We start from the raw sequence: 72,089 nt of genomic DNA, 5'->3' as shown, positions 1-72,089 counted from the left end.
CCTCCATGAATCCAATTCACACCCTGCACCCTTTACACCCAACCCTATAGTCCCTGTCTCCTGGAATCCTTAGCTCACTCATGTCCACTACCTTCCCCAGCTCCCTCATATCTGGCACCTATTTTGCCTCCCACCTTGTACTCATTATCTCCTCCAGGTTCTGTCTCCTCTTGCCACACCCTAGATCTGCCTTGGACCACACTATACTTCCAAGATCAGCCTACCCCACACATATGCCCCTTCTTCGTCTATCACCATTTTTTTAACCCCTCAAAGACATTGTCTCCTGTAAATTTCACCAACCACAGACCATTAGTATTTTTTCCCAATAAACACCCATCCCCATTATCCCTTTCATTCCCATGAAAACTGCACCCCTCTTTCCCCAGAATCCAATATGCCCATACCCTTAACTTCCCTGCACATGTTGTCCCCTTGTGCCCTAAAAACTGATAATGTACTCTATGACATTTAATACTCTTTTGTCTTTTATCCTTCTGCTGTTTTCTTCTCCTGCACTCTCTAGCCGCCCCACCCCCACCCCAGGATCTCTGTGTCACCATCTTATCCATATGCCCCCCCTTCCCCTGTGCCTTCTCCTGCTGACTTTGCTCTGTCACACACCCATGCATGGTCACTCCCCCAAACACCCAAATTTTCCCACCAAATGTATCAACTTACAGTGGCAATGCTTACATCACTTTTTAAATGCTGCATATTATAAATATTGCTTTTGTAGGTTGCTGTAGGGTTAGAAGGATTATAAAGGGTGAAAACGGAAGGCACCCCTTTTTAGGCATCCAGAGGTGTGGAGACATAACAATTCTTCTGTGTAAGAACACGTTATTGAGATTCACACATGCTTAGTGACTGTGTGATTGTATGAAAAGGTATAACTGTGAGTTTGTGTGAACGTTGTGCATCATGCGTGTTTAAGAATATGATTGTGAATTTGTGTATGGTATGTTCATGAATGTTTATGAATGTGCAACTAACATGGTGTCCGTATGTGACTGTATGTGCATAAGTATGTGAGTGTATATGAGTGTGTATTTCACTGTGTGTGCCTGCACATGTGTATTTGCATCCATGTGTAAATGGGTTTTTGTGTGTTAGTAGTTTGGATTGTCCACAGTTGTTGCTCTAAACACCAACCTGAAACTTGGGGGTGACTGGATAGTGAATCTGGATTAAATTGTGGATTTGGGTATAGGAAAACTTAATCAATTTGAACTCCAATTTTTTTTTTAATTGTCAAAACAACAAGTGCTCCTTTTGCAAATTCAGCCAAAATAAGTGTAGAGAAGTATGGTAACCGTACAATGTTCTTAAAGTAAGTAAGTAGCATTGGCTTATCTGACAGTAATAAGAATGATAGAATTGGCCTGTTAAAGGATCTGATCCTGGTGCTTTTATGTGTGAAGGACTATTTCAGAACCTTTTCTCTTTTTTCACTGCATATTCTTCTGTGTCTACTTCCTATCACTAGAAGAGGTTAACAATGTTAAAGTATATTTTCCCGCAATATTTCCATATAAATAGGGATTAAATTGTGCAAATGAGTCCAAATTAATTGACTATGATTTATGCAGTTGAGCTCAATGATTTTCAATGTAAATTATTTGCATCAAGTTGTTTCTTTTACTAGTACCTCATTCAAAATCATTCCTAGTTATTTTGTCTCATTCCATTTCTCTGCTAATAACTTAAATGATGGTTCAGTTCTCTGGAATGAATATTAGGCAAGAACTAGAGATTAGGCAGAAGAGCTTCTCAGGAAAGTGAAGAATCCAGTGAGACACACAGACTTGCAGCCAGTCCCTCACATGTCAGACATCAACATCTCCTGCTGCCTCCATGTGAGACCTTGTCTGCATTCAGAGATGATGGAAAAGAAAAATCCTCTAAAAAACACTCCAATAGTCTCCTAAGGAGCACTAACCAGAAACTTGTAATTGTTTTCGGTAATTAACAACTTGGAGAAATGTTTTCAATAATGTTCTGAGCTCCCAAGCCTGCACTCCCACTGTTGCTACAGATGAAATAATTGCAATTCTGAGGAGAGGGGAGGTCAGAGTCACAAAATTATATATCAGGGTCTGGATGCCTCCCTCCCACATACATTCTGGCCATAGTGACCATCACGTTGAGCCCACTGTCCTAGCAGCAGGAAGGAGTTGGGTAAGTATGTGCTATTTCAGTCTGAGAGGCAGTCTGTAAGGGAAGGAGGCATAGCAGGATTCTGCACAAACTATCCGGTCAGCAAAAGATTCTCTGGGTTTGAACCTGGTCTCATGCCAAAGCACACAGGAAGGAGAAATAATTGCTGAGGAAAGAGCTGAGCTACTAAGGAATGTTGGGGTGTCTTGCACACTACACCAATGTTTGATGCCTCCTAATGCAATGTTATGTAATCTTCACTGACAATGATTGTTGGTATTTAATGCAAGTAATAATGAAATGTGACTTTTAAGATGCTTAAGGATGTAGTTCTGAAATCAATCTGCTGTTATGACTACTTCACAGGAATCATAGACTAAATTTTCAGGATTACTAGAGGTGTGCTTATAATGAAGAGTACAATAAATCTACAGGAATCATCTGATCCTGCACAGAAAATATATCTGAATGGCAATTGCTTGAATAAAAATATTTTCTTTAACTCTGAGTGTATGATGCAATTAATAGAGATAGTATTTGTATCTCTTGAAAACATTGTAGTCTATTGATTATACTGAGGCTATTTTCCCTCTTAAATTTAGGGAAGGAACATTAAAGGAATAGTCAACATAATAATTACATGTTTTACACAGCAACTGTCTGGCTCGTATTGTCCTGTGTTCACCTGATTAAGAAATATTCTCATCAGTTGTAACGAATGTACCACTGTGGATTTTGTACACACTGTGAATATGTGTGAGGAGGCAGGGAATATATGTGAAATCTCTGTAACTTCTGCTCAATTTTGGTGTGAATCTAAAACTGATTTAAAAGATAAAGTCTATTAAACATATATATATATTCTCCTAACAATCCTAAAATCTACTACCTCAATTTATAAAATGCACAAGATTTCATGCCTTGCAAATGCTATTTTGTGTATATTGCATATTTTAATATCATTCACAAATGTTGCATCATTGTGAATAATTTTACTTAACTCAGGTATTAATAAACAAATACATATATTATCTGAAATTAATAATAATATACTTTCAACCCTACACTACTTTATCATGTATTGGTGTGTTATGTCCAAAATTTAAGGCATGATATGATTATTCAACAATTCCTGTGACTCTTGCCACTATACTTGTGTTCTTGACATAAATGCAAATGAGTCTTTCCATGACCCTCCTAATGTCAAGCCATTCTTATATTTATTACATGTAGCTTTTCATGGGTCAGCTTCCTGCAGCATTCTGCTGCCAGCAGTGCATCAAATGTCACTAAGATATCTAAAGCTTTACACATAGTTGATATTGGCATATAGAATAAATCTTTACAAATAAATGTAATCTTGTTATAATGAAATTGTAAAATACCACCAGTCTAAAATCAAATGACAAACTGTCAAATTAAAACTAAATATAGATCTGGATTATTTCATGAACACAGCTAACTAGATTTTTAATACAGCACAGTAGTTCAATGCTTTGTCTTTGATACCAGCTATTAAAATTAAATACAAAATACAGACCAGTGCTGAAAATTCCCTGAGCAGACAAAACCATATAAGACATGTAAGCAAAAATAAATCTAGCTTATTTCATAAACATAAGCCAAACTTAAGTTATTTCTTTTAAATGCCTCTGATAATTGTAAAAGAAACAAGCCATCTTCCTAAAAATGGTGCAAGATAATCACTTTTAACCAGTCCCCTGCTGTCCGGAAACCTCCATTGTAATAAAGTTAAACAACTCACTCATCTTTACTTTGTTAGCCATCCTGTAACATGGTCACGTCCCTAAGCTTCATATCAATCTTTGAATTTAAAAACTCTCAGTTTGCGAACTGATCTTCGATGCACAATAAACTCTTACTAAATATTATTTATTGATTTGGTGGTTTGAATTTTGCTATTTCTGGATTTTTGACGGAGCCCAACTGGTTTCAAGTCCCCATTCTTCCTTAAGCAGCAGATTTTGACAAATACTTAGCCTCTCTATGTGTACATTCTCCTCACCTTATAATTAAAATCACAGAAGTGTCTGCCTCACAGATTTCTGAAGAATGAAGAAGTTGCCATATGTACTGCCTTTCCAGGAGTGATTTCACATTATAAGTTCTCTTTAAAAGTTATACATTCAACCCTTGAAAACCTCTTAGTACAGAAAGAACATTAAGTATTTCTTAGTGAAACTAACGCTAAGTGCAGAATATTGGATTTCAGTTGATGCTATATGTATAACCTGTGCCCATTCAGGATCATCTACCTCAGAAGACAAGTATCAGTGACTGGGAGCTGACAAGATGGCCACGAGGGATCTGGCAATGGGAACGACCTTCTTAACACAGGCTATCATTGGAATCCTGGGCAATTTCTCTCTTTACCATTCTATTTTCCTTTACTTCAGTGGGTGCGGGTCGAGGTCCATAGATTTGATTCTTGAGCACTTGATTGCAGCCAACTCCTTGTTTATTCTCTATAAAGGAGCCCCCCCAGACAATGGCAGCTTTTGGGTTGAGACATTTCCTCAGTAGTTTTGGATGCAAATTTCTTTTCTATGTTCACAGAGTGGGCAGAGGTTATGTCCATTGGTAGCAGCTGCTTCTTGAGTATCTTCCAGGCCATCACCACCAGCCTCAGGAATTACAGCTGGACAGAGCTAAAATTGAAAGCTCCCAAATATACGAGCACCAGCAAATTCCTGTGCTGGATCCTCCACATACTAGTAGACACAATTTTTCCTATGTATGTGACTGGAAAGTGGAGAAACAAAAACATCACAAACAAAAAAGATTTTGAATACTGTTCATTATGACAAAACCAGAGACTCACTATCTGCAGCATTGCATCATTCCCTGACATTTTCTATTTGGGGCTCATGGTCTGGGCCAGTGGCTCCATGGTTTTCATCCTGCACAGGCAAAAAAGGAGGGTCCAACACATCCATAGGACCAACGTCTCCTCCAGATCCTCCCGAGTCGAGAGCTATGAAAACCACTCTTATTCTGGGTGAGCACCTTTGTCTATTTTTACACTCTTTCCTCCATCTTTCCAGTGTGGTTGGCTCTTTTTAACAATCCTAACTTGTTCCTGGTGAACACCTCTGCCATAATCACTCTGTGTTTCCCAACTGTCAGTCCCTTTCGGCTCACGAGCTGTGACTCCAGGGTATCCAGGCTCTGCTTTGCCTGAATAAGGAATACAAAATTTCCTCATCTAGGAGAAAAATGAAAATTGTGTTTTTGCACAATGTTCAGTTTATTCATTCATCCACCACAGAATCATCTGAGGCAGTCATATTACAAAAGAGTGGTGGTACACACACACACACATTATATTATATTATATTATATTGCATATTATATGCACATGCATATTATAATATGCACATGCATATTATAAGTGTATGTGTGTGCATGCTCATGTGTGTATGCATATAAATCATATTATGGTTATTAATCATCAGGAAATAATATTGGAAAATTTTACATCCTTATGTAAAATTTAGAATTTAAAATAATACTAATTACAACAATAATAAATTGCTTGAACATAAAGTCTTTTTTTCTTTATTAATCTTTTTTATTTATTTTATTGCAGTAACAGTGGTTTACAAGATTATATAAATTTCCAGTGTACATCATTATATTTCTATTTCTTTGCAGATGACATCATGTTCACCACCCCAAAACTAATTACAATCCATCACCACACACATGTGCCTAGTCACCCCTTTCACCCACTCCCCTACCTCCTTCCCTGCTGGTAACCACCATCCAATCTCCGTCTCTATGTGGCTGTTTGTTGCTGTTTTTGTCTTCTACTTATGATTGAAATCATATGGTATATGATTTTCTCTCTCTGACTTATTTCACATAGCATAATACCCTAAAGGTCCATCCATGTTGTCATAAATGGCCAGATTTCATCATTGCTTATGGCTTAATATTCCATTGTGTATATATACCACCTCTTATTTGTCTATTTGTCATTTAATAGATACTTAGGTTTCTTCAAAGTATTGCTACTGTGATGGTACTGTAATGCTGCAATGGACATAGGGGTGTATGCATCTTTGTGCATTCGTGTTTTCATGATCTTTGGATAAATATCCAGCAGTGGAATAGATGGATCATATAGCAGTTCTATTCTCAATTTTTCTAAGAATCTCCATATTGTTTTCCATAGTGGCTACAGCAGTTTGCACTCCCACCAGTACTGCATGAGGGTTTCCTTCTCTCCACATCCTCTCCAACATTTGTTGTTTCCTGTCTTGCTAATTATAGCCATTCTGACCAGAGTGAGGTGATATCTCATTGTAGATTTGATTTGCATTTCCCTGTTAATGATGTTGAACATCGTTTCATGTGCCTGTTGGCCATCTGTATAACTTCTTCAGAGACATATCTGTTCAGATCTTTTGCTCATTTTTTAATTGGGTTGTTAGTTTTTTTGTTGTTGAAATGTATGAGTTCTTTATATATTTTGGATATTAACCCATTATCTCATATATGGTTTGCAAATATCTTCTCCCGATTGTTATGTTCTTTTCATTTTGTTGATGGTATCCTTTGCTGTGCAGAAGCTTTGTACTTTGATGTAGTCCCATTTGTTTATTTTTTCTATTGTTCCCCTTGCTGGGTCAGACATGGTACTTGAAAATATGCTGCTAAGACAGATATCAAAGAGTGTACAGCATATGTGTTCTTCTAGATGTCTAATGGTTTCAGGTCTTATATTCAAGTCTTTAACCCATTTTGACTTAGTTTTTATGTATGGTGTAAGATAATAGTCTACTTTCATTCTTTTGCATGTGGCTGTCCAGTTTTCCCAACATCATTTCTTGAAGAGACTTTCTTTTCTCTATTGTCTGTTCTTGGCCCCCTTGTAGAAAATTAGCTGTCTATAGATGTGTGGGTTTATTTCTGGGCTCTCAATCCTATTCTATTGATCTGTATGTCTGTTTTTATGCCAGCATCATGCTGTTTTGGTTACTATAGATTTGTAGTATATTTTGAAATCAGGGAGTGTGATACCTCCACCTTTGTTCTTTGTTTCTCATGACTCCTTTGGCTATTCTGGGTCTCTTGTTCCATATAAATTTTATTATTCTTTTTCCCATTTCTGTAGAAAATGTTGTTGGAACTTTGATAGAGATTGCACTGAATCTGTATATTGCTTTAGGTACTATGGACATTTTAACAATGCTAATTATTCCAACCCAAGAGCATGGAATATCTTTCCATTTCTTTGTGTCCTCTTCAATTTCTTTCAACAATGTTCTACAGTTTTCAGTGTACAGATCTTTCAGCTTTTTGGTTAAGTTTATTCCTTGATATTTTATTCTTTTTGTTGAAATTGTAAACTGGATTGTATTCTTAATTTCTATTTCTGCTATTTCACTGTTAGTGTATAGAAAACCAACTGATTTTTGTATGCTGATGTTGTATCCATCAACTTTACCATATTCATTTAATTCTAAAAGATTTTTCGTGGATTCTTTAGAGTTTTCTATATACAAAATCATGTCACCTGCAAATATTGACAGTTTCACTTCTTCCTTTACAACTTGGATCCCTTTTATTTCTTTTTCTTGCCTGATTACTCTGGGTAGGACTTCCAATACCATGTTAAATGAGAGTGGTGAAAGTGGGCATCCTTGTCTGGTTCCTCTTCTTTCAGGGATAGCTTTCAATTTTTCTCCATTGAGAACATTAGCTGTGGGTTTGTCACATATGGCCTTTATTATGTTGAGGTACTTTCCTTCTATACCCATTTTATTCAGAGTTGTTATCATAAATGGACGATCTATCTTGTCAAATGCTTTCTCTGTGTCTATTGAGATGATCATGTGATTTTTATTCTTCATGTTGTTAATGGGGTGTATTAAATAGCTTGATTTGCAGATGTTGAACTATCCCTGCATCCCTGGAACACATCCTACCTGATCATGTAGTATGATCTTTTTAATGTATTGTTCTATTCAATTTGTTAGTATTTTGTTGAGGATTTTTGCATTGATGTTCATCAGTGTTAATGGTCTTTAATTTGCGTATGTGTGTTTTCCTTGTCTCATTTTGTTATCATATGTTGGCTTGTAGAATGAGTTAGGAAGCTTCCCCTCCTCTTCAATATTTGGAAGACTTTGAGAAGGATAGGTATTAAGTCTTTGAATATTTGCTAGAATTCATGAGGAAAGCCATCTGGTCCTGAACTTTTATTTTTTGGGAGGATTTTGATTATGGTTTCTATCTCTTTACTGGTGATTGGTCTATTCAAATTCCCTATTTCTTCTTGATTCAGTTTGAAAGGTTGTATGATTCTTAGAATTTATCTGATTTGTTGGCATATGACTTCTCACAGTATTCTTTAATAATCTTTTGTATTTCTGAGGTGTCCATTGTAATTTCCCCTCTTTTGCACCTGATTTTATTTATTCGAGCCTTCTCTCTTTTTTTCTTTGTGAGTGTAGCTAAAGGTTTGTCAATTTTGATTATCTTTTCAAAGAAGCACCTCTTGGTTTCATTGATTTTTTTCTTTTTTTTCTTTTTTTGTTTTTTTTTTTTAAGTCTCTATTTCATTTATTTCTGCTGTGGTTGTTATTATTTCCTTCTTTTTTACAGATTTTGGGCTTTGTTCATTTTCTTCAGTTCCTTTACATGCACTGCCAGATTGTTTGAGATTTTTCTTGTTTGTTGAGGTAGGCCTATATTGATATAAACTTCCCTCTTAGAACCATTTTGCTCTATCCCATAAATTTTGGCATGTCGTATTTTAATTCACATTTGTCTCCAGGTATTTTCTGATTTCTCCTTTGATTTCGTGACCTGAGCATTGTTCAGTAGCATTTTGTTTAATCTCCACATATTTGTCTTTTCTAATTTTCTTCCTGTAGTTGATTTCTAGTTTCATATTGTTGTGGTCAGAAAAGATGCTTGGTATTATTTCAGTCTTCTTAAATTTACTAAAACTTGTTTTGTGGCCTAATATGTGATCTCTCCTGGAGAATGTTACATGTGCATTTGAAAAGAATGCATATTCTGCGATATTTGGTTGGAAAATTCTCTAGGTATCTTCTAAGTCCATCTGGTCTTCTGGTCTTCCTTATTGGTCTTCTGTTCAGATGATGCATCAATTGGTGTAAGTGGAGTGTTAAAAGTCACCTACTAGTATTGTGTTCTATTTCCCATTTTATTTATGTTAATAATTGCTTTATATATTTAGGTGCTCCTGTGTTGCGTTTATAGATATTTACAGTGTTATGTCCTCTTGTTGCATTGTTCCCTTTATCATTATGTAGTGCCCTTCTTTATCTCATGTTACAGTTTTTGTTTTAAAGTCTATTTTGTCTCACATAAGTGTTGCTACCCTAAGTTTCTTTTCATTGTCATTTGCATGGAGTATCTTTTTCCATCCCTTCACTTTCAGTTTGGGAGTGTCTTTAGGTCTGAAGTGTCTCTTTTATGCAGCATATATATGGATCTTGGTTTTTTTTCTTTTATTTTTAAATCCAATCAGCCACCCTATGCCTTTTGATTGGAGCATTTAGTCCATTGACATTTAAAGTAGCTAGTGATAAATATGTACCTATTGCCATTTTGTTACTTTTTTCTCTGGGTGTTTTAGTAGTTCTGTTTCTTTCTTCTTCTCTTGCTCTCTTTCCTTGTGATTTGATAGCTTTCTTTAGTATTAGGTTTGGGTTCCTTTCTCTTAATTTTTTGTGTATTTGTCATAGGTTTCTTGTTTGTGACTACCATGAGATTCATATATAATGGCATACATATATAGTAATCTATATGAAGTTGATGGTCTCTTTAGTTGGACCTCTTTCTACAAACTCTTCTCTTTTACTCCTCTCCTCCCACATTTTATGTTTTTGACATCATATCAAACCTCTTTGTGTGTGTGTGTGTATTTGCTATCCTCTTATCATGGAAATAGGTAATTTTAGTACTTTTGTCTTTTGATCTTCATATTATCTTCATAGATAGTTGATCTGCTACCTTACTTTTACCAGTGATTTTATTGACTTTGAGAAAATAATTTTCTTCCTATTTGTGGTCTTCTCTTTCCCACTTAAATAAGTCCCTTTAGCATTTGTTATAAAACTTGTTTCTTGTTGATGAACTCCTTTAAATTTTACATGTCTGGGAAACTCTTTATCTCTCCTTCCATTCTGAATGATAGCCTTACCAGGTAGAGTATTCTTGGCTGTACATTTTTCCCTTTCAGCAGTTTAAATACATCATGCTACTTCTGTAAGGTTTCTTCTGTGAGGTCAGCTGATAGCCTTATGGGGTTTCCTTTGTATGTAACTTGTTGCCTTTCTCTTGCAGATTTTAAGATTCTCTCTTTATCTTTAATTCTTGACATTTTAATTATAATGTCTCTTGCTGTGGGCCTCTTTGGGTTTATCTTGTTAGGTGCTCTCTGTGCTTCTTGTATTTGGATGTATTTCCTTCCTTAAGTAAGGAAAAATTTCAGCTATTATTTCTTTGAATAGATTCTCTACCCCTTTATCTTTCTCTTCTCCTTCTGGAACACCTATAATACTAATGTTAGTGTGCTTGATGTTGCCCCAGAGGTCCCTTAAACTGTTCTTGTTATTTTTAATTCTTTTATCTGTTCAGCTTGGGTGGATTTCCTCTAGTCTTTCGTCCTGCTCACTGAATCATTCTTCTATATCATCTACTTTGCTATTGAGTGCCTCTAGCGAATTTTTCATTTTCGGTATTGTATTCCTCATTTCCAAATTGTTCTATTTTCTATTTTCCAATTCTTTGTTCAAGTTCTCATTGAGTTTATCCATTCTTTTCCAAAGATCAGAGAGCATCCTTATGACTTTTTGCTTGAACTCTTTCTCAGGTAGCTTGTTTATTTCTGTTTCATTTAGTTAGTTTGTTTTTTTTTTCCTGGGGTTTTGTCCTATCACTTACTTGGAATGTATTCCTTTGTCTCCTCATTTTGCCTCTTTCTCTGTGTTTATGTTGATGTATTAGGTAGGTTGGCTACATCTCCTGATCTTGGAGCTGGGGCATTATGTAAGACATGCCTTATGAGGCCCAGCAGTGTGCTTCCCTCTTGTCACCAGTTCCAAATATTCCAGGGGTGTGCACTGTGTGGGCTATGTGTCCTTCTGCTGTGGCAGGGCTGCTCTTGTTGCAGGTGCCCAGGGAGGCTAGGCTGTCCCCCTGGCTGGCTGGTTGTAAGGTTCAGCTGTGTGTGGCTGCTGTGGACTCTTCAGTCACTTTATTGCGTGTGGGCAGCCCAAGCACAGCTGGGTGCAAGGTCTAATAGCACATTCCTGTTGCAGTTTTTCTGTTAAGTCAGTAGGCCTCCAGCATGGCAGGTTGCCAGGCTAAGGGACTTACAATTGCTGTTGGCTTCTGGACTGCAAGGCTCTTGTCAGTTCTCTCTGGATTGCAGCTGAGTGGGGCTGGACCCAGGCATGTGAGCACCCAATTGTTTCATCCTTTGGAAGGTGGGGCTGATACTCTATGTGCCTGTGTGAGAAGCACATTTTTCTGCCACTGACAAGCCCCACTACCCACAGGGCCACACACACTGCCAACACAGTCCTGTCACATGTGCATGTCCTGACCCCCTGAAGTGGACACAGTCACCCCACTGGAGAGGCCCCACACACTCTACCAATGTCCCACACACTCCACCTGCTCCTCACACACACCCTGCCCCACAGAGTTGGACCCATTTGCCCAGATGAAGAGGATCCAGGCACCCAGCCTATGCAGGCCCATAAGTTGCCCAAGGGCTTGCTGTTGGGTCAGGCCAGTTGCTAGGGTGGGCTGACTGCCCTGGCTGAGCTGGATTAAATCAATGCTTTAGTGGGTGTGACAGACCTTGGGCCAATAGGCCAGGGGAAGAACTCCAATAGTGCCCACCAGTGTCTGTCAGCATGGTTGTACCAGGTCACAATAATGGCTGCCACCAATGTCTCAGTCCCAGAGGTCTCACCTCTCAATGAGATGCACCCAGAGCCTATTAGATGAGTTTCTTTTCACAAAAGGACTGTGAACCTTTCTTTCTGGTGATTTTAGGTTGCTTTCTGAAACAGGGGAATTTGTGCATATGCCTTTTAAGAGCCAGCTTTTTCCCCTTATGTTCAACAGCTTTTCTAGGAGTATTCCCTGTTGTTGTCAGTAACCAGCAAAGCCAGATATTATGACACTCATCTAGGTTATGCTGAGTCCAAAGGATGCTTATAGCAGTAATGCTCCCCTGCTCAGGTCCCCTACTCCTCCAGGGAAGGCTGTGTACCTTAGGATTGCTCCTGGCCAGCCATAAAGCACCAACACTTAGGAAGGTGGCTTTTTCTCTCCAGAAAGGAATTTCTGCCTCTTCCACCTCAGTCAAGACTGTCTTTTGTTGCAGAGGTTCTTTTTGTCCAGTTTTCAGTTCTCTCAGGGGTAATTGTTCCAAGAATAGTTGTAAACTTGTTGTGTCCATGGGAGGAAGTGAGTTCAGAGTATGCCTACACCACTATCTTGACACCAACCTCCTTCTTTACCCTTCTGCTAGTATTCAGCCGGCCCAGGACCTGGTGGGATGTGTTGAAGGCCAAGTAGTTGAACACAAAGGTGGTGACACTGGAGATGTTTCTACCTGAGAAAGCTGGTACCATGGACTCTGTCAGTTTCTCCACCATGCCTGCCTGGAGGGCATGCATCCTGCAGGCCTCATTTAAATTCACAGTTGACTCATCTTCACACTGTCTTGCAGTAGAGCATGTGTCCCTGTACCAGGGCTGCGGGTGGTGTTGGGGCGATTGGTTGGTGGCAGTGGCAGAGTCTGAGTCAAATGAGGCAGCGGAGTCTCTAATATTTATTTATCTTGCCATTCTAGTTGATTATCTCCTTAACGTACTTGGGATGTATTTTTCATTTATTAACTTTAGTTCTTATGTCTTAGCTATATCTCTTGATAAAAATATTCAAGTGAATATAGTCAAATAATATTTCACTTTAACAGGATTAATTAGTCTTTTATGTTTAATATAATAACGGACAAATTTGGGAAGCATTTACCAACTATGTGGTCTTCATGACACTTGTTATATTTTCTTATTCTTTCTATGTTGATTTCTTCTGTGTTAATTTATTTTAAAACTCTACATTTTACCCCCCCCCCCTTTTTTTTGGGGTGCTATAGACTTAGTATCTCTTAGATTCCAACCAAAATTTGCAGAATGCTTTTAAAAACTAATCACAATTAATGTTAGTAATACTTTTAACTTCCACCTTCACAATATAAGGTCATCGCATATTAATGTACTTACCTTCTTACAACTTATTTTAATTGCTGATATGTCTTTTAAAAATGTTTAAGCACAGGCTATGAATGGACTTTCAATTAAATTTCAAAAACTGAAGACATCTCCGTGTGCAGCTCCTATCTGAAAAAGAAAACACTGACAGCCTCACAGATGCCTCCTTGTGCCCCAGTCATTATCCCCAAGAGTATCATTATTGTGATATAACTGCATACATCAATTTCACCTCTTTGTAATTTTCATGGATGGGATCACACAGCAAGGACTCTTTGGTACTTGGCCTTTAAAATTCCATGTTTGTTAATTTATCTCTATTTTTTCATGCCATTGGTGATGGAATTCCATTATGCGAGTATCAAAGAATTAATTTAATCATTCTTTTCTTAATGCATATGTGAGTGGGTTTATGTTGGAGCTGTGATGATGAGCACTGGTATATAAATTCTAAGTGTGGTTTGGTGATACATGTATGTATTTCTGTTCAATACATATGTTGTAGAAGAATTACTGGGTCACAGGTTTACATCTACTCAGCTTTTGGAGATACTTGCAGTTTTCCAAAATGTTTGTACAAATTTCACACCCACCAACAGTGTATGAGATGCCTAGTTTATACATATCTTTATTCACACTTAGTATTTTCTGTCATTTTCATTTTAGCTTTGTGGCTGGTGTGTGACGGTAACCAGGTAATAGCTTTATTTGCAGTCCCTTTATTTACTTAGGAAGTTGATCATTTTTTCTTGTTTTTTAGACATTGGGTACTTTTCTCTTGAAGTGTCTGTTGCTTTATTTTGTTCATTTTCCCATTGTGTTTTCTGTCCTTTTTTTTTTACTGAATTTTAAAAAGTCCTTTATATACACTGGATAGGAGGCCTTTCTTGGCTCTCTCTGTCTCTCTCTATCTCTAATTCTATCTTGGTGTCTTTTGATGAGCATAAGCTCTTAATTTTAATACAATATGACTTGTCATGTCCTCCTTTAAAGTTAATATTTTTGTTCTGTTTAAGCAGTCTTTTCTTATTATGAGATCTCAGAAGTATTCTATTTTCTTCTAAAAATATTTTATACTTTTAAATTTACATCATCAATCCATTCAAAATCAATTTGTTACAGGTATAGGTAGTGATTTAAGTCTTTTTTTTTTTTTATCAAGATAACATATTTCAATTTATTCTGAAATGTATTTGGCTTTCTTGTCATTTGCTGTCACCTGTCATTGCCTCACCTACTTTAACATAATCTCACCCTTGGAGCTGACATTCTGTCAAGTCTACTGGAAATTCTCTCTCTTCTTGTCTCTTTCAATCTTTACAACTTCAGTGTGCCACCAATCAAGGTTAGCTATGGTGTCAAAAATCTTCAGTGGACCTTTTTGTTTAGAGAATTGATTATTCCCTAGCTCTAAAGGGAATGTGCACCATGTTGAAACAATTCTCCATTAGTCTCAAGTTTTTTTTCACAGCTTATATCAGCTTCTGTCTTGAATTATCTTTTAAAGAATCTTTTGAATAACAGTAAGCCTTAGGTCATGTAGGTAGCATCTCTCTCCAGGGAAAAGTGTGAATTAATTGTAACCAATATGATAAAGATAATGCCTCCCTCTGAGGCAAAATTTGGGTAGGTTTTTTTGTGACCAACTTTAAAAGACTGGGATTGCTCAGTTGTGACACAAGCCTACTACATGTGCAGCATCCACCTGGGTCTCTTTGTATCACTTCAGAAGGACTTGAGGTGGACAAGGGGAACAAATGCAAAAATGAAGCTCTTGCTGCTGACTGTGTCATGAATAATAAAATCTTTTATCTCAATCTGAGGAGTCTCATGCCTTCTGTCAGCATCCATGAAACTGACAAGATTAATTTATTATCTTGCAAATAGGGTAAATTCTAAGCCATTTCTTCACATTTCTTGACAGTCTTGATGATGAGGATGGGATGCTGAGAGAGACATGACTTTCTCAAAGAGTAAATTGCAAAGACCCTTCATGGTCCTGGTTAGTGGATACGAGAAGTCTTCCTAGGACAAGTAGAAAATTCCGTCACCTACATGCTGGGGAAAGTAGAACTAAGGGCCCTGCACTGTCCTACCTGTTAATGAGGCTGAAGAGTGAGAGGTAGGACTGAAACAAGTAACTTGATTGTGCTTTGTTTGTTATTCATTCTCCTGGCAGAAGGAGGAAGAGTCAAGGGGTTATCAAGACTGACATAGAACTTTGAGAAAATCAAAAACATTATATTATATATTCATGTCATTGGGCTGCAAACAGCCAAAGGCTGCTGAAACAAAAAGGATATATGCCTGAGAGGGTCATGGCAGAATAGGAAGCTCAGAATCCTCCTTTTCCCTCACAGACACATTGATTCAACAATACGCAGTTGAATTCCTTTTGTGAGAAATTCTGAAACTAGTTAAGAGGTTCCTGAACCCTGGGTGAGACAGAAACCAGCCACATCAAAGCCACTAGGAAAACTCCAGACACCTTCTTGCCAAAATCCCTACCCCTAACCCAGCTCCATTTGATCAGAAGGAACATGCCAGCTCCCAGCTTCTCCCTGAGGAAAGAAAGAGCTGGATCACACATCAAAGTTCCAACTTTTCTGGGGCTGCCCAAGGGATTGGTTTGTCGTGTCTGTCTTGGAGCACTGATGGAACCTGGCACACTCTAGATACCTGAAGGCTGGCGAGAACAGATAGAGGTTTTCAGCAAGCACACACACAGCTGCTGTAGCCCCTACCCCAGCTAAGCACAGGGTGAGCAGGAGAAAAATCCTAGATCCCAGCTTCTCCCCGGGGAGGGAAAGAGTTGACCACCTGTCCAAAGTCCCAACTTCTCTGGGAGATGCCTGAAGGACTGGCTCCTATCTCACCACAGTGCAAAGGAATCCTCTGGTAATGGTGGGAGAGTTCATGAGGTAACCACATGTTGCCTTAGAAAAATGAGGCAGAGAGTGAGAAAGAGGTTGGGGTAAAATGAATGGGAAATGAATGATGGAGGGAAAATAACGAGCTGGTGGGAATGAATGGAAATACCCTTATCTCCATCTTGACTACACACCCAGACAGACAAAAACTGATCTGGGTCCCAAGTCCTTGTGGCTCAGTAGGGAACTCTAGACCATGTTGGTGCATCTCTGCAGAATTGTGCATAGAATTTGTCTTTGAGCACAGACACGACATCTGAGGGATGTTTTCAGGCCTGTCATCATTCATTTGGGGAGATGAACCTTGGTGCCTTCCTTCCATCTATACTTGATCACAACGTGCAAGATATTATCCGTGGGGTGAACAGTTTACTCATTGGGGATGAGGTGCCACCTTGTAATTCTTAGCTGCTCAGGGATCCATGGTAATTCTACTCCAGGGACACTTGTAGTTCATGCACCACAGGTGGATCCTGTTCCTGGCACTGAGGGCACAATGATTCTAAGAGTGTGTGCGAACCTCGACTCAGACCACTGAAGCTAAGGCAGCCAGAGGCATCAAACGGCTCCACAAATTCATCTACATCAAGGTCTTCTAGATTGAAGCACTGAGTGGAGGAGTAACAGGTAAAAACAACAAATTCAGCCAAAGAAATGGAGTCATCAAAAAGGGAGACGATATTAGTGTGTGAGTTCTCATGGATGATGTCATGAAAGAAGTCAGGAGAGACAACCAACGCACCACTGCTGGTTTAGGCCTGCCGGGGAAGAGAAATTAGGGCAGTGTAGCTCATCTCGGCTCCACCCGTCTCTTCACCCTGACCTAGCCGCAGGATCAAGGGTTTCGAACAGCAAACTTCAGCTGTTAAAGAAAGGGTCAGGCTTATAGAGCAAGCAAACCCTGCAGCATGGGGTGATTAGTAACTGCTCCTAACAATATACTTAATAAAATTAAACAATCATCATTTTATTTGATTCTCCCAACTGAAAGGTCACAGAAGCTGAGTTACCCTCTAGGTGGAAAAGCCACGACTGGAGATCTCAGAGGATGGGACCCTGAGACCAGCAATCCTTTCTACATATCCATGGCTGAAGCACTTCTCAAAAGGAAGAAAAGGGCTGTGTGGCTGACCTCAGGTTCCATACACAGGAACTTTCTTCAAAACAAAAAGAACCATAAAGAAAGATTAAGCTATACTCAGTAAACTGATTATTAGTAAACCTGTTAGTCATTTTGGAACTATTACAAATGATTTTATGTTTTCCTAATATATAGAATATATAATTGTATAACATATATTCTATTTATATGATACATTATATATTTTATAGAATTTATTTAATAGGCAATGTTTCCAAATATCCTAAAATTATAGATATCATGTAATTATATACATATCCTAAAATATGGATAAAACAAATAAATTATTACGTCAATGTCACTAAAACCTAAGATTTTCAGAGGCCAGCCTGGTGGCATAGTGGTTAAGTTCACGCACTCCACTTCGGCTGCCCAGGATTCACAGGTTTGGATCACAGGTGCGGATCCAGCACCGCTTGTCAAGACACGCTATAGTGGCATCCCACATGCAAAATAGAGGAAGATTGGCACAGATGTTAGCTTAGTGACAGTCTTCCTCAAGCAAAAAGAGAAAGACTGGCAATAGATGTTAGCTCAGGGCCAATCTTCCTCACAAAAAAACAGAAAACTAAGATTTTTGGCATAAAAGACAAAAGAAGCATAAAGATAAAATCAAACAAGTCTCGGTAGGGTTAGACATTCTGCATTTCTCACAAATTCCCAGAGGGTGCTGAGGCTGCTGGTCCACTGACTGCATTCTGAGTATCAAGATTCTAAGGTCCTTACATTAAGCACAAGGAGGGTAGTTCTGATTACTGTTAGACTTTGATATGTCGGTTATGCATGTTGTGATTTCTAGGGCAGTGTCTCAGCTGGGATAGACTTTGCCTCCAGTGCATACAAGCAATGTCTGGAGACATTTCTGGCCATGGAGGGGGTGGAGAGGTGTTACTGCTATCTAGTGAGTGGAGGCCAGGGGTGCTGATAAACTTCCTATAGCATAGCCCTGCCAAGGAATTATCCAGCTAAACATACCAACAGTGCCGAGGTTCAGAAACACTGTTCCAGGGGAACCACTAAAGGAATAAAAACAGAGTCTGTGGATTCCAGAGTAGGAAGAGAGGAGAAATGGACTGATAAAATCAATCCAAAGTCAATCCACAAAGAACAATGAGAAAAAGGAACAGAGAAGGGCAGAAGAAATAGAAAGCATAATGGGAGGCAGCAGATTTAAGCCCAAGTCCATTAGTTCATTAAATATAATTGGAACTAAGTATTGGTTAAAAGCAAAGATTGTTAGACTGGATTTTCAAAAATATGCCATTTACAAATAAAACTTCAGGATGCAGAAAGTTTGACAGTAATAGGATGGGAAAAGTATACCATGCAAATACTAATCAAAAGATAGCTGATAAATCTTTATCGATATCAGAGAAATGAGCCTAAAGGAAAAAAAGGTATTCCTCAATGTAAAGAAGGTAATTTATTTCATAATGATGAAAGACTGAATTCACCAAGATATAAAAAAATCTTCATTTGATGCCTCAATAATCATGACTTTAAAACATATAAAGCAAAAGTTTACAGAACTAAAAGAAAAAGCAGGCAATTCCACACTAAAGTGGGAGTTCAGCACAATTTCCTTAATATTAATTTTTAAAAAGCAGAATTAATTTAGAAACAAATAGGTCTGCCTAGACAAATAATAAACTTGGTTTCTGGAAATATGTAGCATGTTGCTCACAACATCTGCAGACTACACATTCTACTCAATGAAACAAAGGGATTTACAAAATTGGACCACATACTGGGTGCATAAGGTAAGTCTCGGTTGTTATCAAAGGATTTTAATAATACCAAATATGGGGCCAGCCTGGTGGAGTAGTGGTTAAATTTGTGCACTCTGCTTCAGCAGCCCAGGGTTCGTGGATTTGGATCCTGGGCAAGGACCTACATACTGCTCATCAAGCCATATGTTGGTGGTGTCCCATGTACAAAATAGAGGAAGATTGGCACAGATGTTAGCACAGTGACAATCTTCCTCAAGCAAAAAGAGGAAGATTGGCAACAGATATTAGCTCAGGGCCAAACTTCTTCACCAAAAAAAACCCAAAAAGAAACCCCCAGAAAACTAAAAACAAAAAACAAAAAAATATATTCTCTAATTATAATGCAAAGAAGATAGAAATTGATGGCAAACATAAGTTAGAAAATCGTCTTCTAAACAGCACTTGAAACAAATAGTATATATAACTTTGTGGAGAGGACAGAAGAAAATTCTTTGTTTTTACAAGCCTACTTACCTAGACCAGGGGTTGGCAAACTACAGCCAGGGGATCTGTTTTTGAGGGGTGGGATGGGGCTTGGTGGTGATTGTTTTCTTTGAGATGTAATTCACATACTATAAAGTTCACCCTTTTAGTATACAATTCAGTGGTTTTTGGTATATTTACAAAGTTGTACAACTATCTCGACCAATTCCAGGACATTTCATTATCCCAAAAAGAAATCCCATATACATTAAGCAATCACTTTCCACTGTCCACCCACCCTTCCACCACCCAACCCCCACGTTCAACCCCAGCCACTAATGTACTTTGTCTCTATAGATTTGCCTATTCTGGACATTTCGTATAAATGGAATCATACAATATGTTGCCTTTTGTGTCTGGCTTCTTTCACTTAGCATAATGCTTTCCGTGTTCATCCATGTTGTAGCACTATCAATGTTTCACTCATTTTTATGGGTAACATTCATTACATGGACACACCACGTTTTGTTTGTCCATTCCTCAGTTGATTGACATTTGGGTGATTTCCACATGTTGACTATCGCAAACAATGCTGTTACAAATATTTGTGCGCAAGTTCTTGTGTGGCTGTGTGTTTTCAGTTCTTACGGGGAACATACCTAGGAGTAAAATTTCTGGGTAAAATGGTAACTTAGTGGGACTAACAATGTTTTCCAAAGTGGCTGCACCATTTTACATTCCCACCAGCAGTGTACGAGGGTTCCATTATCTCCACATCCTCATGAGACACTTGTTATTTGCAATAATACAAATTATTTTTGCATGTTGATCTTGTATCCTGCAACCTTGATGAACTCGTTTATTAGCTCAAATTTTTTTTACTGGATTCTTTAGGATTTCCTATATACAAAATCATGTCATCTGCAGAGAGAATTTTCACTTCTTCCTTTCCAATCTGCATGCCTTTTATTTTTTTCTTGCCTAATTACTCTAGCTGGAACTTCCAGTATCATGCTAAATAGAAGTGGTGAGGGTGGACATTCTTGTCTTGTTCCTTATCTTCTGTGGAAAGCACTGTCTTTCACTAAGTATTATGTCAGCTGTGGGTTTTTTGTAGATGTCTTTTATCAGGTTAAGGAAGTTCCCTTCTATTCCTAGTTTGTTGAGTGTTTTTAATCACAAGAGTGTTTTATTTTGTCAAATCCTTTTTCTTCAATTGCAAGGATCACATGGTTTTTTTTATTCTATTGATATGGAGTATTTCATTGATTTTTCTGATGTTACACTAACCTTGAATGCTTACGATAAATTCCACTTGGTCATGGTGTACAATTCTCTTTATGTGTTGCTGGATTTGGGTTGTTACTATTGTGTTGAGCATTTTTGTACCTGTTCCTGAGAGACAATGGTCTGTAGACTTTTTTCACTTTGTGTCTTTGTCTCCTTTTGGTTATCAGCATAATGCTGGCCTCAGAATGTGTTGGGAAATGTTTCCTCCCTTTCTACTTTTTGAAAGAGTTTGTGAAGAATTGGTATTAATTTGTTAAATATTTTGGTAGAATTCAGTGAAGCCATCCAGGCTTGCGCTTTTCTTTGTGGACAGTTTTTTGATTACTAGTTCAATATATTCCCTATAATCCTAACACACAAACATTTCTTATGTGATTTACATTCCATATGAGAGGGATAAAACACTAAATAGCAGTCTAAGTGAGGTTTTGTTACTACAGCAGTTCAGGTCAGATCAGCTTTTGTCACCAATGACTCATTCAAAAGCCTACCAGAGATTTCTGCATTCTGCATCATGGCTAAGAAATCATGAGCCATCTTTCCTACAGTGCTACTAAGCTGGCCATGCCCTGCATCTCCTTGTCTAGCTTGTAGGGCCAGCTTCCCTCTTTGGCTGGGCACTAAGAGTACCATAAGCTACTAGAGGAAATTAGGGGATTTTTCCCTTCTGGAAGAGATTTGTCGAGTTCTGGTCTGGTCAGTCCTAAGACCCCACATCAAAGTCAAAACAGTCTGGGTCTGTTCCCCCATCTGGAAAACACAGATGGACAGGGAAGGACTAAACGGAGTGGGGATTTCCTCCAGGCAGGAGGCTGATGACAAGGAATGTGTTTCAACTTCAGATGTTTTGATTAGAACTGAGAAGAGGAGAGGTACAGGGCCTTCCTTCCGGCTGCCGCTTGTGTAAGTTCTTAGGGTTTGAAAAAGAGAAGTGGCATCAAGTCCACTTCCTCAATTTCTCTGCCCTCTTTCCTCAGCCAAAGCCCCCACTGAGGCCTTGTCCTCACCCTCCAGGACCATCATCTCAGCCTCCTCCCTGGTCTGCTAGATTTGTTTGACCCAGAAGGCTCTCCTCAAGTCTTACTGGACCCTCTCCCTCAAGGCAAGTCCTAGCCCTTCACCCTGCTATCTGGATCTTTTCGGGATCTGGCCCCTACATACTTCTCCATGTTCACCTGCGTCACTCCATTTCACTTTCCCCACTCTCCATGCCAAATTACTTCTGTTTCCATGAAGAGTAAGGAGCAGGGAAAGCTTCCAATGTAGAGGTTCACATTATAAGCAAAAGGCTGGAGATGTTGAAGCATGTGTGGGTTTGCAGGAACCAAGAATGTTTCCCAGGGAGGAGTGGGTGGTGAGGTTAGGAAGACTGGAATCCTGGTTGCCAAGGTGACTGCATCCTTCCCTTTACTCCCCTAATCCAGGTGTCACCAAGGCCCAAGCTGTCTCCTCGGCAATCTTTCCCTTCCATTTCCTTTTTTACCCAAAATCTCCCTAACTATGCATTACCTCCTCCAGTTAAAACTCCTGTCTCATACCAGAATCCTCCCGGGGCTCCCAGCCTCAGGTCTCCTCCTTCGATTCTAATGCTGTCACTCCTTTGCCAAAAACCCCTGTGGCTGCTTGTGCCTTCCAGAATGAAGTTTAAATCTTCAGCTTGCTCCCAGCTGCTGTATACACTCTGGAATCAGCCTCATCTCCTTATACTGTTGATGCCCCCACACGTTAGTAGCAGAGCTAAGTTGGGACTAAAAATTTTGTCTCTGGACCACAGGCAGTAGACTGTTACAGTGGCACCCCCAATAAACCATGCCTGCAGGTTTCACATCTTACGTGGCCCCCTACCACAATGACTCTGGGCTTGGCTATGCGACTTGTTTTGGCTTGTGATGCAAGCAGAGGCTTGGAAAACAGTTGTAATCTGGAACTTGTTCTCTTGGAAACTTCTGTGGAGCTGGAAGCTGTCAGATAAAGAGGTCCAGCCACCCTGGAGCGGTCACTCTACCAGGCCTTAGCTGAGGTGCCAGACATAGGAGTGAAGAAGTCATCTTGATCATTCCACCCCAGTACACACCCCAAGGAGCAGATGAACCTGCCAACTGAGCAGAGCCTAGACTGCAGATTATGAGGAATCATGTTTTTATTGTTTTAAGTCACTGAGTTTTGGGGGTGGGTTGTTATGCAGCAAAATATAACTGGAACAACATGGATCATTCATTTGAATGTTCCTTCAACAATTATTGGTAGGTTGCCTACTAAGCTAGAACATTCAACATCATGCTCAGTGATCCTATTGCCCCACCTCCCAATCTCATCAATTCTTCACTCATTCAGTCCTTCAAATATTTATATCCTAGGAAAGGTAATTTGTGCCAGGGGTAGGTGGACTGAGTTTAAACCACAGGCCCTGCCCTTATGAAACTAACCATAAGCTAATAATGGGAGGAACAAGGTCTCCTTTACCCTCATCCCCAAGGACCCAAGAGGGTCTAATAAACACTAGGGACTTGGCAACACGAGGGCTGAGCTGGTGAAATCACCTTGCTACCCAAAGCCAATTTCCCTTCCATTCTGCTAAGGCAAATTTCACTTAAGTATCACGTCCTCCTTGAAACCTTACATGCAACAGCATCCACTAAGTCTCCTGCTCCTCTCTCCAGAGCTCTTTGGCCCCTGCATCAGGTAGAATTTGGGTGACCTTCAAGTAATGAACCCCCAAACAGTCACTTAAACAGTTTAACTCTCCCAGGTGACAGATACTTGGATACTAGCCTGAGTCTTCACTGTATCAGGAACCCAGGCTCCTTCTCTCTTGTTCTGCCGCCTTGCTTGGCCTATACTCTTAAGATAACTTCCTGGTCTGAGATGACTGCTCCCACTCTGGTCATCTGGTCTACATTCCAGAGCACAGGAAGGAAGAAACGAGGGGGTGCGTCTCTCCTTCTTTGAGAACACTTCCTAGAAGTTGCACATACCCATTATGTTCATGCATTATTAGCCAGAATTTACTCACAATGCCACACCAAATTTTAAGAGACACTGGAAAAATACCTTGAATCCAGGCAGTCGTGTGCACAGTTAAAAATGAGAGTGGCTATCTAAGTAAAGAAATGGGCAAACAGAAACTGAAGGACAACTGGTTCTGTCTTAGGACAGGCCCCTTCCGCTGTGTTATAGCCCTGATTATCCTGAGACCTCCTGAGGGACATGGCCCGACCCACACGGGGTTCTCTGGCAAGTTATGGCTAACCCTGACTGACTGTTTCTCACGTGCCATGCACTGTTTCACATTTTATATGTATGAACTTATTTAGTCTGCACAACTGGCCCTTTGATTTAGATTCTACTGCTATCCCCATCTAACACAGTTCAAAACTGAGTTCAGAGAGACCTGGTAACCTACTCAAGATGACACAGCTATTAAGTGTAGGAGCTGGGATCTGGAGCCAGGCAGTCTGGCTCCAAGGCACCTGCTCTTACCCACTGCATACTCGGTCAATATCTGCGAAACTAAACTGCACACAGGACTGCTGGCCAGAGACACCCTGTGGACTCTCTACCACATAGGCTAGCTGCACTCCTGGTGCTCCCCAGAGAATCCTCCCCATTCTTGGGACACATGGGTGTGGCAAGCCCACTAATTAGGTCTTCCCCAGAGAGGGCAGAGAGACCATGGCCCTGATGTGGTGTCCCCTCCTCCATACTAGTGACTAACACCAAAGGACCAGCTATTTCTAGACCTTTATTTCTCTGTGAAAAGGGGAAAAAAAAGGAATAAAATAAAAATGGCACAGTGACACAAAAAACCACTGAGGGGGAAGAAGGGAGAAAGGTAGGTGGAGAAGTCAATGGGGGAGGGGGTCCCCATTACAGCAGCAGGAGCCAGTGACCTGGGACGCTCACATCTCTCCCCCGACGTGGGCAGGAGTGGCCCCTTCCTCCCAGGGTCACTGCCCTGTCCCACCTTGTGCTCCCCCAGCCCCTTGGGAGGTGGACAGTGAGAAGTCGGATTCCCAGGCTGGGAAGAGAAAGAACCGTGCTGGGGGAAGGGGCATGGGGTCAGACCATGCACAGGGAGTGACAGCCAAAGGCCCCCCACTGTCTCCCTGAGGGAGGGAATTGGGGTGGAAGGACACCAGAGGCCGGCATTGGCTCCTCTTCCAGCATCAGGCGAGAGACAGAACTGAGGAAACAGAAATAGGTGGGAGTCAGAACCACAGCTAGCCCTCTGCTCACAACCGCTCCTGCATCTGCCCCTCCCAGGAGCTGCTGCTCCCAGGCCTACTGCCTGTCCCTGCAGACCACTCTCCCCCGGGGTCTCCGAGTTTTGAATGCCTTACCAGTCAGAGCCTCCTGGGCAAAGTACTTGACATCTACATCCTGGTCCTGGGTCAGCTTCTCTAGGATGGGCTTGACTTCACTCTGGAGTGTGCTGGAAGAAGGGGAAGAGTGAGCAAGGCTGGGCTGGGGGCACAAGGCAGGCAGAGGGCTCCCAAGTAAGGAGGTGTACACAGATACAGACAGATGTGAATTCAAAGTCTCTGAGGCCAGAGATATAATTACTTTTAAAGTTGGAAGTCTAACAAACTAAGACACAGAATCATAAAACCCACAAGTCTCCAAGGGTTGGAAAATGGATGGCTTTCATTTCTTTAACACATTTACTGAGGCCTGCTGCATTTCAGGTGTGAGCACAGTGGTAAATCTAACACTCCTGATTGTTGCCCACACAGAGCTTGGGCTAGGAAGAAGACAAAGACCAACCTGATGATAAGTAACAGAAGAGTGGGACGTGCCCAAGGGGAAATCCTTGGCTCAACTGGAGCCGAGAGGAGGCATCCACTCTCATGTAAGGGGCCCAGGGAAACCTGTCTGCACTGAAAGTCAACTGTTTGGGAAATGAAGGTTGACTTCAGAGAGAAACGAAAGGTGTGAAGTTGGGTCCTGGAACTGGCACACAGAAATCAGAGGTGCAGCCTTCATGTGTCCCCTTCAAGTTGACAGACAGCTCCCCTTCCCCCATATAACCACTATTGTCACTTCTATCATCTAGATCTCTTTCATCTATTCTTGAACTTGATATAAATGGAATCACAGATATGTTTTCTTGGGTCTGGCTTCTCAGTCGACAAGAAGTCTGTGAGAGGTGCCTACGTTACTGCATAGAGCAGGATTCTTTTTTCACTGCTGAACACAATCTCCCATTGTATGAATAAATCACAACTCATCCACTGTACTGCTGATGGGCATTTAGGTTGTTTCCATTTCATGGCTAATATGAATAAAGCTACCACATTCTTTTGACAGAAATAAGTATTCATTTCTGCTGGATATACACGCGGGAGTGGAAGTGTGGCTCACATCTAATTAGCTTCACTAGATTCTACCAGTTTTCAGAGTGACTGTACCCATTTACCAGTCCCGCCCCCACTTGCAAGGTATGAGCACTCCAGCTGCTCTACCAACGCCTAAACATTCTTCACCAACACTTGCACCCTTGACCTTTTTTAAGTTTAGCCTTTCTGGGTGTGTTTTCACTCCCATTTCCTGATGGCTGACCGTGTTGAGCACACTGTCATATGCTTACTGGCTATTTGGAGATCTCCTTTTGAAAGTGCCCGTTCGACTCTTTTTTTGCCCATCTCTTTCTTGGGCTTTGTCTTATTGCTTTGCAGGCAAGTATTCTGGATGAGTCAGTCTTCTGTCAGAAATAGGTACTGCAGATAACTCCTCCTAATCGTGCCTTGCCATTTTACTCTCAAAATGTTGTCTTTTGATGATGTTCCCATTTTACCAAAGGTCAACTTCTGAATCTTTTCCTCTGGTAAGCAGTTTAATAAATCTGTGCCTTCCACAAGTCTTGAAGATATTTTCCTACATTTTCTTCTAGAATCTTTATTTTTTTTTATCTTTCTGATTCTGGTCTGTTATCTCTAATTTGTTTATGCATTGAGGTAAGAGGTTTTTTGCCCATATGGATATCCAACCGACCCAGCCATTTATGGAAAATACCTACATCCCCCAAAACTGTAGTGGCACACTCTGTTATACACACGTAGGTCTGCTTCCGTGCCCTTGATTCTATTCTAATGAGCTATTTGAATATTGTTGTACCAACACCTCATTTTCTAATTATTGTGATAATTACTTGGCAAGTCTTACCAAGTATTACTGTGTTAAGTCTTGGTATTTAAGTCTTTCAACTTTGTTCTTCTTTAGGATTGCCTTGGTTATTTCAGATCTTTGCACTTTCGTGCCAATTTTTCATTAAAGAAACTGCTAAGGGACTGAGATTATACATTTAGTATATAGACGAATTTGGGGAATCACCACATTCATGAATATTATGTAGGTCTTCTTTAATTTCTCAAAGCAATATTTTATTGTTTTCACTAGTGGTATCACATATCTTTCATTAAATTTATTCCTGGGTATTTGATGTTTTTGGTACAATTATAAATCTCACACACACACGTCACTTTAATTTTCTAATGATCTGTTGCTAATACAAAGAACTACCACCCTCTCAGCCCCTCCCACTATGTGAGGTAGTCCATGTGAATTCTCCTTCTACATTTGAGGAAACTAAGACCTTGGGAAGGGAAAGAGACAGACCAAAGTCACATAGCAGGGGAACAGCAGTGCTGGGACTCAAACTTTAGGCTCTATCTTCAAAGCTCAAAGATCAAGATGCCCAGAACAGCCTCACTGCTGTGTAAGGGAAGGTCCAGCCCTTACCTGTTGTCCAGGATGGGTCCTATCTTCTGGAGGGACTTGGCCACGTTGAAGCGGACGTTGGCAACGGGGTCCCCAGCCATACGCAGGACCGTGGGCAGCATGTGCTTGGTGGTGATGTCCTGCCCACAAACCTCAGATAGCACCTGGGGGTCAGCGAGTGGCAAAGGGATGATTATCCAAAGTTCACAGCTAATTCCCATTTCCCCTTCCTCTGACCAGGCCACCTCGGTGATCATCAAGTCTGAGGATGAAGCTGATCAATATATGGGACTCTGAGCCCAGGTTCACACACCCTGGGGCAAATTTACTCTCCTAAAGTTCCTATCTCCCCTAACACCCTCCTAACACCACTGTCTCCTGCCCTGGAAACTCCCAGCCAGAATGTCCCAGTCCATTTCCCTGTCCTCAGATATCTCTTCATCCCCTGGGGATGGGTCTTAATTCCTAACCCCCAGGAACCCCGCCTTAGTGCAGCAGTCTCCAAAGTGAGCAAGGGAAGAAATGATCAGAACACTTAAGTTATAGTTGCTTTTAAATGTTAACCTCTAATTTCTAGTTATGTGTATGGTTTATTTAAAAGAATAGAAATGAGCACTTCCTATACACAACTAAGTATTCTAAGTCCTTTGCATGTATAACCAGATTAACCTTCAGAACCTGAAGAGTTAGGTACTGTGATTACCAGTATGAATCCTTTACAGGTGAGAAAACTAAAGCACTAAGCCGTTATTAGTTCATTTTCTCAAAGTCTAGAGCTAATATATGGCAGATCTAGAATTAAAAACCAGGTCTGATTCTAGAGCTTGCACATTTAACCATTATATGATAAATGAATATATCACAAATCAATGTATTTCATGGGGAAGGAGAGGGGTGCTCAGAAAGATTTGGCAATCACTGTTCCAAAAGTCCCAGTCTCACGAGTCGTGGGTCTCCTACCATGCAGGTCCCTACCGCCCAGAGGCCCTGTGACTCTGACTCGGGGAGCCCCACTGTCTGGCCTGCCGTTTCCCAGGGACTCATCCCTGTGACCTAAGAGTCCCACCACGTCCCCACTCTCAAGCCAGGTGTCTCCCTTGAGGATCCTCCACCATCTCTTCTCCCAGGTACTCTCAGTTCCCCAGAAACAGGCTGGTGGGGGGGTGGAGGTACTCACATTGATGCAGAAGAGTGTAGTCATGCGGTGCAGGTAGTTGGGGTCCCCAGACATGGCCAAGACCTTAGGGATGATGGTGGCATGGGCCCACTCCTTGCCAAACTTCTCCACCAGCTTTTTCAGGTTGCTGGTGGCCGCCTCACGGATAGCATATACTGCAGAAGGACGAGGGTGAGAGAGTGGTGATTCAGAAGGTGAAGGACTGAGGACTGACATGGGAGGGAAGGGACAGTCACACTCACTGCTGCCTACTGAGCAGCCCCCAGGTACCAGGCCACAGGTGAATCCATAAACTCCCAGAGGAAGAAAGCGATTACTACACGCCAAATGTAGGGTTTTCTTTACACGTAGTATCTTCTCAATAGCTCCAAGACACAGGTTCCACTATTGGCCTCACTTTCTGATGGGCAAACTGAGGCTACAAGAAGTGATTTGCCCCAGCAAATTATTTAGTACTTAGTACTTAGAACAATGCCTAATATAGACAAATGTTTTATTTTCACCACTCTTAGTGAAAACAATGAGCAATTCTCACAATGGCTCTGAAAGACTGGGATGAAAAGTCCCATGTTTCACAGAATGAGCGTGGGTGAAAGACAGTAATTGACCTGCTTAAACTTCAACAGTCAGGAGGGAGGATTCAAAACCCAGGGCTGTCTGCTTGTTGGCCCTTGAATCTGTCCCATTACCAGGCAGCTCCTGGGTGATCTCTTACGTCCTCCCCCTACCCTGCACTTCTCCAGGATTCTAAAAACCAAGTGAATTGGTCCAGGTGAGCATCTGACAGCATGGGAGAGTGACTCCAGCCTCCTTTACACTCTCCCCACTGGCCCCAGCCAATCCGCCTTCCATCCTTCCTGGAGCCCCAATATCCTCCTCCATCCTACTGGAGGCACTCACCGTGATCCACGAGCCAGGCCATGCACAAGGAGTTGAGTTTCTCATCAAAGAACTCTACCCCCTGTGGGACAAAAGGAGGTATGGGATCAAGGGAGACTGAGTTGAGGTTCCAGCAACACCCCCAGGGAATCCACACCCACCCAAACAGACACAGACTTCTCACTTCCACCTTTAAGCTCCTTCCCCTTCTCTTTCTAACTGAATTCTGTTCATCTTTCAAGGCCTTATTTCCTGTGCCCCTTCTGAACTCCCCAGAGAGTCCTCACACCCTTCACTGAGTCCCTAAGGCTCCCAGTTACCCCATCACAGCCCTGGACCCACTGCACCATGACTAGACTCTGAGAGTACCTCCCCTGGGGCAGTATGCCTGGCCTCTAGGCCTCCTTACTCACCAGCTGTCCAGCCAGCAGGGGCATGTACTCAATGATGGCCAGCCGCACTCTCCACTTGGCATCCTCAGCCAGCTCCACGATGGCGGGGAGCAGGGACTGGGACAGCTGCCGGATGCCGATCACCTCATTTACACAGTCCAGGTTGGAGATGATGTTCAGCCGCACTTCTGGGCACTGAGGAGAGGACAGGAGGGTTCTGAGGAAATGCACTGCACCAGCAACCCCAGCACAGGGTGAAAAAGAGCTGGACCACATCAACTTTATATAACAAACATCTCCTGAGGGCCTACTACTGCCCGGCCCAGCTCCTGGCGTTGGGGATGCATTAAAAGCACACTCAAAGCCAAGGAACATGGATAATTAAGTGAAGCAGCTTTTTAAATCTCATAATAGCAGCACAAGAAATGTTTAGCTATTTTGAAAAATCTGTAGGAATCACAATGCAAATATATGGTATCCTGGAAAGAACAGATGATAACAATCCCACTCTACTATTTATGAGCTGGGAGCCCTTGGAACTTAACCTTTTTGGATATCAATCTGTGACAGGAGAACTTCTATGTAGCCTCAAAGGGTGGCTGAAGCTACCAAGGTGCCTGTCAGTGTCTGATCCATGAGGGGCTTGACGTGTGAGGGCTTATTATTACTAGCATTTCTATTACTTTATTCTCTCTGCTAAGTTTTTGAGCTCTCCAAGGAGCAAGTCTCATTCCTATGTCTCCAGTACCCAGTAGTCTCTGGCCCACAGTAGGTGCTCAATATATTTCTGCTGAAAGGACGAAGGAATAAAAAATATTTTTGAACTGCTTGTTGACTACCGATATTAGGAATTATGATTTACAGACATATACATGTACCCCATTAACTTAAGACATGTAAAGCAACTTGTATGCAAATATACATAAGCAGAATTAGTTCTTGTTAATCAAAACAGAAGGCCTACTAGATCCTTGTCCTACAGCACATGTTCCTGGATGGCAAACACTGCCAGTTAACTCTTTCTACGTCACCTTCCAGGAGCTGTGGGATGAAGGAGCAAGCATGAAATGAATCAATGAACCAAGTAAGTAAGTGTGCAGTAAAGGGTTAACTCAGCAGATTTGCGACATTCCAAAGAAAGGACTGGCCCTTGATTGGCTCCCAGATGACCTCTAAGCCCCTGGAATAGCCTGCCTGATAAAAGTGTCCTGGTTGACCCGGGGGCCTTTGGCCACGCCAGATAGTCTACCCTAAGAAAGTGACTTATGGGGGAGGCCTTGGAGCGTGTTGCAACAATTTGACCTCTGGAAGGGGTGGAGACAGAGTAACTTAGGTCAGCCATGCAGGTGGGGCACCTCCATGCCTCTGTGACCAATTCCCAAGAAAATCCCTAGAAGCCAAGGCTATGTAAGCTTCCTTGTTGGCGAACTCCACAGGCGCTGTCACACATCTTTGCTGGGACGATGAGTGCTGTACGCATAACTCTACTGGGAGAAGATAATTGGAAACTCGCACCTGGTCTCTCTGCGATGCACCTTTTTCCTGTGCTGATTTTAATCTGTATTCTTTCACTGTAATCAACAGCATGATTATAACAGCTTTTCTGAGTTCTGAGGGTTGTTCTAGCAAATCATGGAAACTGAGCATGGCTGTGGGACCCAGACACAACAAGCAATGAAGAACAGTAATGGCAATCGCTAGGAGAAGAAGACAGCCTCGGCTGGTACCTCCAAAGTGAAATTTCCCAGGAGGCCCCAACAATTCCTTTGTGAAAAGCATGTGAGTACCTCTTTTCTTTATCAAAAATAGTAAGATTCTCCTTTAGGAACAGAAGACAGCCAATTTCCTGCTAGCCTAATGGCTAAGGAAATCTCAGAACCAACACAATATCCCCCTACACTGTATTAATTCGTTTCTTCCTAAAGCCAAGGATCCTCAGGGAGGGAAGGAACTGTCCCAGTGCTAATCAACTTGTTAGTTTCACTTTTCTGGTACATTCCTTTAAATCTTCTACCATAGAGTTGCTTCAAATATTTGTGAAACACTGTTTACATAAATTACATAAACTGATACGTGCTTCAACTTTAAGCTTACTTATCTTTTCTTAAAGGGACCTTGTATCCTGTATTTACAAAAGCCTCAATTGTCATGAAGGTAAATAAGAGCTTTTTACCCATTTTTTCTTTCTCTAAAGAAAGATTTCTGGAGTGGGAACTGCCTATATCTGCCACCGTTTTTGTTTTTGTTTTTGTTTTTTGAGGAAGATTATCCCTGAGCTAACATGCACCACCAATCCTCCTCCTTTTGCTGAAGAAGTCTGGCGCTGAGCTAACATCTGTGCCCATCTTCCTCTACTCTATATGTGGGACGCCTGCCACATCATGGCTTAATAAGCGGTGTGTAGGTTCACGCCCAGGTTCTGGGCCAGTGAACCCCGGGCCACTGAAACAGAGCGCATGACCTTAACTGCTGCACCATGGGCTGGCCCCTATGTCCACCACCTTAATCCCAGTCTGGGAAAATGAATTAATTTGTATGTGTAAGTGTCAGAATCTACTACTGGATAATGTAATGAAAGTGCTGCATTAGAATGAAAAGAAGATTCAAATAAACTGGGCAGACCAAGATGTGGTCAGATAGAGGCTGGGAGGGGAAGAGGAGGGAGATACACTCTCTTCCCTTAGCATGGAATAAATGCATCTGTAATACCCAATGATAAAGAGAAGGCTTTCTTTCTTGAATAAATTGAAAATTAAGTGAATTGAGGCATAATTTGTACAAAAACCATGTGAAGTGCACATAAAACCATTTTGATGGACTTCCTGAACTGCTTCCATACTCAGCTCAAGTACGATGAAGAATTAAAGGAGGCGCTGGGCCAGTGGTGTAGTTGTTAAGTTTGCATGCTGTGCTTCAGTGGCCCAGGGTTTTTGGGTTCAGATCCTAAGCGTGGACCTACACTGCCCATCAAACCATGCTGTGGCGGCGTCCCATACATGAAGTAGAGAAGCACTGGCACGGATGTTAGCTCAGGGACCATCATCTTCAAGCAAATACAGGAAGACTGGCACCAGATGTTAGCTCAGGGCCAATCTTCCTCACCAAAAAAAAAAAAAAGAATTAAAGGAGTTAGCACATATCATATATCCATGACTGTGAGTGTAAATGTTTCCAACAGTGAATGGGCCTCTTTCCTTTCGCTGAAGGAGAAGAAGGTTAGCAAGACACAATTCTAAAGATGGGAAAATACTGTGTATGCCCACATACAGACACAGGGGGTCTCGCCTCAGGAGATGAAAGAGAACTCAGTGCCCAGTAAATCACTTTGCCTGTTGGGATACAGGCTCTGAAGCAGCACAGAAGTCAAACTAAACCTCCCTCTGTCAGTAGGCTTACTTCCCAGGCTGCAAACCATTCTCTGGTACAGAGCACCTGCCATCTCAGAAAGCCTTGATGAGAAACTCTGGATCACAGCTACAGAACAATCCTTGAGGGGCATCCGAAAATGTCAGGTACAATTCTGAGCCTGAGTGTCAGCCAGAGAATAACAGGAAAAGCCCTTCTCAGATAAGGGCTCTCCCATAAACCACCATTTACCCTTGGGGATGGGAAAGGGGAGAGAAGAAATTATTTTCTTTTTGAAACTATCCTGGTCATAAAAAAAATAAATAAATAAAAGGCAATGAAATGAATCAATGAACCAACTGAGCAAGTGTGTGCAGTGAAGGGTTAACTCAGCCAGCCTGGGTTGTCCAAACCCTGCATATTTCTCCAAAGACAGGACTGGCCCTTGCCTGGCTCATGGGAGATCACTTCCCAGCCCTGGTGCATAAGCCTCAGCGTCCTGAACACATGAGAAGAGAAGCCTCAAAGAACATGCCTTACCCACTCAAAAAGATTTCTGTTTAGGTACACCAAGAAAAGGGTTTGTAAATCTTGGTGAGAGTCAAAAGTAAAATACAAAGTTTACAGATCTAAAATAAAAATTCCAGACATAAGCCAATGAGTATCTCACACCAGGAAAACCATGATGTTTCTCTTCTTTTCTTCTTTGCAAGAGAAGCTGTCTTGGGACAGACTGTGGCTGTAGAGATAGGATTACCGTGTAGCACTTGCTGAAGGTGAAAGTACAGCAGAAAAATGCTCCAGCCCCAGCACCGTTTTAGCACGTGTGGGCTCACCACCTTCACACACAAGCTGAATATGAATCCTTTCTTGATGCCAGAAAGCAAAAAGCTCTCCTTGACTCTGGAGAGGTGTTGAAAGCACATATAAGCCTATTTGAGGAGCTCCCACAAGCCAAGGTGTCCCCATTTAAGCTTCAGAAGAAAATGAGAATTATATTTATAACAAGTTACAGATAGAAAAAGCGTGCTTATAAAAAAATGTGTGTATGAAGAAGCACTTAGGTCATAAAATTTGAGTCATTATGAAAATTAATGATGGTTCAACCTGTAAGGACTGATATAAACAAATGATCAAAAGTCAGATTACTAAGCTTTTCTTAAAAAGGTGTAACATTTTCTATGTATAAGAAAATGCTGATTAGTAATTATGGGGCTGAGAGATATCTCCCCATAGCAGAATTTAACACTGTGATATTCTGGGGGAGAGGCAGAGGATTCACACCTGATGCAATGCTTTCTGTTGAAATGTTCCCTTTAACTTCCTAGAACACTCGTGTGTGTGTGTGTGTGTGTGTGTGTGTGTGTGTGTGTAAGGGGAGGGCAGGGAGAGAGAGAAACTGAGGTTTAGGGGAGCACAGAAGTTACACTAACAGGTCACACACCAGCAAATGGTGTCACCATCTGCCCAGTTACCACCAAAGCAGAAACCAGGGAGCCCGCAAACTACCCCCACCCCAACATGGTTCCTTCCACCTCTCAAAACCTTCCACATCTCTCAGCCTCACCCACTTCTCCCAGACCCCTGCAGCAGCCTGAAGTCTGGTTTCCCTGCACCTCTTTCGGCCACTGCACTTTGATCTTTCTTTGTCATTGGCCTCAGGGCTCTTTTCTAACATCCAGATCTGTTCCAGCTCCTCCACTCGCCCAGATTCGAGTCCAAACTCCTTTCCTGGCTGTAACCTGATGACCTCTCCAGCCATCGCCTAGCACACTCCCTCATCCTCTGTACTCCAGGACAACTGAACAGCCAGGTTATGATGATGTGACTGGCTCTGGCCAATGGGGTGTGTGGGGTGTGAAGAGACTGCTGGGTACCCTCTTCTGAGTCGTGCTCTTAAGAGAACTAGGGCTACTGCTGTCTGGTACTTTCTCCCTTCATGCTGGCTGGGAGGCGATGAAAATCAGAGTGGCCACCTCAGACCCAGAGAGTGTTAAAGTCAGCAGGGCTAACCCCTCACTGTAGGCCCACTCACCTACGGACTGTTATGAGAGAAAAACAATTATCTAAGCCACTGTACTCTGGGGCCTCTCTTGTAGCATCTTAGCTTGAACTCCAAAACACATGAAAACAGAACAGTACCTACATGGTCATGGACTCATGAGATTGCCCATCTGTCTCTCACCATTGCCAGTCTCTGGCCATTGCCAGTCTCTGAAGGTCTTTAAGGATCAAAACCGTCTTATTCTTTTTTTGGTATCCCTAATAGCCAGGAAAAGGACTAGCACAGAGTAAGGGCATGTGAAACAACTGACTAATAAACGAAACGAGTGAATGCATAGTCCATTGTGTCCACAAACATTCAACTCATCAGAGATCAGGGTGTCTGCTGAGATTCTAGGAGCTTCCTGGCCAATTTGGGAAAGCAGCTGACCCACCTGTCACTTCTGCAAACCTAGAGCTCAGAGCATTCCCAGTGCCCTTACCTCATCCTTTAGCTGAGCCAGGAAGAGGGGCAGGAGGTGCTCAATGGTGTTGTCTTTGCCCAGGATGGGAGAGAGGCCCATAATGACGGAGGCCAGAGCTGACTTGACGTGTTGGTTGGCATCCGACACCAGCTCCTGGGAAGGAGAAGGAAGGGGAGTCATGGGGTCAAGGAAACCCCTACAGCGGCAAGTGGCCAAGCAGACTCCAACCCCTAAGAAGCCCCGGGACATAGCCTGCTTGTCTTTGTCCTCCCCCTCCTCTTGGAGCAGGGGACAGTTTAGGATACAAGGGAAATGGCAGCTCCTTACCTGTCCTGCCTGCTTAGAGTTCAGTGACCCCTGCTCCCAGCAGTGCCATCCCAATCCCAAAGCTCTGTGGATGAGGGGACTCAGTGATCTTTTAGGGGGAAGCACTCCCACCTCCAAGCTCAGCTCCAGGGCTCATATTTTGCCTGCACTCAGGGCAACTTCAAACCCAAGACTGCCTGGTCCTGGATGGCTGGGAACTCAGTTTGCATCCGGCAGTCCCTAAAATCCAATATCCACCCTTCTTCTTGGTAGGTTCAGACCTGCCCTAACCCTCCCGCCAAATTCCCCATTACCTTGATGCAGGGCAAAATCTGGGTCATGATTACATTCTCCCGACAGTCAGCTGACAGATTTTCACAGAATTCTGTGGGCAGGGGAAGGGAGGCAGGGGGAGGTGAGATCTGATGTCCTGGTTCTGCCTCTAGCCCTCGGAGGCCCACCCACTTGCTGTGTTCTGGTCGCCAGCACCAACCTTTGACCTTGTGGGAGGCTGCGGCCCTCACCTCGGCCTCACAGTCTTTCATCAGGTTCTGGAAGGCGGGAACCAGGTCCGTCTTGGTGATCTCAGGCCCCACTGCTTTCTGGAGCTGCAGAGAGGGAAGGCCGGGGGAGTGAGAGGGCCGGGCAGGTGTTCTGGGTAAATGAGACCAAAATCAAAGTTAAAGGCACCAGAATTAGGGGCAAGAGCATGGCCCTTGGAATCACTGCTGAGATCTAATCCAGTGCCTGGGCAGGTCTCTGAGCCTCAGTTTCCTCACTAGGGGGGTGCTAAGTTGGGCTGGGTAGCACAGCAGTCACGAGCATGGGTCTGGGGTCCAACTGCCCAGCTCAAATTCTTATTCTTATTTATCATCTGTGTGACCTTGGATATATCACTTTAACATCTCTGAGCCTGTTTCCCCAAAAGCAAAATGAGAACCACGAGGGGGCTGGCCCCGTGGCCGAGTGGTTAAGTACGCGCGCTCCGCTGCAGGCGGCCCAGTGTTTCGTTGGTTCGAATCCTGGGCGCGGACATGGCACTGCTCGTCAGACCACGCTGAGGCAGCGTCCCACATGCCACAACTAGAAGGACCCACAACGAAGAATACACAACTATGTACCGGGGGGCTTTGGGGAGAAAAAGGAAAAAATAAAATCTTTAAAAAAAAAAAAAAAAAAAAAAAAATGAGAACCACGAGGGTATGGACCATGATGGTACTTACCACAGAGTGGTGGTGTCCACACTAAAAATAACAATAGATCTCCCTGTGACTCAGGCTATTTGGGCTTGGGTTTTGTTTTTGTGTTTGGGTTTTCCTGACCCAAAAGCATTCTAATGATATGCTGGCACTTCCTTTTTGATTTTTATACTTCCGTATTTTTTAAGATTGGTTACCAGAGCATGTATTACTTTTGTACGTAGAATAAAACCATAAAACGGGCTGGCCCAGCGGCATAGTGATTAAGTTTGCATGTTTCACTTCGGCGGTCGAGGGTTTGCCAGTTCAGATCCCAGGCGTGGACCTACACACCACTTATCAAGCCATGCTGTTGCAGGCATCCCAAATATAAAGTAGAAGATAGGCACAGATGTTAGCTCAGGGCCAATCTTCCTTAGCAAAAAGAGGAAGCTTGGCAGCAGATGTTTGCTCAGGGCTAACACTCCTCAAAAGAAAAATAAAATAAAATCAAACCATAAAGATTAAGAGGAAGAGGCCATGCTACGCCTTGCCTGCCCCATGTCACCAGGCAGGGAAAGGTGCATTTCTGCTGCAGAGCTGATCCTTGAAGACCTGGGAGGAAGCAGGGCAATTCACTACCAAGAAGGGAATAAATACATACAGGCCACGACAAGCCTAATGCTAAACCGGGCAAATGATGTTATTCACATAACAAATATTTACTGTCTAATGTGTACCAAACACTGTTATTTATTTATTTACTTATTTGGTGAGGAAGATTGGCCCTGAGCTAACATCTGTTGCCAATCTTCCTCTTTTTGCTTGAGGAAGACTACTGTCCCTGAGCTAACGTCTGTACCTATCTTTCTCTATTTTTTTGTATGTGGGACACCACAACAGCATGGCTTGACAAATGGTATGTAGGTCTGTGCCTGGCATCCAAACCCACAACCACAGGCCACTGAGGCAGAGTGTGTGAACTTAACCACTTCGCCACCAGGCCAGTGCCCCAAGCACTGTTTTAATAGTCTAAATTAAAACTTGCCCTCACTGAGCTTTTATCTAAAAGCCAGTGTGACCCAGTTCATGCTGTCTAGGAGCCAAGGACAGGAAGAACTGTCCTTAATCGTGGTGCTGGGCCTCCCAGGCACATCCACGTCCACACAGCCATGCTGTGCTAATAACATTTTCACAGGGAAAACTGATGGTCCTGGGAAATGTCATCCAGAAGCTCTGAGTCCTTCCAGCAAACACCAGTGGAAATAAGTATAATTACAAGAAAAGGGAGCCACAAGGCAGAGTGGCACCCAAGGCCTCTCTGATCAGACCCTGCCCATCTCTCCAGCTTCCCCTCTCGTAGGGTCCCCAGGAGTCAGCAGTGAATGTTCTTGCTTGTGCTTGCTCTCGCCTCTCAGGATTCTTTGCAATGCTGTCCTTCTGCCAGACCACAGTTCCTGTCCCAGCTCTCACCCACTCATCTTCTAGAACCAGCTGTAGCATCACCTCCTCTCCTTGAGGCCTCTATGCCCCACATACATCTGTCTGTCAGTTCCAGCATCTGTACCACTTTATTATTAAATTTCCCTCTATCTCAATGGACTTTCCCCACAGGATGCCTGCGCCTGGAAGGCCTCAAAGGTTCTGAATTCACTATATCCCCAGTGCCCAGCAAAGAGCTGGTGCTCAACAAACATGTTGGTGGGATAAACAAATTTGGATCCCCCATGGAAAGAGCACTGTCCTGGGAGTCAGAGACATGGGATCTTGTCCCTCTCCTGCCTGCCTGGCGGGGTCAGTCTGACCAGTCAAACTTGTGGGCTGTGTTATGGGCTGATCTGAATCCTCTCCAAATTCCTATGTTGAAGTCCTAACCCCCAGCACCTCAGAATGTGACTTCATTTGAAGATAAGGCCTTTAAAGAGGGAATTAAGGTGAAATAAGGTCATTAGGCTGGGCCCTACTCCAAAATAACTGGAGGACTTACAAGAGAGGGAGACTAGGATACAGACATGGACACAGCGAAGACCATGTGAAGACGGGGGAAAAGATGGCTGTGTACAAACCAAGGAAAGAAGTCTCAGAAACACCACCTCTACTGACACCTTGATTCTAGACTTCTAGCCTCCAGAATGATAAGGAAATAAAGTACCACCCAGTCAGCAGAACTTTGCAATGGCAGCCCTAACAAACTAATACAGGCTACATCTTCCCTTTTATGAAAGGAGAGAAAGTCCAATGAGGTCAGGAACACACATATGCTACCCTTCTCTGCTCCTGTGGTGCTCACTCCCACAGAACCTACAGTCTGCCTCGAAATCCTCAACACAGTACCAACCTGCCACTATCAATCAACCAGAGTTAGCATGTGAAATGAGAACTAACTCGATAATCACACAGGTCTTACCGCTCACTCACTCAATGATTCCACTGAGCCTAACTAAAAACCCCAGCTTCTATCTGTGGGCCCACTGACAGTCTCAGTTTCCCCATCTGTGAGACGCTGCCAATGGTCCCTCACCTACCTCTGTGAACTTGTCGGCCACCATGTATCGCACACGCCACGACTTGTCCTCAGCAGCCTGGCGCAGGGTGGGCATCACTAGGGCCTCCAGATCCTCCTGGGGCAGGAGCTGGGCAATGTTCACGCACGCCTCCACAGCCAGCAGCCGCACCGAGTCCTGAGGAGAGGATCAGAGCAAGCAGAGGGCAGCAGAGCCCTGTTAGTTCTGAGATTCCCTTTCAGATGCAGGATCCACCAGAGGGTGAGGACGGTGAAAGACAGAGAGCAGAACCCACCTGCTCGTCAGAGGCCAGGTTGGAGAACATGGGGATGATCTCACTCTTGACGTTGTCCAGCTCCAGCACCTTGGCGAACTCCCCCAGCTTGGAGGCTGCGGCCCGCCGCACCATAGGGGTGTCATCTGAGCACAGGTTCCGAAAGTACCTGGGGGTAAGGGATGGGGTTCAGGAAGAAACTCTGGGATCCCAAGGCAGCAGGCAGTGCAGCAGAGAGGAACAAGCACAGACTCTGCAGTCACGTGGGTCCTGGTCTCACCTGGGTGCCCTTGGGAAAGTGATGATCCCTCTCTGAGTCTTCCCTATCCTATATAAGGGAAATGATAACAGTACCTACCCCACAGGGTTGTTGTGAGGTTTAAATGAGATAATGTGTGTGAGACATGCAGCAGCCTGTCTGCACATAGATCTACAGCAAATGATAGGTGCTGAGTATATTATGAGCATATAAAACTGCTTAGCTAAGATGTTGGTTCAGGACCATTCAAAGGTTTTACTTTGCAGAAGCAACTGCTCCAGTTAGAGATGCACGTGAACGCAGATCTTTAAGCACGTGTGGGCAGCTGGAGACCAGTATTCGGGCACGAGTAACAGCTGAGGGCTGAGGCTTCCTATTCAATAGTCTGTGGAGCTGGTGAATGGATGAAGTCCAGAGGGAGGGGAAGAAAGATACACTAATAGGAAATTTTAATCCCATCAGAAGCATTTTCCTCATTCTTTTGGAAGGCAAATCTTGCATACAAGACATTCCCTGTGGTATCAAGCCAAAGGGGAGGAGGGTGGAAGAGAAGGTGGCCGCACCTAGACGGTCTATGAGAGGGTTCTGGACATGGGCAGGGCGAAGGTGGCAACACACATGACTTGTTGAGTGCTTTTATGTGCCAGATTCTGCTTTAAGCTCTTTGCATGTGATAATTCTTTTAAATCCTCACAACCACCAACAGGAGGAAGGAATTGTTATTAACCCATTTCCTAAATGAGCAAGAGGCAGCACCTGGATTTAACGTGGCCGTGTCCACAGACCAGCTCTGGGCGACACCACCTCTCTGAGGAATGGGAGGGAAAGAGTGGGGTCTGGGAGCGTTCAGGGGTTTTTGGGCCCTAGGGAGAGCTAAAGGGGGCTGAGGCCTGAGAGAATGGGACCACACTAAGCGGGGAGGTTGGGATTTCTCAGGGGTCAAAGGCCAGACTCACTGTCGAAGTTCCGCCTTGACAGCACTGGACACGCGGGGGTAGCAGACGGAGAAGAGGCCGCAGGCTGAGGTACGGGAGGTGAACCAGTCGCCGCCCGCCAGCCGCTTCACTAGCGGCACGAAGTGGGCCTCGAGGTCGGAGGGTGAGTGCTCGTGCGAGATGGCCCGCAAGGACTCCACTGCCTTGTCCCGCACCACTGTCTCCTCCACTGTGGCCAGTGACTCCAGGGGTGGCTGTGGCACAGAGCACGAGGTCACTCGACAGCTCCCTCCTGACCACCCCAAGCCCTGGAGCCTCGCCCTACAACCCCTCCAAGAAACCTTCTGTGATCACTCCATCCAGCCTTCATTCAGCGTGCCTTCCCTAAAGAACCACAAGGAAGAACTTCATTTAGAGGTCCTTGAAGGAGCTCCAGAGGGGTCCGTGAACCTTAAAATTATACGTGCTACTTTCCGAGGAAAGGACCACAACTGTCAGTAGTGCAATAACAATCACTGACATTGATTGGAACATCTACTTACTATGTGTTCTAAGCAGGGCCACTACACTGCAGAACTCCAGGGAGCACTGGTTCTAACCCACTGAATCCTATGAAGCAGATCCTCTTACTGTCTTCATTTTAAAGGGGGAACTGAGGCACACATAGGCTCAGCAATTCGCCCAAACTAATAACAGTGACAAGCCAGGCTCTAAACCAGGCCACCTGGCTCCAGAGCCCTCAAAGGGCTGAAAAGTACAGCTGTGGTTTCTCACAGGCAATGCACCAGGAACGCACATTACTGGCGGATCCTGGGATTCGCGACTGCTCACTAGTTTGTTACTGTGAGGCCAGGAGTGGTAGTGTTCCTTCAGGGACATTTGACTGACTCACCACTGAGTCCCCAGAGCGCAGCAGAGCTCATAACACAGGGCAGGAACTCAGTAATCACTCACCTAAGGAAGGGAGACTCAATTTATCCTATCTGTTCAAATAAAGGTGTGGAGGTCTGCAGTCTGAAGTCCAGCTTGGCTTGACAGGTATAAAAAGCAGAGAGAAATCATAAAGGAAATACCACCAGCCCACAGGCAGGTAACAGAAGGAGGCAATGAGCAAAGGAGAGGGGTGGGGACAAAAGAGAAAGAGAGAGAGATTATGCCATGTAGCCTAGGGTGGATGGCTGCTTTCCAGCTCCACCAACTGTCACCATGGGGAATGGCTGGTAAAAGCAAATCTGGCTTTCCACAAGAAGCCAAAAGGGCCAGGTTTTTATATGTGAAAAATCTCGTTTAACACATGCTGCAACATGGATGAACCCTGAGGACATTATGCTCAGTGAAATAAGAGAGTCACAAAGGTCCACATACTATATGACTCCTTATATGAGGGACCTGGGTAACCAGATTCATAGAGAGAGAGAATAGAAGGGTGGGTGTCAGAGGCTGGGGGGAGGGGGCACGGGAAGTCAGTGGTTAACGTGCACGGTTTCAGTTTGGGGAGACGAGAAAGTTGTGAAGATGAATGGTGGTGATGGGTGCACTACAATGTGAATGTACTTACTGCCAGAGAACTGTACTCCTAAAAATGGTTAAAATGGTAAATTTTATGTATATTTTACCACAAAAAAGTAATTAAAAAGAAATTGAAGTATTTTTTAAAAATCTCATTTACAAAAGGTTGGTAATGATTCAGAATCAATGTAACGCTTTGCTGGCCAGTGTGAGGCCTCTGCCATAGGGTTTCAGGTTCAGGATTGACCCACGGGGATGTGGTTAGAGGTGTGGAGTCACTGAGCTACTGCAGGGACCAGGTTCTTGTTTTCCTGCTACCTGGGCTGGCACACAGGAGGCTCTTCATCAGTATTTACCAAGTGACTCTAAGTGGAACTTACAGTAATCTGTCATACAGAGGCCTGGGGACCAACGCTGAGCACTAGTTATGTTGCCCAAGGGTCTCTGCCCCAGTGGATTACTACAGGGGGAGGTTCTTGCAGTGAGGTCTCCAGACCACCCACAGCCTGGATCACCCAGGAGGCCTCTCCCAGCACACACCTGAAGAATCAGACTCTCTGGGGCGGGGCCCAGGAAGGCGCACGTTCAGGAGACTCCAAGGGATGCTTTTGAACAATGAAGACCCCCTGCCCTGAGGCCTCTCTGAAGAAGAGAGAGGGGGGTTCTCAAACCCAGAGACCATGCAGGGGAAGGGGAGAAGTGTGAACCTCCTAAAATCATCTGTACTTTCATGAGAGGGTTTAGAGTTTTTGTCAGATTCTCAAAAGGATCCACCATTAGTGAGGCGTTAAGAGCTACTGATACAGAAACAATCTTTGTGCTGCAGCTACATGGGTCTCTGTGAAATTACAGTCATCCCTCAATATCCACAGACTGAGGGTGCTGCATCCGCAGATCATAAACAAAGTAAAGTACACAATCCAAGGGTGTTTGATCCTCGGTTGTCTGAATCTGCAGATGCAGAACCTGTGGATACAGAAGGCTGACTGTAATTCCAATTCACCACTGCAGAGAACGATCGAGTCTGACACACCGCCAGGTTTCCAAGGCCCACAGTCCTTGCTCACGTTTGTGGAATGAATGAATTGCGCAACAGCCATTTTCCACTTCGCATAATTTGTCAAAATCCAGGTTAACTGCCACCTCTTTCAGAAGGCCTTCCTTGACAGCTCCCCTATTCCATCAAGACCAGGTGCCTCCTCTGGGTTCTAAGGGCCCCTGGCCTCCTTGTTTTCCAGCTCTGATCAGCCTGTGGAACAACCATGAGCCCTCTAAGGATAGTAGAGGAGTGGTAGTGGTTAAGAGTCAGGGGTCTGGGTTCAAACCCTGGCTCTGCCTCTTCCCAGCTCAGGGAATTCATTTAAACCAGTTTGTGCCTCAGTTTCCTCATCTGTGAACTGTGGCTAAAACCAGCACGTCTCAAAGAATCACTGTGGGACACAATGGGTTACTGTGCCAAAGGCACTTGGAACATATGCTGCGGGTGCTGAGTGAGCACCAGTTATTCTGACTCACTTCTGGGTTCCCAGCATTGCCCAGCCTAGAGGGCTTCAGGATGTTTCTGCTGGCTGATGTGAACATCGTGGACACTAGTCCCAGAGGTTTATGTGACTGCTTCCTAAAAGGAAGTGTGGGATGACTGAGGTTTCCCTCACTGAAAATGCTCTGTGGGATGACCCTGACCTGGCTGGGGAAGGACCGTGGATTCCAGTCCTGTCTCCACAGCAAGCCTGAGTCCCCACCCCGTCCGCGAGCCCTGGGGTTCTTAACAGTGTTTTCTGCTCTTGAAAGCTGTGAATTCTCTCCTCAGAAAAACTGACAAATGCCATGGCTGGAGATAGTTCCATGGAGTTCAAAGGACCCCTTTCAGGCTGGTTCATGGACCTCATCACGATCCTCATGTTAAGCAGCCCTGTTCTATTTAAAATGTATGAAATAATCTGATTCACATACACTTTTCTGTGTGTACGTACAAACAAATTATACACATACACACAAATGAAAGCTGAGATACCAGAATTTAATGGCAATTATTAAATTTCCTTAGACTTAATGCTGTTTGGGAGAAAACAAACAAATTACCATAACTGTTCAAATCCAAGATCCCAACAGTTGTAAGAAACACCATTATTTTATACATCACTAAAAGGACAATAATTATAAAACACTATCAAGTGCAGATGCCCAAGTATGACAATTTGTCTTTAGAAACAAGGAAATACAGAATTATCGGGGGGAAACAGATGGCAGCAGTGGCCCTGGGCTCCAGGAACAGTGAAAATAAAGGGTTTGGGCAACCTATAAGGCTCTTCTCCCCAGATCACAGGACTGGAGTACCCCATGAATGAAAACAGGAGTCCTCCCTTCTCTTCTCGCAAACAGTAATTATTGTTAGTATCTGACCCATCTCTGTGTCCCCAGCAGTCACCCAGCATGAGGTCACACACACAGGCAGTGGGTTGGGGGAGAGTCAAACAGACACACCTGGAATCCCAGCTCTGTCACATACTAGCCCTACGACCTTGGACAAGATGCTCAACCACTCGGCGCTCCAGGTAGCTCATTCTATAAAAAGGGAGCCCTCCTTACCTCAAAGGGTGGACATAAATAACCTCATAACATATGACATAATGGCAACTAACAGCTGTTAGTATTTACTATACGCCAAGTACTGGGCTAAGGGCTTCTTAAATTGATTATAAAGATAGATTTTAATGACTTCCATTTACAGATAAGGAAAGTATGGCACACAGAGGGTAAGTAATTCTTACAAGCCACACAGCAAATAAGTAGTAGTACACAGCCTGACTTCAAACCCAAAGCCTTATATATAGAGTGCCAGGTGGAGCGTGGCACTGGGCAGGGAGGTGCCCAGGTAACAGTAAGGAAGACAAGTGCATTTTCAGTATTGCTGTAGTAAATACACCTAGTGACTTCTTGGATTAAAGTGAATTTCCAAGGCCCATCTGTTCGGAGAAGGTGACCCCAGCTTCTCCTACACTCTCCCCTCCCTGCCCCTGGCTGGCAGGAGCATGGGTCTGACCCTCTAGGGCAACAACGGAGACTTCCCTGCCTTCTAGACTCACCAGCAGGCAGTGCACGTACTCGGGGCCTCCCACGAGAGTGGTGAAGGTTCCCAGCTGTTCCGCCAGGGCCAAGAGGACCTCGTCCTCATCGTAGATGGTGTCTGTGGGACCAAGACAGACCGCGTTACAGTCCCACCACAAGTCTGAACCCAGCCCCGCAGTAACCCAAAATGTCAGCACTTGCAGTCTCCCCACCCTCCACCTGGGCTGGCACAGAGACCAAGGCACAGGCTTAGGTCGGATGACAGAACACCCTAGTCCTACTTCTGCCCTTCGCTTGGTGTGGGACTAGGGGAGTGAGACCGCTTCTCTGAGCCCATTCCTGTACCTGTAAAGTGGTGCCCGTACATGGCCAGCACCTCCATTACATTCAGGTCACACCCGCAGGAAGACCTGCCCTGACCGCCTGCTGTAATACCGCTTACCATTACTCCCACTTCGTCTCTCTTTCTGGCCTCAGCACTCACTACCTAACCCCCCAACTGGAATGGAAGCTCCATGAAGATAGAAACTTGGATTTGTTCTCCATCTTCAGACTGACAGCACAGAGTGGGAGGGCATTAGATGTTTATGGAACATCTAATCATGCCTTCAAATGGCCTATTAAAAAGAATGTTTTAAAACGTACTGTGAATTAGCTTAACTGAACCCAGATCTTTTAAAGGGAAAATCCTCCTCTTTCCTGAACTTGAACAAATGTCAGAAGTCATGACGAAAGGCAGATCTCAGGCCAATCTCTTGTCTCAGGGATCCTGCATTCAGGTCTTCACAACAAAACTATGAGGTGTGTTTAGGGCAAACCTGGGATACCTGAGCACACCTTTCTTTAGTATTTACCTCAGCATGAGTCTTTAAATGACAGCCTACTTTTCAGCCCTTTACAGACATACACATGACTCAACTTAGAACCCACTTGATGTCTCACAAATTACGGCCAAAAATTACCAACACTGGTCTCTTTAACACAGTAGGGATGTCATGTGGTAATTTTCCCCTTATAATACTGGTTCTATATGTATTAGCTCAGAGAAGACTTTTTGCTTGTCTAAAACAGTATCATCATTTCTGAAAGACACGGCCTATCTGTCATTTGCTATTTGAACATTTTGCAATGGATGGAAGCCCAAAGCAAAGAAAACCTGACGTTCCTTGAGACTGCAACAGCTCAAAGAAATTTCTCACCTGAATCACTAGCTCCTCTTCAATCTTACAGCTCCCACACTACTCTGTCCCCACAGTTCCTCTCATCTGGATTATTAATACTATATTATATGTGACTCCACAATAGAACGAAGGTAACACTTACATACTAAATTCTCTGAATCCTCATAATGGCCCTAATACATATTATAGGATTGTTCCCATTTTACAGATGAGGAAATAAAGCATGCCAAGGCCAGAACTGAACCCAGGCGATCTAACCCCAGGGTCTCTGCTCTTCGTCACTGTCTCCCAAGTCGACATCCTGCCTCTGCCGTTCTTTTGCCCATTCCACCCTCTCAACACAATTCTGCATGTGCACAGGTTTAGTTCTCTACATCTCATCCTACTTGCCCCCTACCATCTATCTCCAATGGCTGCCCTGCCTTCATCTACTGGATTAAACATAGACTGCCACCTGGCATTCAAGACCAGCAAAATCCAACCCACTATCACCCTCCTGCCCCCGCGCCACTCCTTGAATCCCTCATCCTGGTAAATCACCATGTTCAATCCTGCCTCCATGTGCTGTTTACTCCTGCCCATCTCCCTCCCCAGGCTGCCTTCTCCACTACCTCATTATAGAATTACCAACAGAAGGCAGAGTTTTCTATGGACCAGGCTCTGTGTGGAGCATTTAATCCTCCCAAAACCCTCTGAATTAGGTCCTATACTTACACCCCTTTACAGTTAAGGGCACTGAGGTAAGAAAAGGTGGAATGGCTCACGCAGGTCTGTCAAGCAGGTTGGCAGCACAGTTGGGTTTTAAACCCTGGTCACTTTAACTTTATTTTCTTTCCAATTGTTTAAACACTTCGTTACACTGCTGTGCCACAATCCCTTGCCCCAGAGGTTGTCCCTGTCTCAGCATTTGAAAGCTTTCAAGTCTAACACATTACCGATGGAAGCCACTTGGTTTGGGGTCATCTGCTCAGCGTCACATTATGTAGATACCTACTTCTCATGTGGCGTTCAGGGGCAGACCGTGCTCCTCAGTCATCAGCTGTGTGACTGTGGGCAAGTCCCTGCAAGTCTCTTTAGGCCTCAATTTCCCCCGTGTCAGATGAGTAAGGAGTAACAACCTCTGCCTCTTTCCTCCCCAAGATCATAGCTAGGTTCAAGTGAGAGGATGAGACAGGAAAGAGTTTCATTAGTGACACAGCACGGTGTGACTCTGAGCTTTTATCTGCACTCTCAATGAGTATAAAGTATGAAGCTGTAGTAAGAATAATGGGAACAGAGGATTTACTCTTAATCAGTGGTCCAGTCTGTGGCAGACATTGTACTAAGCGCTGTGCACACAGCTTCAGACAGGAGTGCTTGGGAATAGTCTAATCACTAACACTAGGCAGCCCTCACCACATGCTGGGCACTGATATGAGCACTTTACATGTTATCTTATTTCATCTTCATAGCAGGTTATACTATCACACCCATTTCACACATGAAGAATCGGAGGGAGGCAAATGTGAAATACCCTGCCCAAGGTCACACAGCTAGAAAATGGTACAGCTTGGATCTGAGCACAGGCAGTCAGGGCCCCAAATCTGTGAAATTAGTCATTAACCAATGCTGTCAAGTTTGGAGCCAGCATGACTTTCTCCCCTCCAGGCCACCTCCTAACTATATGACCAAATAAATTACTTCACCTCTCTGTGCCTCATCTATAAAATGGGGACAGTGGTCTTACCTACTATAAGGAGCTGCTGAGAGATTAACTCGGATAACAATATTGACATACATTTACTGAACACAGGCATTGTTTTCAGGACTCTATGTGAACGAACTGAATCCTCACAAGAAATATTGCCAACTATACGGTAGGCATGTAATACGTGTTAGCAATTATTATTATGATTATTTAATGCTCACATCAGTACTACACCAAGTGGATAATTATCCCCATTTTATACCTAAAAACTATACACAACAGTGAAGATAAGTAACTTGTCTAAAGTCACCAGCTTCTAACTGCTGGAGCTCCAATTCAAACTTGGGTCTATATACTTCCAGACCCCTTTCAATAAACCCTACCCCCATCTCACAGTGCCTAGCAGAGGGCAGACACTTACAAATATTCTGTTAAATCCACAAGGAGGCCTCTCTCTTATCTCACAGGAACCACTCCCAATAGTCCCCCAGTCCACTTGGGCCCTTGAAGACCACTTCGTTACCTGTAAGGAAGGGCAGAAGCTCACTGCGGGTCCTTTCCACCCCGAGGGCCAAGGCGATGGTGGACAGCTTCTTGATGCTGTTGAGGCGAAGCTAATGAGAGAGAAGAAGAATAGGAGGGGAGAACGTTAGCAAGTCCACAGTTAACAGAGTACAACAGATCTGGACAAGCCCCTAGAAGCTTCGCTAAGTATGTGTCAGGATGCTGAATAATAACTCGGCAAACACCTACCGAGTAACTCTTGACCTCAAGTCATTAAATTACAATGGTAGCGGCAGCCTCAGCAAAAGCATCCACTGGGTCTTAACTGAGCCGAGACCCACTCAGTAGCACTTTCCAAGTCCACTCTGTCTAAAACTGCGGCCTGCCTCTCCAACACTCGCTACCCTCCTCTCTGCTTTTGCCCCTCCTGTACTCCGCACCATCTAACAGGCTACGCTTCACATTCTGATAGTGGCAGCCACGTTCACAGCACACTATTCTATGCCAGGTCCAAGGTTAGGCACTCACGCACCGTCTCATTTAACTCTCATGACAACCCTGATGTCAGAGGGTTATAGGACCCGTTCTATAGAGGAGGAAACAGGCTCAGGGAGCTAAAGTCCCTTCTAAGGGCCATACCACTTGGATGGCATGGAGCAGGGACTGAAACCCAGGACTATCAGCTAACAGTAAGGAGAACAGAACAAGCAACATTACAACCTTGCTAATAAAATAGGAGTACTGTTAGCAGAAGCAATACCACTAGTGTAATGGGTTAAATAGTGACCCCAAAGAACTATGTCCCAGTGCTAACCCCAGTACTCATGAACGTGAAAATAGGGTCTTTGCAGATTTAATTAAGCATTTCAAGATGAGATTATCTTGAATTCAAGGGGGTCCTTGGGAAAAATAGAAAATATATATTTTGGTCTCTGCTCTTAGTCCCTGGTACAGGGCTCCTTAAACCCTTGTAATTTTCTAAGTGATAAGAACACTAGGAGTATCTTGTTTTAATATTTGGTCTCTGACCCCATCCCCGACACCAAGCTCCAAAATCCTTTGGAATTTTCTGGGTGATAGCACTGTCCTTTTTTCTAATGAGGTGACTCTTGATGGGCTCCTGGCCACCAGAAAGAGCAAGCCAAGATTAGAAGCTTGGCACTTTCAGCCCCATCCCTCACTCTCCGGAGGGGGGATGGAAATTAAGTTAATGATTGATCACGCCTATGTGAGGAAGCCTCCACAAAAATCCCCAAAGTATGGGGTTCGGGGAGCTTCCAGGTTGGTGAAGACATCCACACACCAGGAGGGTGATGCACCCAACTTCAGGGGAACAGAAGTTCCCATGCTCGGCATTCTCCCAGATATCACCCTATGTATCTCTTCACATGGCTATCCATCTGAATCCTTCATCATTTGTTGTTGGTGGTGCTGTCAAGTTGATTCTGACCCCTCACTCCCTGTGCACAGCAGAGCAGAACCTTGCCTGGTTGTTTTGTACCATTCTCTCATCTTCTGGCGCTGTATCAAACAATGCTCTGCTGCTATTCATAGTGTTTTCATGGCCAATTTTTTCAAAAGTGGATGGTAAGGTCCTTCTCTAATGTCAGATTCTGGAAGCTCCGATGAAACCTGTTCACTGTAGGTGACCCTGCTGGTATGTGAAATACCATTTATAGCTTTCAGGATCACAGACACATGCAGCCGCCACAGTATGACAACCGATAGATGGGTGGTGAGGTTCCCTGACTGGGAAGTGAACCTGTCCACGGTGGTGCTGAATTTTAACCACTAGACCACCAGGGCTGGCTATCCTTTATCACACCCTTTATTATATAATAAACTGGTAAATGTGTTTCTCAAGCTCTGTGAGCTGTTCCGGCAAGTAACTGAATCCAAGGAGTGGGGTCAGGGAACCTCCGATTTGGACAGAAGTTGTGGATAAGCTGTGGATAACTAGGGGACCTAGTACTTGTGATGTGCGTCTGAAGTTGCTGGTAGTCTCACAGAACTGAGTCCTTAATCTGTGGGGTCTGCGCCAGCCACAGTTAGAACTGAACTGAATCATAGGACTTCCAGGTGGTGTCGCAGAGTATTGCTTGGTGTGGGGGAAAAAACCCACACATCTGGTGTCAGAAGTGCTGAAAGTGGTAGTAGTGTGAGAATAAAGAAGGAATACAGGAAGAGCGAGTTTTCTCTACACAGCCCTATATCCAATGACAGTACCCTTATAAAAGACAGAAAAGGAGAAGACACAGAGACATACAGAAGGGAAAACCATATGAAGACAGAGGAAAAGATCAGGGTGATGCCTCCACAAGCCAAAGACCGGCAAGAACTGCCAGCAGCCACCAGAAGCTAGGAAAGAGGCATGAAATGTATCTTCTCAGAGCCTCCAGAATGAACCAACACTGCTGACACTTTGATTTCAGACTTCTAGCCTCCAGAACTGACCGAATATAATTTCTGCTGTTTTAGCCACCATATTTGTGGTGCTATGATGTGACAGCCCTAAGAATATAACCCATGTGGCTCAAACACACAACAGGTCTCAGGCTGAGCATTGGTGTGTTAGGATCTTGTTTGATCCTCTTAGTCCTAGGGAAGTAAGCACCAACGAATACCCTCTTTCTTCACTGAGGAGACAGGCTCAGAGAGGGAGAGACACCTGCCTAAGTGAGAACTGAGAGAGCTGGGATCCAAACCCAGCTGCTCTGATGGCACGGCCAGCTGTGAAACCCATCCTTCTCGTTTCTCCATGGGGCCTCTCCTCCCTTGCTCACAGGGCTGTGGCCAGAACGCAATGAGATCATGTGTGTGAGAGTGGAAGGAAACGCCCTCGTGAATGAGTAAGCTACTGCCAGGCACAAGTGGGAATCTTCTCCCTGGAAGGAAAAGCAGGACAAGAAGGGACCAGGGGTTCCCTCAGCCTGTTCTTTTCCCAGGCCCCATACACTGCAAGGAGGGCTGTGATGACTGAGGTCCTACATTAGTTCAGCTCTCTAGTTTAAGGGGTTTAAGCATCTCTTCGGGATCATGGACAGTAATGAGAATCTGAAGACATGCTGTGGCGGTCTCTCCTCAGAAAGACACGCACACCACAGTTTTCATCCAATGTCACTGGGTATTTGGACTACCCGGGCTTGAGGTGGTCCAAACATTCAGCTCCCTGGTAGTAAAAGGACCTTGAGATTAAGTATTACAAGGCCTGCATCTTATTTTTAGACAAAAAATTAAATGTCTATAGACCTATAGCAACAGATTAAAAACTAAATATGGTAGACACTACCGGTGAGTCTGAGCAGTCAGCATGCAAGTGCTCACGGTACCGGCCTGGAGGGTGGCAAACTTTTCCTGTAAATTGCCAGAAAGTAAACACTCTGAGCTTTGTGGGCCTCCTGGTCTCTGTCCCAACTACTCAACTGTGCCCCTTGCAACACAAAAGCAGCCACAGAACCAATGATATGCAAACAAATGGGCATGGCTGTGATCCACTAAACTGCACTTGCAAAGCAGGCCAAGGCCGGAATTTGGCCTATAGGCTGTAGTTTGGTGTCCCCTGAACTAATCTTTCAATGTTCTGTATGTCCGAAATTTTCTGTAACAAAATACCAGGGCAGTATTGACTTAGCTGCCTGTTTCTTTCTTCTCTGTCACCTCCAAGTTGGATCTTTGTGTTCTTCTCTCAGTCAGGCTATGGGGAAATGTGCACATGTGCCAGGGCCACAGCAGGTGAGTGGCATCCCTGAGAACAAGGAGATGCTGGCAGGGAATAATCATAATGACAGTAACAACAGCAGCAAACATTTATCAATTGCTTACTATGAGCTTGGCAGCATTCAAGTGCTTGACATGGATAATTAACAGATTTAATCCTTACAGCTGTGCTGAGGCAGGTACTGTTACTAGAATCCTCCTTTTAACGGGTAAGGATGCTGATGCACAGAGAAGCTGTCACTTGCTGAAAAGCAGCACATCTGGGACCAGAAGCCAGGCAGTCTAACTCTCAACCGCAACATCACACTGTCATTTAGGAAAGAGGCCCATGAGAACCGGCTGTCTCGGACACCATGGAGAACTCCTTCCTTCTACTGCTGTCCTTGGAGATTCTGGTTTTGGTTTTGCTAAGAATGTCTGCTGGTTTCTTCAGCGCAGATGGCACCTGGAGTGCTCCAGATAGGCAGCACGGGGTGCTGCTTTGGAGCTGCACGGCCTGGGTTCAAGGCTAAGCTGCTTTACATATTAGCTGTAGGACCTTGGGCCACTTCTTTGCACCTTTCTGAGCCTCAATTTTCTCATCTGTGAAATGGGGATTATAATACGTATCCTCAGAAAGTTATTGAGTACAAAGTGACATAAGACTGGGAACACCCAGCACTAGAGCAGGATCAATAACGGCAGCTGTGGCAGCCTCACCCTGGCAGACAGCATCTTGATTTCGTTCAGGCATCAGGAAGGACACGTGGTGCTGGCTAGTTGTCCATCAGTGTCTCTTTTCCCTTCTCCCATAGCGACGGAATAATAATAGCAAACATTTCCATGGTACTTGCCATGTGCCAGGCACTGTGCTTTCAAGTTTCAACTCATGTGATCCTCACACAACTTCATGAGGTAAACACAAGATCCTCCATTTTATAGCAGAGATCAAAGGCACAGGGAGGTTCAATAACCTCACACAGCCCAAGGGGGCAGAGCCGGAACGTGAACCTCAGTCACCTGGTTCTTAACCAGTACCATCCCTCCACATTTCTGTTTTTTTAATTTAGGGCGGTGGGTGCCATGGATCTCCCCACCCTTAGCACGTCTAATAACGACCACAATTTTGAAATAGAGGTGAACATAAACAACACTAGAGGTATCTGCAATAGCTGAAAGGAGATATGAACAGCCATAATTTCCACTGGTGACTGTCAGAGGTTTTGCCAACGTGATTCATAATATTCTATTATACTACAATTCATGATAGAAGTAAGGTGAAATTTGAGTTAAAGGTTAGCAAAAATAAAGATGTTATTTTTCCCATCCAACTTAATAGACCTGCCCTAGAATTACAGATGAGCCCTACGTTAAGAGCTCCTGCACTGGGCTATAGTGCTGCTTATCAACCCCTGGTTTTCAACTTTGCACACAACCTCCCTGCCCCCCCCAACTCACCTCCTGCCCCCCACACACAAAGACACATCTGAAACACCTTTGCATCTGCATGCGACCATGAGACTATCGTCTGGCCAATGAAATCCAAGTGGGAGTGGCGTGTGCAACTTTTATGAAGTGTGTTATAGGGAGATGGGGTCACACCCTTCTTCCCTCCTTCCTGTCTGGAATGGGGCTTTGATGGCTGGGGCTTTAGCAATCATCTTGGGGCCTTGAGGTAACCTGAGGATGGGGACCGCCAGATGGAGGACATACAAGCAGAGTACAATGTGTAAGAGCCTGAGACTCTAATGCCATAGAGTACCACACCAGCTTGGATTGCCACCAGACTTTTTAATCATGAGTCAGAAATAAACTTCAAGCTCATTTAAGCCTCATTTATTTAGAATTTCCTATTACTTTCAGTCAAACTTAATTCCAACTAACTCAGCACAGAACCTAGTTCGGGACAAAGAGACATGAAGGCAAGTCGGTTAAGGAGATTCCAGGAAAGATCTTCCTCCATGATAAAAGGGAGGAGGACAAGAAGAACCTATTTGTCCTGGGTCGGCCTCTGCTTTCAGTGTGGTTCCACAAGGACTTAAATAACAACAGATCCTGCATGAAGCTTGTGACCACGTGAAGCAGGTCAAAAGAAGGGCATACTCTGACCCAGTTCTGTGATATCCTTGAGCTGCTGGACTTGCTGTACGAGGAAAATACGAACCCTTATGTGTTTAAATGACTGCTGGTTGGGCCATCTGTAATATTCCTCATAGAGCAGCTATCAACATCAATAAGAAATCTTCACTGTCCCTTGATCATGTCATAGCCATAAAAGACTGCACCGTGTACCGTCCCCCAAGCACATCCCCATGAAGCACCTACTACACTCCACATAAATAATTCCATGACAGCACTTACCACCTTGGCCTGGGACTGCCTGGGTCCCCAGCAGCCCTCAGCACACAGCCTAATACATGGAGCCATAATAAATAAAATCTCCCTTTCTGCCACCTCATCCACCTGTAGAAACACTACCCACTTTTTAAGACCCACTTGACATTCAACCCATGGAGCTTCCCTGATATGAACATGTACAGTACAATCCCACACAGAGTACCTCTTCCTTTCACAATCAGAGTACAAGTCAAAGGCTTCATTATGGACTACAAGGCCCAATATGATCTGGCCAGTCTTGCAATCCATTCTCACCTCCCACCACCTCCTTTGCTCCCTGGGTTCCTGTCACAATGGCTTCCTTGATAGTAACCAAAAAGCAAACATCCATTCTCAGCCCAGGTCTTCATACTTGCTGACTCGCTGTTTCCTCAGCCTGAGACGCCCTTCCCCTAGACACTCCCAGGCTCTCTGCTCACTTCATGCAAGTCTCTGCTCAATCCTCATCATTAGACTACTCTGAGTAAAACAGCACACTCCATCACTTTCTATATTTCTGAACTCTTATCACTCCCCACATACACTTCTTTGTTCGCTGTTTCTCCTTCTCTGTAGAATGTGAGCTTCACAAGGGCAGGGACTCTGTCTTCTTCACTCTGTGCCCCCAAAACCTAGGACAGAGCCTGGTACAGAATAAGAGGCCAATACATATTTGCTGGACTGATTTTTTTAAGAAATGAATACAATACAGATGTTAGCACAGCAAGAGGGGAAAAAAAGTATCTGGGGGAATATGTTCCAAACTGTTACCGTTTGGTCTAGCTGGCGGTTGACGATGGGGAGCGGGGTGTGTAACGTTTGTGCTTTAACAAGGAGCCTCAGCCTGGGGAAATGCGCACTGAGAGACAGAAAAGTCTCTTAACCTCTTATAAAGTCCTAAAATCTATACGTCCTCCCTGCTTATTCCATGAAGCTCACATTTTTAAATGAACAGAATGTGTGTGGGTGGACAGGTGTGAAAAACTGAGCACCTACCTGATAATCATTTAGCATTCACTGAGGAGTGAAATGAGCATCATGATCTATTTCTGTAGCATTTGGTTTTTTTAAAATAACAAATGAGCACTTACTGTGGCTTCACCAATTAGCTAAGAGTCCCTGGGAGAGTCCTGGGCACCTCAGATGTGCAGTTTCCTCACTATAAGATGGGAATTACACCTGCCTCATAGGATTGCTGGGATGATAATAAGGAAAACAGAGACAGAGCCCGGCATGTAACAAGCACCCAAGTGTTAGCTGTTATTCTTACCATAATTTCTTGTCTATTTATATTTCTTGAGCAGCAATAAGAAAAAGGTAAATTAAAATAGGAGGGGAGAAAAGCAATCTCCTCACCCCCTTGGAAACTGCACCTACGAATACTTCCCATAGGAGTTCGCCTGGCATTATAATTATCAACAGGCTGTTCCCCTATTTGGAAGGTCATGTGTCTCTGGGAGGAGGAAGGGACAGGAGTGTCACCAAGTGGTGATTCCTGAACCTAGTACAGGGCTGGACACACAAAAAAGCACAAATAGAAAGAATTTAAGTTTTTAAAAGCCCAACTACCACTTAGAGAGTGTTTACTATGTGACAGGTACAAAGCCAGGTACTTTGCACATGCTCTGTCTTGTAACTCTTATAACAATCCTATAAGGCAGACACCACCTCTGCATTCATTTAACAGATGCGGCAACCAAGGTGCAGAGAGGGGAACGCAGGTAACCCAGTGAATTTGTGGCAGAGCCTGGAACCTGAACCCATATTCTTCACCGCCATCCCACCAACTTCTCTTTTTAGTTTAAACTCCCAGAGGGCAACCTTCTTCCTAAGTTCTGCTTCACCAAGTCCCCACGCATTCTATAAGAAGTTGGAGCCTATAACATCCTGTTTCTAGGATGCGAACAGGGGGGCATGCAGCTGCAAGGTCTTAGACCATGGCTACTAACTGCTGTGTCTTTACGTAGTTCATCTCATTTAAACCTCACAACAACCCAGCCAGGTGTGCCTTCTGTCATTGTTCTCATTTAACAAGAAAATGAAGGCCCAGAATGGTTGAGTAACTTGTAAAGTGGCCAGACCAGGATTCAAAACCCTGGTCTGCCTCCACGCATGGCAGTGTCTTCTCTGTGTCACCTTCAGGTCTGGGCTTTGTCTCTAAAGGGGTTCCAGTGTGGTGGTGAAGAGTGCTGTCTTGAAACACAGTGCCCTTGGCTAGTTTCACTACTTATTGTGTGACAGTGACCGAGTATTTTTATGTATTAAATGGGAAGAATTTCAGACTGTAGACCCACAAATTCACAAATCTGACTTAAGCAAGCCAACTGCAAAGGGACACTTCTGAAGCAATCAGGAAAACCCAGTTATGATCTGAGTATCAGACGATACCAAGGAACCACTGTTCAAACTGAGGTATGATGATGGCATTGTGCTTATAAAAATGTCTGTTACTACAGAGGTACATAACAAAGTATGTAGGAGAAAATGTCCGTAGCCTGAGATTTATTTTTTAAATACTTCAGCAAAAAGAAAGGGGGGGTGGTGAGCAATGGGTGGAAAAGTTTAGCAAACTTTGCAGAAAATACTGAATCTGGGTGTCTGGAACTATTTTCTCTATTTTGGTGTATTTTTAAAATGTGATAATTAAAAATCTTTTTAATGGAAAGAAAATGAGCACACATCTCGGATGTCTTTTGTAAGGATTCAATTACCACGCACACTGTCTGGCACAGAGCAGGGTTTCTAAACCTCAGCATCATTCACCTTTGGAGCTGGATCATCCTTTGTGGTGGGGGGCCATCCTGTGCACTGTAGAGTGTTGAGCAGTCTCCCAGGCCTCTCCTCACTAGATGACAGTAGCCCTGACAACCAAAAATATCTCCCTGGGGGACAAAACTGCCCCAAGGTGGGAAGCAGTGCTCTAGAGTAACCATTAAAAGAGTAGTTTATTAATGCCTAAAGCACCTCACTTTTGACAGACAAAGCCCCCATTACTTCACCACCATGACTACTACCAACCGACACTTTTGAACACTTAACAATATGCCAAGTGCCGTTCTAAACATTTTCCATGTACTAACCTATTTAGTCTTCACAACAGCCCTCTAAACTGCTAAACTAAAAAATCACTCCCATTTTACAGATGAGAAGACTGAGGCAGAGAGCGTGTCAATAACACAGAAACCCAGCCTCTCAACCAGTGGACCACATTTTAAGAAACATGGCAACCCAGCCTTTGCCCCTTACCGGCTGAGGAGGCCTTGGGTAAGGGATGTAATCTCTTTGCACCTCACTTTCCCAAGTATAAAACCATAAGCTACCGTGACAACTGAATGAGGTCACTGCTTACTGAATGCGTACTCTGAGGCAGCCACTTAACATGCCAACTCCACTGCATCTTCAGTACCAGGCAGATGTTGCTTCCTCATCATTATGTCCCCTTTGCAGATAAGGAATCAATCAGGACCCAAAATGAAGAAGGCAATGGTCCAAGGGCACAAAGGGAGCAAACGAGCCGAGCTGGGATTCAAATCTCAGTCCTCTTGGACAACTCCTTCTACATTACCCACATTACGTCCTAGACATCAACAAATCCCAACAGCCCTCCTTCTCAACACAGACCAACTCTAACCACTTCTTCTACCTACATTGAACACTGATCCTGAGTGCTGTGCAAGAGCATCACAACAGGCTTTTCTGCTCCTGCCCAGCCCCTACTCGGCAGCAGAAAGATCCTTTAGAATTAAGTCAGAACACGTCATTCCTCTACACTAAGCCTTGCGATGGCTCCCCCCCCCATCTCACCAAAGCCTTTGCCCTGGTCCACAGGTTTCACTAGATCTAGTCCAGGACTAGACCTCACCTCCCACTACTTTGTCATTCACTCTGCCTTAGCCAGGCTGGCCTTCCTGCTGTTCTTTGAACACACTGAGCATGCTCCCACCTCAGGGCCTTTGTACCAACTGCTCAGACTGTTCTCCCCCGACCTGTTCATTCAAGAACTTGCTCAACATCACTTCCTCAGAGAAGGTTTCCCTAACTACCCTATCAAAACAGTGGCCTTGGACTTGCTCTAGTCCCTGTCCCTGCCTTATTTTTCTAATTAGCAATTACTGCCACTGACATCATATTATAGATCTACTGTCTGTCTCCTCTACTAGAATGTAAGCCCCTAGAGGGCAGTAGCTTTGTTGTTTTGCTCTCTGCTGTATCCTAGCACCTAAGACAGAGTCTGGCAAATAGGAGGTGTTGAATAAATATGTGCTGAACAAGTGAATCAAGACGACACGATTTCAAACCCGATGTTCTTTCTAGTACCCTAGAGTGTCTCATTAAAGACTAATTACAGCATCTGGCATACAAATATAGCCAGCAAATGTCTGCCCCATCCCAAATTCTCTTCTACTCTCTAGTCTCACTCTTCCTTTGAGAAACTGTCCTGGCTCCTCCACTTCCCATCTGGCATGAATGTGGCCAAGTTATTTACCTTCACTGTGCTTCAGTTTCCTCATCTGGAAGATGGAGGTAAGCACAGGGCCTACTTCAAAGGGTGGTTGTGAGAACTCAGTAAGCTCAAAAATGCACTGCACCTTTTTATAGCACCTAGCACAGAGCAAGTACCCAAAAAATATCAGCTGTTAATATTATTTATTCAACCCTTTCTGAGCTCCTGTATCCCCTGGTCTCTGTTTTCAGGACTGTACTGGCCACTGAATCCTTAGGGATGAAGCAGATCCAAGCCCTGTCCTCAGAAAACCCACAGACACAGACACAGATACAATCTCTGTGTCTCTATGTCTCTGATTCTTGGGGAAATGTTCAAACTCCTTATAAATGCCAATCTGTTTGTACCTGTATGGAAAGCTTGGAGGAAATATTAAGTGAACAGAGCAAGCCGCAAAACAAAATATTTAGTGTTTAAAAAAAAAAACAAAAGCCCATTTTGTCTTTCTTTCTCTATATATGAACAGAATATAACCCAGAGTCAGCACACTCCAATAGAAATATAATGCAGCCTGTAAACGCAAGACATTAGGTCATTTTACATTTTCGAGAATTAAAAAAACTAAGAGGCACGTGAAGATTAATCTTACTATATTTTATTTAACCCAATATGTCAAAAATATTATCATTTCAACATGTAATCAATATAAAAAGTTTTACTGAGATGTTTTATTCTCAGTTGTAGTATGTCTTTGAAATCTAGTGTGTATCTTATTTACAAGCACACCTCAATTCAAACTAGCCACATTTCAAGTCAATAGCCACATGTGGCTAGGGGCTCCAACAGTGGACAGCACATGTCTAGCAAGATTGACACGACCTGATAACACACGTTACTTGTAATCTCCTTCCTGTAAAGGGTCAGGCAGTAAATATTTTAGGCTTTAAGGGGCCAGTTTGTCTCTGTTGTAATTACTCAACTCTACCCTGCTGGTGTAGCACAAAAGCAGCCATAGACAATATGTAATAAATTGGTGCATCTGTTTTCAATATATGCAAGCAGGCATAGGGCCGTGGGTGGCTATTTGTCAATCCCTGGTTTAACTGATAGCTCACAAGGTCTTTCTAAGACATAGCCCTTTTCATCTTCATCTCCCGACATCAACAGCTCAGTCCCTTGGCTCCAGCCACCATCAACAGCTCAGACCCTTGGCTCCAGCCACACCAGCCTTCCTGCAGCTCCCAGAACACACACTGCATATACCTGCTGAGGACCTCTGAACTTGCTTTCTCTGCCTGGAATGCTATTCCCCAGACATCCACAGGGCCTAGTCCCTCCCTTCACATCGCTGCTCAAATGCCACTTTCTCAGTAAGGCCTTCTCCAGCTATTCTATCTAAAATCGTAACACTCTCCTGTCTTCCCCAGATCCCTGCTTTATTCTTCTCCACAGCTCTTACCCCATCTATCATCCTCTACATTGTACTTGTTTGTTCCTTGTCTACCTCCACAACAAAATGAGCTCCATGAGGGCAGATTTTTGTCTGTTTTGTTCACTGCAGTTGCCCCACTACCCAGATCAACGCCTAGCACACACCTGGCACTCCTTAAATATTTGCTGAATGACTAGCTTCCCCTCAGACTTCAATGCAATAAAAGTAACAAAAGAATAAACAAAAATTAAATCACTTGAAAATGTAAAAAAACTTTTTTTAAAAAGGCACTTCACCACCACCTCACTCAAACCCCTACCACTTTCCCCTTCAATCTCCACCTTTCAATCAGAAGGACTGTGGTAGGCAGAATAATGGCCTTCCAAAGATGTCCACACCCTAATTCCTAGAACCTGTGAGTGTGTTACCTTACAGGCAAAAGGGACTTGGCAGATGTGATCAAGGTAAGGACCTCGAGAGGGGGAGATTATCCTGAGTTACCCAGATGGACCCAATCTAGTCACTTAAAATCAGAAACCCTTTCCTGGCAAGTCAAGGGGAGATGTGAGTACACAAGAATAGTCACAGAGATGCAACAACGCTGGCTCTGAGGATGGAGGAATGGGCCACCAGCCAAGAAACAAGGGGAGCTTCCAGAAGCTGAAAAAGGCAAGGGAATGGATTTTCCCCTCGAGCCTCCAAAGAGGAATGCAACCCTACTGACACCTTGATTTTAGCCCCGTGAGACCCATGTCAGACTTATGACCTCCAGAACCATAAGACAATAAACTGGTGTTTTTTTAAGCCATTAAATTTGCTTCATAGACAGCTTCTCTCAATCTCACCACTATGGACATTGTGGGCCAATATTTCTTTGCTGTGGGGGCTGTCCTGTGCATTGTAGGAGGGTTAGCAGCATCCCTGACGTCTATCCACCAGATAAAGCACTTCCCCAGTTGTGACACCCAAAAATGTCTCCAGACCTTACCAAATGTCCCTTGGCAGGCAAAATCACCCTAATTGAGAACTACTGCCATTACCTGTCTGTTCTCTCTACTCGGAAGGCTCTTCCCCACCTTCTACCCAGGGCAGGCCCCTTCTTCTGGTCTCATCTTAAACTGCATCCTCAGAGAAGCCTTCCTTGACCAGCCTACTTAAAACCGATCTTCCTCACCCGGCTTCATGCTTGCTGTGTACTCTGCCCAGAGAGCCTCATGACTCCTTCCCTCGCCTCCTTCGAGTCTTTGCTCAAACATCACCTTTTCAGCAAGGCCTTCCTCAACCACTCTATAAAACTGCATCCCCCACCCCTCTTCATTTTTCTCCTCAGCCCTCAGCCCCATCTAACATAGTACACATTTTACTTACTGTCTGCTTCCCCTCACTACAACATAAGCTCCACCAGGCCAGGAGTTTGTGTCAACCTTGTTGTGTACCTGTGCCTGGAAGAGTGCCCGCCCTACACAGAGCAGAGGCCCAAAAAATACTTACTGACTCACTATCACAACGTCCTCTGGTTTCCTTCCTACATCTCACACGTGTTAATGAATTCAGCTCTGTTTCACATCTGTCTCTTGTATAACAATTGGTGTCACCACTATATCCTCAGCACCATATCTGCTATATGGCAACTGTTTATCGAACAAACGAATCCCTACGACAGCCCTTATGAACTAGATAATTACCTCCATTTGAGAGAAGAGGAAACCAAAGCTTAGGGAGACCAACTTGCCCATGTCAATCAGCAAGAAGTGGAAGAGCCAGAAATACAACAGCAGCCCGTCTGACTAGAGAACCAGAGTGATATACCCGGAACCGGGGAGGCTGGGCCCAGTGCAACCGCCCAATTTTACAGATAAGGAAACTGAGGCCCAAAGGAAGGATGGGACATCTTCAATCAGCACTCTCAGTAACTACAGCTAACATTTACTGGGCCCTCACAACAGGCCAGACATCGTTCTATTTTATTTGCGTGTATTATTAACTCGTTCAGTCCCTCACAACCACCCAATGAGGTTAGGACTATTATTAGCCCACATCTGATGGAAAACAGAGGCCCAGAGCGATGAAGTAACTTGCACAAGGTCACACGGCGGCGGGTGGGAGGTGGCGATGGGATGGCTAAACCTTGGAGCGCTAACTCTTCTCAAATCCTCGCCAGCCAGAGCCACTCTATTCCATTCACCAGAAACGCGTTAGCCCCTTTAGTAAACTGCCCGCACCCCAGTCAATGGGGGGGTATCTCAGAAGGGGAGCGGGGTTCTACCGTAATTGGCTCCTAAATCTGGCTAACGCCCCCGCTCCCCTTCGGGGATATACGCTAAAACTGGAGAGAGAAGGAGGGAAGGAATTGCAAAAACAGCCTCCATCTCTCGGTTCCCCCATTTAGAGAGTTTACCCCACAGCGCTGAGGCCCAGCCGCCAAAACCCAGAAAGGAGAAAACCTACCGGGGGCCAGACCAAGCAGGCGGCCCCTCCCCGACTCGGAGCAAGCCACGCGCCCTCTCCATCCCCCAGGGGGCACTGAAGGACCGCCGCCAATCACCGAGCCCTCGCCTCTACCCCCACCACCAGGCCAACCCCGGCCCTGGCCGCGGCCTCTGAGGCCCGGGGCCGCCGCGCGCTAGGCAGGCCCGGGACCCTCTAGGCTCGCCTCGCTCCCGCCCTCCGCTGGGCCGACACCCAATCCCAGGCACCGTTTCATCGAGTCCTGGGAGCCAGAGAGATGAGACCTGGACGCTGATTGGCCGCCGCCCCCTCCCTCCACCACTCCCAGCGAACGCGGAGCCTTCTCCGCGAGGGCCGCCCGTGACCCCATGTTCTCCTTCCCGTCTTCCCCAAGTCCCCCCGTGGCCTCCGGACCTGGACATCCTCGTTGCGGAGCTCGTCTATGAGCACCGCGATGGGGTAGAGCGAGTCATCGCCGTCGGCCGCCGCCATCTTGGCTCCGTCCGTTCCTGTCAGACTGCGGCCAGCGCCGTGCTGAAACCGGGATGGGGAGGGGCAGGGCTGAGGGGAGGAAAGGCGGGCGTGGGGGCGCCCGAGCCACTTTACAGGGGCAGCTCCACAGTCATTGGCCGCGCTACGCCAGGGCAAGGCCGCTTTTCTTTGGTTCGGACAAGCGAAGTCCCGCCCACCGCCCATTTGCCATTGGTCGAAGGGACAAGAAAGGCTTGCCGGAGCCAAGGAGTTGGGGGGAAGGAAGCGGAAGTATGAGGTATCTTAGCGACCAAAGTCGTACCCTCCTACGTTATACCTAGCAACGGCCAAGACGAGCAGTTGTTTCTAGCCAATGAACGGCAGGATTGGGAGGAGGAGAAGCCTGCCCTTCTGCGAGTCCTGGAGCAAGTTTCTGCGCATGCGTCAGTAGGAATGTATGACGTCATTTGGAGACCGAGAAGGTCTGCATGTTTTGGCTTGTGAGGTAGCGGCCCGCTGGCTGGTAGGCGGACGCCAGGTCCCTTTGTTTGGGGGAGGAGGCGGGAGTGAGTCCTTGGTTTATGCCTTGTGCCGAGGTCCAGAGAAGGGGGGCGACTTGCCTTACTCTCTGGGTTAAACCTAGGTCCCTCGGACTAGTATTCAAGGCCTTTGTGGATCATGATTCCTGAACCCTTTCTGGTTACATCTCCCATCTCCCCTTTTTATACGTCAGCAGTCCTGGAAAATTACCCCCCTGAGTACGTCATGCTTTTTCATGCCAACTAGTCTTTGTCCAAAACGTACCTTCTACTTGCAGAGCAGTTCCTATTCAATTGTCAGATCTCCACAGAAATGTCTCCCTTTCCCTCCCTTTCTTCAGACTTGGTCCTCAAGGCCGCGGAGCCACATAATCTCTCTCTCAAAATTCCCATCCTCGGGGCTGAGGCTGTGACCGTGTGTTAGAGTCTGTCGCTTCTCACAGAGTGGGGTAGGATTGGGACTGACTAGTCTCTGCTCCTAGGCTCACTCATCACAGCCCCCCCACCGGCAATCTTAGGATCACCTTAACTGAGGGAGTTGGGGATGGGCGATTGGAAAGCCTCGGGTGCTTCTGCACCCGTTTTTAGTGCCACTTGGAGGGCAAGGCTGAGCTAGGACTCCTGGACAGGTCTGAACAGCCCAAGCATCTTTTCCAAAGGCCTCTGCCCAGTCCAGTTAGGTTTATGAGTTTTTACCCTCAAAAAAAGTGGGAAGTGGTGGTGTTTCATACTTCAGTCCCTGCCCTCCATATATCCAGGGTCCTTCCCCACCCCACCAGCTCACTGAGACTATGGATCTTCTTAGCTGAGGGTGCACTTTAAATATCTTACAATTTTCTTTGTCAATTTATACCTTAATAAAACTGAAAAGAAAACAAAACAAAAGGCACGAGTGTGCCATGCAGAGGTAGCCGCTGCATCAGGCAGGTATAATCAGCAACTTCATTCTGGTCCGTCTTTTCAAAGAACGGGCCCTTAGCATAGGCATCTAAATGAGTGACCCAGACAGTTATTTTAGCGCTGCAATTTGTTTTCATGGTCCACAGCCCAAAAGAGGGGTGTCCTTAATCTGACCGTGCATAGTTTTCTAAGTGGCCTACTAAACAGCTAGACCACTGGCAGCTGTCCATGTGTCTGAGATCTGGCCAGTGAAGGGAGCAATCACATTTTGGTTCTGCAGAGCTGGCACTGAGACTAAACAGCCACAGTGGCCCAGGGGACACCATTAGGATTCAGCTTACCTAAACCATCAGTGAACCAGGGCCATGCGTTTAGGGGAATCTTGAGGCTTGAGGGTTCCTAGTGCATGGATTTGGCTACAGTGTAGAACTTAAAATTTCTTCCTTAGAGATAGGTACCACTTACTCTTGTAAAGCTGAGATGTCCCTGGGACCAGTCTGCCTTCATTCTTCTTCTTTTTCTTCTTCTTATTCTTCTTCTTTTTTTTTTTTTTTTGGTGAGGAAGATTGGCCCTGAGCTAACATCTCTTTCCGGTCTTCCTCTTTTCGCTTGAGGAAGATTGTCACTGAGCTAACATCTGTAGCAGTCTTCCTCTGTTTTGTATGTGGAATGCTGCCTCAACATGGCTTGATGAGTTGTGTGTAGGTCCGCACCCAGGATCCAAACCTGCGAACTCTGGGCTGCCCAAGCAGAGTGCACAAACTTAACCACTACGCCACTGGGCTGGCCCCCTTCATTCTTGAATATGCACTTTCCATGAGACACAGGACTTTTTGGGCCCTTCTGACGTTGTTAATAGTGAGTCCATGTTGACTCATTCCAAGATTGGAATATCATGCCTGTCAAAAAGGAGCCAGCAGACCCAAAGTGGAGTCACTTGTGCTAAACCCCATATCAGCAAATCAAGACTCAATACCTGACCTAATTACAGTTTGAAGCTCTCTTGGAGTGTAACCTTTGACCAGTCAACTTGGAATGACCTGGTCAGCACTAGTGAGGTAAGCTACCTGAAAGACGCATACTATTCCCTTTCAAATGGTGACCTTGCCTGAAACAATGCATTCTTTGCTAATAATTTCCTTTTTCCCACCCTATTTCTGGCTCTAAAAACCTTTCCTTTTCTATAGCCCTTTGGAGCTCCTCTCTAGTTGCTGGAGAGTGTTCTGCATGATTCACAAAGCCAATTTAATCTTTAACTTTACTCAGTTGAGTTTTTGTTATTTAACAGATTTAGTGGCAGTGGCAGGACCAGAGGAAACTTTTGATGGCTTTGGGGATGAGGGAGACAGGTGTGGTACCAAGGAACCCTGTTGAGTTCTCCGCCTTTCTTGCCATTTTCAGGGAGATGGGTAAGTTCCTCTCACTTCTGAGCCCTCCTCTCTTTGCATTGAGCTCCTGATCTAATTGGCTTTCCACGGTTCTGCATTTGACTGGAATCCCTCCCCCAATTCTCCCTCACTCTCCCCATATTCCACATGGGGAACTACTGGTGGTTATCTGACTAGGTCTGGAGTTAGGCTGGGTCTTATTTGAGCTGGACTGGGTCCAGTGTGAGGCATCAGGTGAATAAAATTTTGTTTTAAGTAAAAGATAGTGACTAATGGGAATCAGAATTAAAAAAAAAAAACCAAACATTTTTGGGCACAGGTTGAGCGTGAAACCAGGGGTCAAGTTCTTTAACAATACTCAATTAGTTGTCTGTTTGCAAAAGTAGTTAGATAATTACTAAAACCCACTGTATAGATAATATCTCTGACACATGGGTCACTATGGTAACAGGTGCTTAAGTTTTCAGAAACTGAGAGTCAACTCCTTGTCCAGTTTAAGCTGGTTAAGACTTAGGTCATCAGCTGGACTTGTGCAGATGACGAATAAGTGACCCTTTGATGTCAACGAGCTGAAAACTCCACCATCAGATCATGGTGATGCCACCATTTTGTGAATATGTGTCCTATGAAGAACCATGAAGCTTGACTATGCTTGCACAGATCATCAGTTCCGTCACTTCTCCTTACCTCCAACCATCTATTCCCACTTCAGACCACCCTGCCCCTTAATCCCATAAATATCCCTAATCTCCATTTTTTAGAGAGGTAGATTTGAGATTGGTTTTCCCAACTCCTCACTTTGCTGCCTTGTGATTAAACTCTTTCTCGCTGAAAACTCATCATCTCAGTGATTGGCATAATTGTGTGGCGGGCAAAATGAACCTGGTTTGGCAACAATTTGGTGAACCATCCAGGAGGGAAGTCCAGATGGACCTTTGATCCATGGTTCATTGGCCCTTTGCCAGTGTGGAGAACCTGTGGATGAGTCTAGCAACTTCCAGGAACACCTGACCCAGGGACTCTTCTGGGATGTTTTCCTGACTCAGTGCCACTGACCCCAGTGCATAATTTCATTTTTTGCAATAAAGAAACAGAAGCCTGTAGCCCTCTAGGCTGCATTCCCTAAAATGGGGCGACTTTAGCTATGAGCCAATGAAAAAGGAAAAATCCATTTAAAAGGTAAACTTAACCCTTCCAGTTGCTAAAATGAAATTTGGATCCCATTGTTTTATAAACTGGTAAGTTTTGTATTGTACCTTATACATTGGAGGTTGTAGGGTCTCTATGTCTACCTGTGTGTTCATATATGTATATATGTATAAGTTGTATGCATGTACAATAAATGTATATGTTGTAAGTCTCAGATGTTTTTCTATCTCCAGAGGGTATGGCCAAAATTAAGAGCTCTATTTAATTGACTTAAAGTAAGTGCTTATATAAATTGTTCCTAAATCTAATAGAAACTAACCCAAATGTTTTTCAAGCTAAAATGATATAAATTAATCTTTGGTAAATCAAAGCTTGTTTAAGTTTGTTGGTTTGATTGAAATAGGCATGTCCTCAGAATTGTCAACATTGAATATGATGCAGACATGCAGGGTTTATGGTCAAATAAGCTCAAGTTATTTCTGTTACAAAGTTTGTCAGCAAAAATAAGCAAATGATAAATTAATTTTGTCTAATGTCTCATGAAGTTTTTGTGGGTAATCTAAACATAGTTATTGGGAGCAAATGATTTAGATGTAAGTGAAATAAGGGATTATAGATAAACTTTTAGCAATAATTATATTTTATGGCATATGTATTCAAAATAATTCCCATAATCTCTTTGGTAACTTGAAACTTTGAAGTGTTGCCTGGTTAAATTAAATGATGGAAAATTCATTGAATATCTAGATCATTTCTAAATAAGAAAAAACATTAGACATTAATTATTAATATAGGTTTATCTACCTTTGGCTTCTTATTACAGAGAAACTAAAAGATGTTTCGGTTTATCAGTAAACATGTCTTGTATTGTATTTAAAAATTGTACTATGATATAGTGTGTTTCTAGAAATTATAAAAAGTATTTATAGATTTGCCATGCCACAGAATACTAATTTAAAAGACAGTTTATAATTGTTTACTTCTTAGTTTTCATTAAAAATTAAGATCTGTAAGGGTTAAGAATTATAGTTGAGATATGTGATTAAAGCTACTAAAAATTAATAAGGAAAACATCTTTGTATTCAAGGAAAGTTAGATGTGTGTTTTCAGTAAAGAAGGTATAAAGAATTGAAATATTTTTGTTTGTTTTGTTAAGAAAGATAAATTTGTCCTGAAGTACTAGGAAAGAAAAAAAGAAGGCATAAGACAAATTCTTAATGTAAACAGCAAGTGACAGAAGGTTTATGGAAGTAAAACTCTAAGAAAAGCTTTGTGCATGGTCAAGTTGGCTAAGACTAAAATGAATTCAGTTAAATGAGTAAGTTTTAATATCAAAAGTAAGCTGATGCAAAATTGAGTTTTTTTTCTATCTCATAAAGGGATAATTTTCCTGGACTTTCAGTTTCCTCTTGAGAAAGAGATTATAAAATATTTTTCTTTATTTTGGAGTAAGTCTACGTAAAAGACAGAATCAATGCTTGGTCAAAATAATCTCCTGTGTTCAAAAACCTGAGGTGTCTCTATTAAGAAAACTGGTTTGTTTGTTTTTTAACTGTTTAACTTGGTATGTTTTCCTTCAACATCTTTTGCTGTCACATTGGTTAAATAGATAACTAAGCATTGTTTCTTATTTTACCAAGTGTTTTTAAACCATTTGATATTTTTGACAAACTTCCCCAAAATTCAAATTCTAAGTAAAGTCTTTCTTTTTTTGAGAATTTCCAGTGAGGCCTGGGACTTCTCAAAGAATTTATTCTCTCTTTCTATAAAGAGGGCAATATTAAACTAATTAAGCTTATTTAGTATGTTAAATTACATGGAAGCCTTGACAAATAAGTGGTGATAAACCTTCTTAAGTTATATTGTGTGGGTTAATATTAGTGATATAAATGTTTTAAAAATTATATAAAATTCTTAAAATTCTGATCTGTCCTGGTTATCAGTTATAATTCCAATTATTCTATTAAAATTTTATATGTGACAGAAATAGCCAAGTTTCTTTGTCAATTGCCATTTTTAAGTCTTTTGTCATTTACAGACAGTTATTGTTTTACTCTGATGCTTTTGCAAAGGTTTCATCTTCAGAGAGCTTCATGGAAAGGGCTCTGACACATGGAGAGTACTCTGACACTCTAAAACACAGGTTTCTGATAAACTTTCAGATCATAAAATTGAACTGGGTAAGAAGTTACAAAGTGCAAATGGAGAAACTAATGACTCTGTGAAACTGCTAACAGAAGATCAAGATCAAGAGTTGATTACATGAGACTGAATGAACTGATGAGAATGATTATAATTTTTATGACTTTGAAATATTGCTCATTTTTTAAATGTTTTTTCCAGATTTAAGGAAACATTTTTCTCTTTTATCTTAAGCTAACTGTGACTTATAGCAATTTGGTAAATTATACCTCAGTAAGCAGAATTGAAACATTTATTTTTTTCTCTCTAGCTGATCCCTCTAGAATTTGGAAACTCTTAGCAAGTGAGCAGTCTTACTTTCACGGCAATACGGTTATTTACATAAGTTCAAAAGCTGGGATCCCTGTAAACAAAGTACCAGGCCAATTTCCAAGTGGCTTTATTTCATAAAGTCAATCTTTGTTCAAAGAGCTTTAAGCTATGCATGAGCTGAGTCTATCCATCTTCTTCTCAAATATGACATCCCAGTCAAAGCCTTGGTAATACAGCCAATGTTTCCAATTGTGTCCTATCATACAGTGAAGAGATTCTTTTTTTTTTTCTCTCTGTCAGATCAGGTTAGTAAACACTTAACTATAACATTAAAAATAAAGGGAAAGAAAACACCAAAGTAATCTTGCCATTTTAAGCAGAAACTCACAAACAAGATGGAATAAGTTATGACAATAACAACTTAGAAGGGGAAGAGGAAAGAGATGGAATTGGCTTAGTCTAAGGAAATAAGAGGATGTCACAAATGGACTATCTCGTCTATGAGATCTCTTTGTACAGACCTAATGGTAATCACTAAACAAACTATTAGAACATAGACACAAATGAAAAACAAGGAGAAAACTAAGAAAACTACCATAGAAAACTACCTATGCAAATTAGTAATCTGAAATGCAAGGGACGAGAAACTAAAGAAATGCAGAAGAACCAAAAAACTAGTGATAAGCTGGTAACATTAAACCCTCACATATCAATAATCAGTCTAATGTAAATGTATTGAATTCTCCAAGCAAAAGACACAGATTGGAAATGTGGATTAAAGAACAAGACCCAACATTATGCTGCCTCCAGGAAACACATCTCAGCTACAAAGACAAACACAGGCTCAGAGTGAAGGGATGGAAGATGATACTCCAAGTTAATGGCAAACAAAAGAAAGCAAGTGTCACCATATTTACATCAGACAAAGGAGATTTCAAGATAAAATAGGTAAAGAGAGACAAAGAAGGGCAGGGCAGTATATAATGGTAAAAGGGACACTCCACCAAGAAGAGATAACACTTATAAACATTTATGCACCCAAGACAGGAGCATCAAAGTATATAAAGCAACTATTAACAAACCCAAAAGAAGATATTAATAACAACACAATTATAGTAGGGGACCTCAATACCCCACTTAAAACAATGGGTAGATCATACAAAAAGTCAACAAAGAAATAGTGGCATTAAATGAAGAACTGGAACAGATGGACTTAATAGGTATATGTAGAACACTCCATCCAAAAACAGCAGAATACACATTCTTCTGAAGCGCACATGGAACATTCTCAAGGATAGACCATATATTGGGAAACAAGGCAAACTTCAATAAATTTAAGAAGATTGAAATCATATATAGCATATTTTCTCACAATAATGCTGTGAAACTAGAAATTAACTA

The 72,089-nt window shown here is 43.6% G+C and overlaps 1 protein-coding gene, 2 long non-coding RNA genes and 1 pseudogene across 3 annotated transcripts; 3 read left to right on the top strand and 1 right to left on the bottom strand.

Moving 5' to 3' along the window:
• EQUCABV1R-PS949 (vomeronasal 1 receptor equCabV1R-ps949 pseudogene) lies at positions 4,474-5,362 on the top strand (annotated as a pseudogene).
• PPP2R1A (protein phosphatase 2 scaffold subunit Aalpha) lies at positions 24,737-64,558 on the bottom strand. Its single transcript, XM_001496260.6, has 15 exons — positions 64,202-64,558; positions 49,411-49,501; positions 46,037-46,137; positions 41,463-41,695; positions 40,269-40,416; positions 39,995-40,150; positions 36,785-36,899; positions 36,606-36,676; positions 36,004-36,138; positions 30,194-30,367; positions 29,802-29,862; positions 28,902-29,056; positions 27,746-27,888; positions 25,348-25,439; positions 24,737-25,190 (listed from the first exon to the last, which is right to left on the bottom strand). Exons 1-15 carry the CDS (start codon positions 64,481-64,483, stop codon positions 25,174-25,176), a joined length of 1,974 nt encoding a protein of 657 aa, XP_001496310.4. The 5' UTR covers positions 64,484-64,558; the 3' UTR covers positions 24,737-25,173.
• Positions 28,692-32,390, top strand: LOC138915961 (uncharacterized). Its single transcript, XR_011422513.1, has 3 exons — positions 28,692-28,851; positions 31,211-31,951; positions 32,283-32,390. It is a non-coding gene; the product is annotated as an uncharacterized lncRNA (long non-coding RNA).
• A 146-nt stretch (positions 64,559-64,704) lies between the features above and the next one.
• On the top strand, positions 64,705-71,028 carry LOC111775453 (uncharacterized). Its single transcript, XR_002811151.2, has 4 exons — positions 64,705-64,781; positions 66,263-66,755; positions 66,986-67,106; positions 70,307-71,028. It is a non-coding gene; the product is annotated as an uncharacterized lncRNA (long non-coding RNA).
• The last annotated feature ends 1,061 nt before the right edge of the window (positions 71,029-72,089 follow it).

Source organism: Equus caballus, chromosome 10, assembly GCF_041296265.1.
Source record: "Equus caballus isolate H_3958 breed thoroughbred chromosome 10, TB-T2T, whole genome shotgun sequence".
NCBI lineage: Eukaryota > Metazoa > Chordata > Mammalia > Perissodactyla > Equidae > Equus > Equus caballus.
The sequence above is the reverse complement of the archived record's forward strand: the minus strand, read 5'-3'. Positions and strand labels throughout refer to the sequence as shown.

Coding starts and splice junctions, on each gene's coding strand:
- PPP2R1A (XM_001496260.6), bottom strand. CDS start 64,483: ATGGGCGGTGGGCGGGACTTCGCTTGTCCGAACCAAAGAAAAGCGGCC. Junction 40,151..40,268: donor ACCTGGCCTCTGACGAGCAG/GTGGGTTCTGCT, acceptor TCCTCTCCTCAG/GACTCGGTGCGGCTGCTGGC. Junction 27,889..28,901: donor CTACACTCTTCTGCATCAAT/GTGAGTACCTCC, acceptor GCTGACCCCCAG/GTGCTATCTGAGGTTTGTGG.